Below are 70905 nucleotides of genomic sequence, written 5' to 3'. Positions count from 1 at the left end.
GGATAACATGACCAGGGTGCCTGGCAGGCAGCCCCTTTTGTATTGTGAAGGGACTGTGTGTGTGCAGCCCTAGGAGGGGAGAAGCAGAGCAACCATTTCACTGTCAACTAAAACTCTCTCTGTTGACCACAGGTGTTGCGTGTGTCACTTCCTGCACTTGCCCCATGAAGATGGATCGAGGTAAGCAGCATGACTGGGAGGCTAGGAGATAGAAGAGGGAAAAGAAGAGGAAGGAGAGTGGAGGGGCAGAGGCAGTCAGTCAGCCATATCTACTGAATGCCAAGTGTGCTTGCATGTGTGTGTGCACTGGTGTGTGTGCATGGTTCCAAAATGCAAACATTCATATTGCGAAGCACAAACTATAGTTTAAGAAACAAGTGTGCACGTTTTTCATCTCACAAGCTCTTCAACTTGAGGAGACAAATAGGCGGGTTCATCTCCCAGGGTCCACATGAGGCCAGAGGAGTCAGGCATGATGCTCAAAGTGAGGTCACGAAAAGCACAGCCAGGTCTGGAGCCCAGAGCCCAGCAGACCTGCTGCTGGATCCTCAGATCTGGAGTCCACAGCCCAACAGCTGTGCCGCTGGATCCCCTCAAAAGGTGCAAAACACTAGAACTCCCCCCAAAGACACCCAGTACCATATAGGTGGATTCTGCAGAATGAACTGTTATGTTCACACTGGGAATCTCCGCACCCCAGTGATGTGGAATACCTGCTGGATAGTAAGGTAGAGCCATGATAGAAAGATTTCCAGGCAGCAGACAGTGTGAGCAAAGGCCCTGAGCTGAGAGCGTAAGGCTATGACCAGGATGTAAACAGCAGCCAACACACATCTCTGAGGGGCTATAGTGGGATGGACAGGCATGAATCGGGGAGACTAGCTGGGGCCCAGATGGAGACAGAGGAGGAAGAATTGGGGTTTGCCTCAATAGAATGCCTACCTGATGCCCTGAAATATGACCAAGGCTAGAATAGCAGACCCCTGGCAGTGTGGACTAAAACCTCACCTCCTACCTGGCCTGATGCCACCTGGGGGACTCAGCCAGTCCTTGAGCCCATAGGGACACACAAGTGAGCTTCATATTGACTTCCAATACAAATCTGCTGTTAGTGGATGAATCAAGGAATGTTTGTCAGGCAAGTGGCCAGGTCTGAGGAGCCTTGTTGAGGGAGGGGTGTGGACACAGAGCTAGCATCAGGGAGAAGGCAAGGTGTCCCCTTCAGAAGCAAATGACTGAAGCTGCTGTTTCTTTCCCCCTTTCTCTCCAACAGGTCACTGGGTAAGAACATTCCCTACCTTTCTTCCCCTTGCCCCCACAACATCCCCACCCTGACCACTTCCTTCAGGTCCACCTCATTCTTAGACCAGCACTTCTGCCAGATGAAGTCAGGAGGACTCAGGCATCAGCCTGGGAAGGACTGGGTACTGCCATAGCCACCCACCCCTGCCAACTGCAACCTTCTCCTTGGCATTCTCTCTCTGTTTCCCCATCTGTCTCTCTCCTTTCCTTACTCCCCTCCCCTGGTCCAGCAGCTCACCCTCTCTTCCTGCTGCTTCCCAGCCTGCTCTGTGCTCCCCTGGCTGGCTGGCTAGCTGACTGGCTCCCAGGCCCCAGTCACACTGCAGGGCTCCTAGGACAGGCAGGCTTCTGCTAGAGAAAGAAGGGAAGGCTGCCTGCTTACCATCTCCCCCTCCCAACAGGCAGCAGCCACCAAGCTCCCTGTCTGGATCTGTAGCCTGCCACAGAAGGGGGGCGGGGGGGGGAGAGGATGTGGCTGTTTCCTAGCACAGCTGAGGCAGGGACTGCTGTAACTGGAAAGTCCCCAGTTCTGGAGACTGTCTCTCCCCACCTGTATTCCACCTCACTCAAACCCCTGAGGCTTGGCGGGGGGGCAGGTTAAAGCAGAGTAGGGAGTTACCCTACTCCCAGAATAGGGGGTGTAACCCCATCTGTACCCCAATGGACTTCACACCCTAGTGCCCTAGCACTAACTGTCCTGGTTGGTCTCCAGCTAAGAAAGGTTAAACAACACTTTCCCGGGCCTCTTGGGTCTGAGAAGTGGACATTTAACTTACTCTCACTTCTTCCCGTTTGAGTCTGGCAGTTGTGCCGAGGCCTTATATAGGCAGCCTGTGCATGCATCTCTGTTTACATGTGTGCATGTTATGTGCCCACTACGGGAATATACCCAGACATAGCTTTTTTTGTTGTGCTTTTTTTTTAAAATATTGGGTTTGTACTTCCTGAACAAATTCTCTACCATTGAACCCCATACCAAGACACACCTTCAAAAATGTATTCATTCATTTATTTATTTTCATTTTTTGCGAAAGGGTCTCACCACATAGCTTTGACTGGCTTGGAGCTCCCTATGTAGACCAGGCTGGCCTTGAACTCACAGAGATCCACAAATCTCTTGAGTGCCAAATTAAAGGTGTGTGCCACCACTACTGGCCAAAAATAAAAAATAAATTAAACACAGGGCCTCATTCTATATATGCATACAGACCCTGGCTGGGCTGAAATTCACTATATAGAGCAGGGTAGTCTCAAACTTACAGAGATCAAACTCTGCCAACTCAGAGGATTAAAGCCATGTGCCACCACATGCTACATAAATATAAATTGAATACACTTCCTATCTACACACAAACACATCCTTGATTTCCACCTCTTACCTTTGACCTTCCACATCTCTCCTCAGAGCCTGGGTTTCCCCTACTTGTTTTCCGGGGAATTCTCCTGCCTCTCCAGCTTCAGCTTTGCTGTAAATACAGCAAGCCACCGCTTGTAGCATGGCAGAACCTATAGCCTTTCTGCTAGGACTCCCAGGCCAGGGAAGGGGTCATGAGATAATTTTGCTTCTTACAAATAAATAACTCGAGGTCCAGGGAAAGAGGTCAAAACTTTGCAAAGGGAATAAATCTAAAACAACAAGACTCTTCCGTTTTGTTTGCCCAGTACTTAAGAGACTTCATTGCAAAAGGGGCAGGGCCAGGAGCAAATCCCTTGCTATCCAACTCCCTACCACAACCCCTTGTAGATGCTTAGGAATCCCGATTCCTTTGGGGAGGGAAGGTAAAGAGGAGTTGCCCACAGCCATTGGCACTGGTTTGAACACTTTCCTTTTGGTTTTCCACAGGGTCATTGCCCTCCTCATGGCCCACCACCCCCTGGTCCAGGACACTGTCACCCTGGTCCTCACCATCACCGTGGCCCTGGGCACCCTCGTCCTCACCGTCACCATGGCCCTGGGCACTGTGGTCCTCACCATCACTATGGCCCCGGGCACCATGGTCCTCATCATCATCATGGTCCTTGGTACCCTGGTCCTCATCATCACCATGGCCCCGGGCATCCTTGTCCTCAACATCACCATGGCCCCTGGCATCCTGGTCCTCACCATCACCATGGTCCACATCACTGTTAGAAATGAGAAGACAAGAGGACACAAGATGAGGAGACTACACAGAACCCCTAGCTGACCCAGCTCCCAGACTTAACCAGAATTTTCCCTTCCAAATAAATAGCCTCCTGAAGGCCATGTTTGTTCTCCTCAGAGGTTGTTTATCTTATTGTCCAGCCTGATACGCGGGCTCCAGTTCTTTCTAGATTTCCTTGTTGTGAAAACAGATGTCTATCTTGTCATTCCCAGAGCTTGACTTGGTAGTGACCACAACACAGGGCTACTTAAGACTACTGACCCAAGGGACAGCGCCCTACTGTCTGTCCTTCCATTCCTGTCTGGCTGCTCCTGTCAGTCTTCATACATTCTCACCATTTCCTGAAAACACACTGAACTTCCAACTTCCTCTTTTATTTTTTTATTTTATTATTTTATCTTATTTTATGGAGCTATATCTTTTTCTCTGCTCCCCTCCACCACCTCCTTTTGTTGCAGTCTCCTGACTCCTGATCCAGGTGAGACTTGTTTCCGCTGTCTTTCATTCCTTCTTGATTTCAAAGCCTTCCAAGCCAGCCGCAGCCCCTGCTTTTTCTCCCTAAGCCCATTAGGAAGAGAAACTTCTGTCTTTGGTGCACCCTTCCCGGCCCCTTTTCTGCTACAAACAGGCAGATTGGAGCTGGTAGGAGCCATCTCATAGGCCCAGCCACACCCTGACCCCCTGGCGCCAATTTAGTATCGTCCTGAATCTCTCCAGCCAACTGTAAGTCACTGAAGCACTAAGTTAACCCCTAGATCCGCTCAGGCCATGCTCTTGACCCGTGCCTTGCCTAGACCAGCACTTGGACACACTTGAGAGACATCTTCCATTCAAACCTCTTGAGTCTGACTCTCGGTCCCTTGCTTTCAGTCTTTGCCTATCCAAATCTATCCAGGATTCTTTCTACTCCGATGTACTCAGGCTTCTCATACATCTGCTATCCACCATAATTCTGCTCAGTCCTCCAGCCAGGCATGCCCTATGAGCAGCACCCCAACATTCTTTTCCTTCACAGCTGGTCTCAGGTGAGGGCTGGCAAGTGCTCTGGAGTGGGTGGCTATCAGGTCTCTGAAAGGCGGAGGTGGGGAGTGGTGGTGACTGCCAGAAAGGGGCTTGGCATGTCTCTCTCTCCTCCTCACTCCCTTTTCCCTTTGTGGCGCACTTTAAAATATCGCGAAGAGGCTCTAATGCGAAAGAAGCTGCAGACTCAGGTCCAAGGAGGAAAGAAAGACCCAGCCCGAGGGTCTAAATATATAACCCCTGGGGAGGCAGAAGGACACGAGAGATGCTTAGAGAAACTGGGTTACTCATGAGACCCGACCTCTCTACCCCTCCTGCGATACGAAGTGTGGAAGCCTGTGGTTCAAGTTGTGAAGGTTTTTGCACCGGTCGTTCTTCCTGGCTTCTGATAAGAAGAACGACGCGCCCGGGAAGGGCGGTGTGGCCACTTTACTAAGGACAACGATCAGACCTGGCCAGGGAAGAGGGGCCTGTACAGCTGACTCCAGCCTTAGTCGCAGGGAACCCCAGCCCCCGATGTTGCGGCAGCTTGGGCCCGGTCTGCCCTCCCTCCTTCCCGTCCTGCGTCCATTGGTGGATTCCTCTTCGGCCCCGCCCAGCGACTGGCTTCTGGAACTGACGCATGCGCAGCAGTCCACCGCTGCCTCCGCTTCAGCACTAGAGCCCGGACAGCGGCGCCGCCCACGGGCATGGACGGTGGTAGCAGCCCCAGCAGCTGCAGTGACCATCTCCTTGCTAGTTTCTGTACCGGCGAGCACCGGCCTGAGGGGAATACATTAGCCCCAGAAGGCAGCCGCCGCCGGGACAAGTAGGAAGAGCCCCTCCGTAGATGCTGCTGGAAGATCTTCTCAGCAAGCCTGCATCAGGTATCCTTAGCAGCTGCCGCCACACATCACCCCATTCATTCCCCGGCCCTTCTGAGAGCCCTTCTGGGGCGAGTATGTATGTACACCTTCATCATGCCTGGTCAGTTTCTCCTCTCGCCGACACTCGATAATGCCAACTCTCATTGCCTTCACCTCCTGGGGGACCTGCCCCACCCACTGTTCCCTCCTTTCCCCGTCCCTTTCCTTGGCCTCTAGAGTCCCCCACTCCCCCTAGGCCTTACCTCTGCGTCTTTGTAAAAGGCCTCATGTCCGCAGCTACATCAGTCTGCATGTCAGTGTGCAAAGGGGTGTGCGTGTACAACGAAAAAGAGGCTCGCCAAGCAGGTGTCCGGGGGAGGGAAGGCAGCCTGTTTGGGATCTACATCAAAGACTGTCTTTGTCCGTCACCATCACTTGCTTGTCCACCCATTGCTGTCGGCTGCTGCTTGCCCATCACATCGTTGTTTTTCTCCCCTGCATGGCCTCCTGCTTGTGTACAGACTGGTTTTAGCCCCCATGTGTGATAAGCATTAGACCGAAGCCGCCGTGTATGCAGGATCTGAGGTTCAGGCCGTGGTCTGTTTGACCCCTGAAAGAGCCTCGGGTTGCTGGAAGAGGAAAAACACCTTCCTGCTGAGCACCCATTCCCAGATTCGTGTTCCCCTCATTTTTCTGCCTCCACTATACATGTGGTGGAACAGTCTGGCCAGGTAGCAATATAGCGCCATTTCTGTGTCCTGCCTGACTCTGCCGTCCCCAGAATCTCTCCTCAGAAATGACACTCTCTCTCTCCCCTGCCTGGACGAAAAGAAAGGCATTTGTAAGAGGAGAGACGCAGATCAAACACATTATGTCAAGATTATCTGATTTTAAATGTGCACTCTGTTCCTCAGAGGGGAGAGAAGGCCCCTCAGATGGAAACAAACATTTGCTTCTCTCTTTTGTTAATTTGTCAGTCTGGAAGATATAAAACCATATTCAAGAGGGTAAGGCACAGGATGGTGTATTCTCCAGACCAGGGACTCTGCTTGAAGGCATAGCCAGCAACCAAAAAAAGGGTGGGGATTGGGGGGGTGCAGCTCAGTGATAAAGCATTTTTCTGTCATTGACAAGGCCTTAAGTTCCATCTCCAACCACTGCAGAAAAAAAGGGGGAGAAGGGGGTAGCAACAAATCAGGGCAGGGCCCAGGGCCAGGAGCATCTGTACAAGGGGCTACAGCATCATTGGCTGTCTGGCATATCTTGCCAAGGATCAGCCCTGTCTGGTTTGCTCATTTCTACCAGACATGAGAACCACTTGTTCTCTTCCAGCAATTCTCTGGAACCCTCTGCCTCTCTCTGCGGCTCCCCAGAGAGCATGGATACTACGCAGGCATAAGGACTTGTTCAACTCCATAGAAGAAACACAAGCATGCTCCTGTTGAATTAGGTACCATACTGGGATAGGATAGACCAGGTATAAAGATACATACACAGTACATGTTAAATGCACACACACACACACACACACACACACACACACACACACACACATCCCATTGCCAATTCATATTTACCACACACACCGTAGTCCTTTCCCCAATGCAAAAAATTAGATTCAGAGCCTTATGTATGCAAAGAATGCTTTCTACTACATCCTGACTCCCACCCTCACTCCCAGAACATTTTGGAAAGGAGTCAGGCAGGCCTGGTGCCACACATGGTAACATACACCTTAATGCAGCACTTAGGTGGCTGGGACAGAAAGATCACAAGCTCAAGGCTACTCTGAACGACATAGGCCCTGGTGTCTCCCTTTTCTTTGCCTCCTAAGTCCCTCCCTCTAGGTTCTGCCTCTGCATCTTTATCTAGATTATAGAGAGAGACTCTATCTTTAGAAAAACTCAGGTGTGGTGGCAAATTAACCCCAGGGCTCACTTAGGAGACAGAGGCAGAAGTGTAAATAGAACAAGGCTAGCATGGGCTATACGTAATCTCAGTTTGGGAGGCTGAGGATGGGATTGCCCTGACTTTGATGTCAGCCTGGGCTATATATCAAAAGCCTGGAGAGAGAGAAAAGCCTGGAGGGTGTGGGGATCATTTGCCTCCAAGTATCTGAACTAGAAGACCAACTTCCAATACTACAGTATTTCATAAATTCACTGACTGCAGAAACATCTGAAATAGTTTATTATTTGTGTTTTTAAAATGACCATTTATTTTCTTGATGGTGTGGACTGCTCCCCTCGCCTGTCCTGGCCACCCTATGGGATCACAGTGACATCCAGATGACTTCTCTGTGTGTGCAGAGCCAGGTTAATTCATATACATTGCCCCTTCTGGAGCTCCCATGTTGGGACTCTGTGCCTGGGGTCCTGATAAAATGGTGACCTTCTGTGCGAAGCCAGATTCAGCACTTTCAATCCCCTGCCTGATGTGGCTCATAGGCTCTGGGGCACAGGCAGGAAACCTGGGAAGTTGCTGCTCCTAGTTAGAGGCCTGGCTCTTCTCGTTGAAAAGACTGAGACAGAGACTCAGCTCTACTGTAGTAAGGCCAGAATCCCAGGTTCTCTCCTCTGCTGCAAGGTCCTACACAGCGAAGAAGGGTAAAATTGGGATCAGTTGATCCATAACATCTGAAGGGGACTGAAAGGGTCCAGAGGGGGGCGAGAGCAATAGAGACCCCAATGGAAGGGAGCAAACGATGGAGACTTGATCCCCTTTAACAGGAAGGAGTTGGGAGAAGAGAGTGCTCCATTTTCCAGCAGCATTCCCTATGACTGACTTCTTCCATTACAAAAGAGACTGACACTCCAAGTGGGGGCCTGGTTCTTAGGACAAGTCTGTGCTCTGCACTGTAAGGTCATGGACTGTTGCCCCAGGCCCCTCACCTCCACTCTGGCTACCCCATTGCCTTAACCCCTAGGAGGCAGGCCCTACTCTAAAGAGGGGGAGCAGAGCTGATACTGGTCATGTCGGGACCCAACCCAGATCAAACTCAGTGCTACAAATTAAATAAATAAATTGGAGTGATTGAGATAAAGGCCAGGCTCTACAGCAGCCAGGCTGGAGAGTTTCTGGCTCTCCACAGTGATATAATGACAGGCATAGCGCAGAAGGGGAGATCATGGACTGCGGCATAATCCAATGTGTATGCAAGCAGGCATCCAGGTAAGGGGGAAAGAAATAATCACGTAACAGGTAGGGAGGTGAGCAGGCAAAGGTGAAATGAAAGGCTGTCTTCAAAGGCAAAAAGCAGAGATTGACGCACTGTCTCCAGACTGAGGGAAGAGAAGGCCCCACAAGTGGAAGCAAATGCTTTCTTTCCTCCTTTGTTAATTCATCAGTCTGGTAGGTGGAAAGCCTTTTTCAGGAGAGTAAGACGCAGAAAGCAGGCTTTGTTCTCCAGAGAGACCCTTGCTGATGCTGGCCATATTCAAGTCTTCAGGACCCAGTGCAGACCAAGCACTGTGTTTAGCACATGGAATATACAAGGACATAAATGAATAAGTAAACTAGGAGATTCTCTAGAATTAAAAACTCTAGTAAATGGCAGCACCACACATGGTGGCACACATCTGTAATCCTAGCATTCAGGGAGTTAAGGCAGGTGAGTTCTGAGTTCAAGGCCAGCCTGAGGTACACAGTGAAATCCCACCTTGATATGAGAATAAATTAATAAATGATCTCACACATACACATGACACAGGGCCTTTATCCAACTTCTCTTTGGTTCAAAGGGATTGGCTTCCAAGAGTTGGTATGCCGGCACCCTGAATGATTATGTCATCAGCATTTTATGGAGCCCTCCGATGTCTTGCTTTAGAACATCTTCGGTCAAATTTATGTATTCGTAAATGTTGAGTAAGTACAAATAAATATCAGTGATTTCAATCATGACATCAGATTTCAAATGCAGCTTTTAGAGAACAAGCCAAGAAAGATTTTAAGGTTAGAGCTACAGCAAGACTCCCAAGATACAAGCCTTTGTGAACTGGGGATATCACCTGAGGGCCCAAAGGGACAGGTTGCCCATGCAAATATACTTCTTAGAGCACACAGTCCCTATGGTCCTGAGTCTGGGAAAGGACAAGAAAGCAAATTGTTGCATCAAAACATTCGACATCAAATGCTTCAATGTCTTTTCTGAGGGCCCCAGAGCCAAAAGATGATGGAGCCTAGAGCCTACCTCTATGGCTCCCTTGAGACTTGTTCTCTCTTAAAGAGCCATCCTCCCAACACAGGGAGGGGGATAGGCAGGTTCACCTATTATTGCCAGTTTCTTTTCATGTTTTCTGGACAGAACTCAGCTATTGTTTGATATCCGTCGTAGGGGCTGCAGTAGAGAAAGAAGCTCACCAAGATGCTATGCCTTCATTTTCTGAAGGAACAGCTGGTTCAGCCTTCTTGGAGAAGGATGACAGCCAGCTAGCTGACTCCAGTTACTTTATTCAAGCATACACAAGGCTAATAGAGGCTGGAAAATGTTCCAACTCCCAAAGTCATCTTGCTGTTGCTGTCCATGAGAGCAGACAGCCCACACAGATCTCTGTCCCTTCTGATTATGGCTAGCCATAACCAAAAGTACAAACTCCAGGTTTGCCAGGAGCATCTTAAGACCAAGGTCGGTGTAGATGCAAGCACTCTCATGTAGCACCAAGTGCAGAGTCTCCAGACAGACATTTCTACAAGGTTTCAACAGTCTCAAAACAATTTTCAGCCTCTACTGATTAACCCAAACATAGCAAAGGCTTTGCTAAAACATTTCTCTCAAAGCCAGACACAAAGGCTGCGCATTGCCTATCACTACAATGCAAGCCAAAGGAAAGGAGACTTTGCTTTACCATTCAGGTCTCAACCCTGCTGGAAACCCCATGGTCTCCAGGCAGTCTGCCCTGTAGCCAGCTTTTCTTTTCCCTAAGACTGGCAATCCTGCTGCAGAAGTGAGACTCTACCTTCTCTTAGAGCAGAAGACTGGAAAGAGGCCCCCACAGTGTTGTCTTATGACTAATTTGGGGTCATCACTGACTTCTTCCTGCCATATTCCAGCTCCCTTTCTGAACTGTATACACCTTGACAAAGTAAAGCCATGCTGTACATGGCCCCGGGCTGTCAGAAGGGCAGCACTCCTGTTAGCTGAACTTTCCACCTTCCTTCATCCCCATTAAAATTGAGCCATCTGGATTTCTTTCTCATACAAACCAACATGTTGGGCTGTCTGCATCTCCCAACTACTACAAATTCCCAGATGAAGGAACAGAGTCTTATTCATCACCACCTCACTCCTCACAGTCAAGCTAGCACTGTGTTCACCTAATGAACATTCCCTGGCCACCTTCTGAGCCAGTGAGCTGTTCAAGGCACTGAAGCTATGGGGATGAGACTTTCTAACCATCAGCTTCTGCATTCCCAGCCTCCACCACCCACCTGAGAGGGGGACAAGTCTACGATCTGTTAGCCCGCTGCATCAAATACATGAAGAAATACCCAGTAGGCCAATGGAACAGAGAGCGGGCAAGTGACTGATTTAGGGAGAGTAATGACGGACTCAGGTGTTCAAAGGACATCTGCTGGACACAGTGGAGCAGCCCTTTAATCCCAGCCCTGGACAGAGGCAGGCAGATATCTGTGAGTTCAAGGACAACCTGGTCTACATAGTGAGTACCAGGACAGGCAGGTTTACACTTTAAGACCCTGGAGAGAGATGGGGTGGGGATAAACAGACAACCATACAGGAAGGTCAGAAGGTTTTGAACATGGCTCAAGGTCCTAATCTTTACTTCTCACTGAATCTGCATTCAAAACTGTAAAACGAGAAAATTCTTCTTTTTGTAGACAGCAAATGAGATCATGTATGCAGTAACAGGTGTGATAGCAAGCAGGGTCTGAGCTCTAATCTCCTTGTCTTGCTTACTGAACAACCCTGGGACACAAAACACAGAACACAAATAACCCACCAACACTCCTCCTTCCCTGCCTGCCCTCTCCCAGGTCCCAGACCAAAGGCATGGCTCCTGAAGCAAGCCCAGAGAGAAGCTGCTCCCTCCACACCTGTCCCCTTGAAGACCCAGCAGGTGAGGCAGTCTCGGCGCCCACAGTCTCCACCCTCCAGGCTGCAGACCCAACCAGCCCACTAACAGCCGGACATTTTGCCTTTCCTCGAGCACCTCAAGACTATCAAGAAGGCAGTTCCTTACTAGGGCTGGGCGATCAAGCCTCTCTGTGTGCTCATGTCTCCAACCTCAGCACAGCCATAGACCCCGCACAGCATGACGGGGTCTGGAAGCCACCTTCAGTGCAGCGCCACGTGGTCAGCGTCAGGTAAGGAGGGGCTGGAAGAACCTGCTTGCTGCCGTTGAAAGGTAGGGCAGACCCTGATGGAAGCCTCCAGATTCCTCTCTCAGGAGGAGCCTTGGATGTCTCCTGCCTCTGATGAAGGAGGGAGCTTGGAGAGAGGAGGACACTGAAATTCAGGGGTGGGCAACTCTGAAAACTGATACCGCTTCCTCTATGCCCTGTCACCTCTGTCACTCCCCATCCAATACACACTCAGTCTTTGCCCTGCCTCCAACCGGACACAGGCACACACCAGAAGACTGGCAAATCTCTCTTCTTCTCTTCCACAGGCAGGAACGCACTTTCCGGATGCCAAAGAGGTAGGTCCAGGCCTCCCCTGAACTCCCGGGCGTGACCAGGCTGGTACCCACTCCACGGGCTCTCTGCTCTGCTCTCCCAGGTCACCAGCCTTACCACCACACCGAACATCAATTCATATGGGCTTCTTCCCTCTTCTCCAGCTATTCCCAGCTGATTGCCGAGTGGCCAACGGCCGTGCTGCTGCTGTGTCTGGCCTTCATCTTCCTCTGTACCCTAGCTGGGCTGTTGGGAAGTCCTCCACTTGACTTTTCTGAGCCTTTACTGGTGAGAGGCCTGGGGACCGGGGGAGGGAGGGAGACCCCTGGACTGAACCTTGCAGCTCAGTCTGAGGGAGACAGTTGGCCATCTTGGAAGTAAGGTAGCCTTGGTGGGCTCTTGATTGCCAGAGAGCTGTAAGGATGGTACAGAGAGCATATGTCTACAATCCAGGGAGGGGGAACCAAAGGGGCAGACCTGGAAAGAGCACAGAAGGAGGGCACTCCTCCCTTGGCCCCAGTCCCTCCTGCACACCTGCCCCTCTCTGCTCTCCTCCCTGCAGGGTTTTGAACCTCGAGACACAGAGATCAGCAGAAAGCTGGAAGTCTGGAAAGCGATGCAGGCCCTCACTGGCCCCAAGAATCTGTTTTCTCTTTCCCCAGACCCTGAGATGAACAGGTAACAGGTTCCCATCTTCCCACTGAGAGGAGAAAGGGAAGAGAAACTCTGGGAGGGGACACTGGGTGACCTCTCTGAAGACATGTGTGAGGTTGCTGATGCTCCTTGTGCGAGTGGTCTTCCATCATGTGAGTCCACCAGTCCACAGTACCCTGGGAAAACCACGACTCTCTCTATCTACCTCAGCTCAAACCTCCTCAGCACCCTGAGCCCTGCAGCCTGGGGCAGGGCTGAGGAGAGTGTGGTCCGGACCAAGAGGATGGTGGAGCCCATGGAAGACAAAGAAGAGGAGAACTTCTTTTGTGGCCCTCCTGGTAAGCTACAACATGGCCAGCCCTGACTGCAGTGGGAGCCCCACTGAGTAGAATAAGCATGTCCCCAGCAGATGTGGGCAGATAGAGTCACGAGTCATACTCAAGCCAAGGAAAATGAAGTAATAAAATAGGTCTCAAGTACTCCAGTCAGGTGCAGTCAAGCTGAGGCGGGTGAGATGAGGTATCAGGCATAGGCTTCAGGCTCCTGGGAATCAAGGCTTCAGGTGGCCTAGGATGAGCCTCTTCTCTTTAGCGGGCCCAGGTTCTGGGGTCAAAGGGCTGAGCCATGTGGGGGTTGTGTTGCAGAGAAGAGCCATGCAAAGCTGGTGTTTGTATCCACCTCTGGGGGAAGCCTGTGGAACCTGCAAGCCATCCACTCCATGTGTCGCATAGAACAGGAACAGGTGAGCTGGCTGGGGAGACGCCAGGGGCTTGGGTGGGAACTGAGGACACAAAGGACCTGGTGCCAGTGCACTGCAGGACCGCCAAGGTGGCCTGGGAAGAGCCTGCTTGGGAAAGTATTCCAACTCTACTGGAGGATCTGGTTTGGGATAGGAAGAACAAAGTTGACTGGTTTTAGAAGCACCAACCTCCTGTCACAAAGAAAGTTCAAGCAGAGCCTGGGGAGTTCCAAAGGGTTTGAAAAGAGATCTCAAAAATGTGTTGAGGGGACTCTGACCCTTGGAAGCTGAGACTCTAGGCTTCAAGGCTGCAGCCCTTTTCAACCCAAGCAAGGCCAATTCCACTATGCTTTTAAAGAACCACATACAATCACATCTATGACAGGTTCACTGCTAAAAACGAGTGTGGAAACCACTGTGTAGTTCTGTGGCCCAAGTCCCCTGTGTCACACCATGACGTCCAGAGCATCAAAGGACACTGGTTAAGAATATGTGTTCTTCACTCAGATGCTCACGTTCAAGGCTAGCTCTCGGGCTCCCTTGGCACATGACTTCTTAATCTCTCGGGGCCTCATATGTGCTGGGTTTTGTTTTTGCAGTGTTGGGGATCAAACTTACATACTTGTGAGTACTAAGTATGTACTCTTTTACTGAGCAACATCCTCGGCCCTGCATAAGTGGAAAAGGGACAGTGATGGTTCGTCCTTTATAGGGATGGTGACAGTGAAATGAGATAGGATTTGGAAGACTTTAGCATAATGCTGACACTAGCGACGGCTTGATAAACATTCAGCGTCGTCATCACTGCGAACTAAGCTCCGAGGCTGTGCGTGTTAGGTTAGCAGCAGAGCAGGGAGTCTGACTCCTGGGTGGGAGCTCTTTGTACAACCCCGGCTGCTGTGGTGTGAACAGCAAGGCTGAAGAGGAAAGGGGGTACAGGCTGGGAAAAGAGCTGAACACCCCAGGGAAAGAGGAGCTGGGCGGGATTTCTCAGTGACCCTAGAGAGTTTCCCACTGCTTGCTCCCAGCTTCCTGTCTCCTGGCCTTGTTCCATATGTGGCCTGTCACCTCCACTCCAGTCCCTGACTCAGGAAGTTGCAGAGTTAAGGTTGGGTGGCCTGTAGGAGACCTTCCGGCAGAGCCTCTGGGAGAGGCCTGGGAACGCTGCCCTGAGGGCCCTCTTGGAAGAAGCCAGGATAGAGCTGCTAGAGTCTAGGCCAGGGGCAAAGGCAGCTTTGAGATAAAGCATTTCTGATGGGCTGTCAAGATGCTTTCTCTCTGCCCTTCAATGTGACAGAAGAGGGGAGGGTCCAAGGGCAGGTCTGGGGAGACCTGGCCCCTGGACTTCCCTCTGAGCTCCCTCCTCCCACTCCTGTGTGCCCTACAGATCCGCTCTCATATCAGCTTCGGGGCTCTGTGCCAGCGATCGGCAGCCAATGAGTGCTGTCCCAGTTGGTCCCTGGGCAACTATCTGGCTGTGCTGTCCAACCGCTCCTCCTGCCAGGACACTACCCAAGCTGACGCAGACCGCACGTTGGCCCTGCTTCGGTTCTGCGCCACCTTCTACCATCGAGGTGTCCTGGTGCCCGCTTGTATGGGCTCCAGGCAGAACAAGCCCCCGTTTTGTGCCCAAGTTCCCACCAAGTGTACCCGGAGCAGCGCTGTCTACCAGCTCCTGCACTTTCTGCTAGACAGAGACTTCCTGAGTCCCCAGACTGCAGACTACCAGGTGCCCTCCCTCAAGTTCGGCCTGCTCTTCCTGCCCATTATAAAGACTTCCTCCCTGCTAGATATTTACCTGGATGGCCTAGCTGACCCCGTCAAGGTCTCTGACAACTATACATCTATCAGTGGCATGGACTTGGGCCTCAAGCCTAGACTGCTGAAGTACTACCTGGCCGAAGATACCATGTACCCCTTGCTGGCCCTGGTTGTCATCTTCTTCAGTATGTCCCTCTACCTGCGGTCACTCTTCATCACCTTCATGTCATTGTTGGGGGTGCTAGGCTCCCTAATGGTGGCCTTCTTTCTTTACCATGTTGCATTCCGCATGGCCTACTTCCCCTTTGTTAATCTAGCCTCCATCCTTCTGCTTAGTGGCGTCTGTGTCAATTACACTCTCATCTTCTTCGACCTGTGGCGCCTCAGCAGGGGCCAGGTGCCCTCCGGGGGTCTAGGACATCGTGTGGGCCGCACCATGCACCACTTTGGCTACCTGCTTCTGGTCTCAGGCCTCACCACCAGCGCGGCCTTCTACGGCAGCTACCTGAGCCGCCTGCCCACCGTGCGCTGCTTCGCTCTTTTCATGGGCACTGCTGTGCTAGTGCACATGGGGCTCACACTAGTCTGGCTTCCTGCCACCGTCGTGCTCCAGGAGCGCTACCTGGCACGAGGCTGTGTGTCCCAAGCGCAGGGCCAGAGGGGCGGTAGCGACCCCTTGCGGCTGTTGCTGGCGTTGCACAGACGGATCCGCATTCTTCGCAGGATTATTTCCATCCTTTCGCGACTGCTCTTCCAGCGCCTGTTGCCCTGTGGCGTCATTAAGTTTCGGTACATCTGGATCTGTTGGTTCGCGGCGTTGGCGGCAGGGGGCGCCTACATCGGCGGCGTCAGCCCTCGCCTGCAACTGCCCATTCTTCTACCACTCGGCGGCCAGGTCTTCCGGTCTAGCCATCCCTTTGAGCGCTTTGATGCTGAATACCGCCAGCAGTTCCTGTTCGAGGATCTGCCTCCAAACGAGGGTGGCAACTTGCCAGTAGTTCTGGTGTGGGGAGTTCTGCCAGTGGACACTAGTGATCCCCTGGACCCTCGCAGCAACAGCTCAGTAGTAAGCGATCCTGACTTCGCACCCAGCAGCCCCGAGGCCCAGGAGTGGCTCCTGGCGCTCTGCCATGGAGCCCGGAATCAGAGCTTCTTTGGAGATCAGCCAGAGGGTTGGCCTACGCTGTGTTTAGTGGAAACCCTCCAGCAGTGGATGGACAGCCCCAGCTGTGGCCGCCTGAGTCCCGATCTATGCTGTGGCCAGTCAGAATTCCCCTGGGCTCCCCAGCTTTACCTGCACTGTCTCAAGATGATGGCTCTGGAGCAAAGTCCTGATGGCACCCGTGACCTGGGACTCCGCTTCGATGCTCATGGCAACCTGGCCGCTTTGGTTCTGAAGTTCCAGACCAACTTACCATACAGTACAGAGTATGGCCCGGTCCACCACTTCTACACCGAGGTCAGCCGCTGGTTGTCTACAGAGCTGGCCAAGGCACCTCCGGGCCTCAACCAGGGTTGGTTCACCAGCACCTTGGAGCTGTACAGCTTGCAGCATAGCCTAAGTACCGAGCCTGCTGTGGTGCTGGGTCTCGCTCTGGCCCTGGCCTTTGCCACACTGCTCCTGGGCACCTGGAACGTTCCCCTCAGCTTGTTCTCTGTGGCAGCTGTGGCTGGCACCGTGCTGCTCACTGTGGGCTTGCTGGTTCTACTCGAGTGGCAGCTCAACACTGCCGAGTCCCTCTTTCTCTCAGCCTCCGTGGGCCTCTCTGTAGACTTAACCGTCAACTACTGCATCTCCTATCACTTGTGCCCTCATCCCGACCGCCTGAGCCGCGTGGCCTTCTCCTTGCGCCAGACCAGCCGCGCCGCAGCAATGGGGACAGGCGCGCTGTTTGCCTCCGGTGTGCTCATGCTGCCTTCCACCATTCTGCTTTATCGAAAGCTGGGCATCATCGTCATGATGGTCAAGTTTGTCAGCTGTGGATTCGCCAGCTTCTTCTTCCAGTCCCTGTGCTGTTTCTTTGGGCCAGAGAAGAACTGTGGGCAGATCCTGTGGCCCTGTGCTCACCTGCCATGGGACGCCGGGACTGAGGAGCCTGACGAGAAGGGACGGACAGGGCCACCCGGGTTCTCTGAGCACTATGAGCTGCAGCCCCTGGCACGGCGCCGGAGCCCCAGCTTCGACACCAGCACAGCCACCAGCAAGCTGTCCCACCGGCCTTCCATACTCTCTGAAGACCTGCAGCTGCATGACGGCAGCTGCTGCCACGGGCCGACACCGGCCCCTCCCTCCCCAAGGGATCTGCTTCTGGACCACCAGACAGTCTTCAGCCAGTGCCCAGCCCTGCAGACTTCTTCTCCTTATAAGCAAGCCGGTCCCAACCCCCAAACCTGGATCAGGCAGGACTCCCAGGGACAGAAAGCAGAGCCCTTGCAGGCCCTGCGAGAAGGCCCTGCCCACTGCCCCAATCCCAAAGTTGAAGAGCTCCCGGACTCTTCAGCCAACACCCTGGAGGGGCTCAGCGCCTCTGATGACACCTACGCCTTGGAGCCCAGTGTCCGTGTGCCAGATTCTGTAGGCACCTCACCGGAAGCCATGAATGGCACTGGACACCCGGTACTTGAGCGGGGCCAGCTGAACGGGAAGCGTGACACTCTCTGGCTTGCATTGAAGGAGACCATCTATGACCCAAATCTGCCCAACTCCCACCATTCTAGCTTATCCTGGAAGGGCCGTGGTGGGGCGGGTGACATCAGCCCGGTGGTGCTCCCCAACAGTCAGCCAGATCTTCCCGATGTTTGGCTCCGTAGGCCTAGCACCTACACCTCTGGCTACAGCAGCTGAAAGAGCCCAGGGAAGGCCAGACCAGGGTCCAGAACCCTGTTGGTGGAAATAAGACAGAGGCTACACTAGCTTAGAGCCGGAAGGTATTTCTCCACATCGACATGGTGTCTCCAACTATGGATTCTCAACCCTGCCAGATGGCCCAGCCTCCATCTCTTTGCTACTTAACCCCTACGTCTGGAGTTCTCAGCGGGAGGGCCTTGCAAGGTGATACCAGGCTCTCCCTGTAAGGAGCTGAGGGCTCACCTGCCCGCACAGTGCCAACAAGGACTCCTCCTCTGGAAAAGGGGGGAGGCCAGATGTACAACTCCAGGTATCAGGGGAGGCTGGTCATTTTTTTTCCAGGTGGCAAGAAGTTCAGTGATGTTAAAGTAACCCATCTTTGGGATCCTATCAGGGAACCTCACTAACTGTAAAAAAGCCCTTAGCCTCCACAGCCTGCTGAATCTCACCCCTTCCCATCGGATCTTAAATCAGCATACTTCACTTTAGCGGGGAGCTTTCTGGACCAGAATTGAACCTAGGCCTCTCTGTCCTGCACTGCCCTGCTCTCGTCACGCTTGCTGGTGTGACTAGACACTCTCCAAAGGCAGGACAGAGATGGCTGCGGCGGGGGGGGGGGGGGTGAGGAGAAGCATGAGGGGATGCGAGAGTTGGCTTTGGAGCGTGGGGAAAACCCAGGATTCCCTCACCGGAAGTGGGCTCCAGAATGCTCCCCTATTGGTGAACAGCCGGCATCCTTTGCCACGCCCACACCTGTCATTCTCCTTGGATTCTGCGACTCCATTACAGAGTGGCCTGCGGCTGGTCATGAGACTAAGTAAGGTTGATTGGTTTCCCCAAAGTCCCGCCACTGGCTCGTTCTAGCACTGCCGCTTCCAGTCCCCTTCCAACTGCCTGCTTCAGGGACTGTCTGCTTCAGGGCCAGTGGATCCTGGCTGTCCTGATCCTCTGCTTCTGACCCTTACTCATGCTCCCATCTTGAGGGTCTCTCTGTAAACTCTCCTTCCCCTTCCACCTGCAGAGAGAGTTGCAGTCTGAGCAGACCCCAGAGTTGCCCCTTTCCTTTGCGCTAGCCTCTGAAATCCAGAGATGCCCCCTGGCAATGGAGTGTAGCAGGTTACAAGCCCATCGGGGTCTCAGGCTTCAAGGGTGAGCCTCTCTCATGGCTACGGAGTACAAAGAGGCTTTGCCAGGAGAGGTGCTGAGGGACAGAAGAATTTGAGCAGAATCTAGTTAAGACAAGAACACAGACTCGGTCTTGTGTGGGAGTTCGTGAACCTGAAATTTCTCTAGGTCAGGTTCCCTGGTTTCTAAAGACTGGGTGTCTCTAGGGTGTTAAGGAGACTCAAAGACCAAAGCCTGGCTTTCCCCACCAAAAGCAAAGGTTCTGTCCTGATGCTTTATCCCATGTGACACAGCTCATGACACCAGGCAACATCAGCAAGTTGACCGAACCCCTGCTTTGAAACAGTATTACAGGCAATAGAGGGGTGATATCAAGATATCAGGGCCTCTGCCTGGGAAGCAGCTTCCATACACAGGCAAGCATTAATGGATGCAGTGCTATTCCTGAGCTTGGGTACCCAGGGCGAGGTGACTGGGAAGATCTTGAAAGAAACGGCTGGAGCAGCTTCAGAAGATCAAGCACGTCAGATGAGAGGAGGCATGGTGATCCAGCCCCACTGTCCCCTAAGGACTGGATCGTTCTTTCAAAAAAACAAAAAACCTCCCGTGTCTAAAAGTAGCTGCTGCAATGGTTGTGTGAGCACTGGGGAGGGGAGGGAGAGAGTTCAGCTTCCCTTCCTAGTGACGCTCTCCAGGGCCCCCAGGTTCCTGGCAGATCCAGAAGGCATGGCATGAAGACTGCCAATCTAGGCCATTTTACAGGTGAGTGACAGAGAAGTGACAAGCTTTCGGCGCCAAACAACCTGGGGCAAAGCTAGAGGCAAGCCAGAGGGCGCTTTTGGTTTTTGTTGTTGTTGTTGTTGTGTTCCTGTGTTGCTGAGATCTACCTCCCACCCCAAGCAGCCCTAGCTAAGTGGAGCAGAAACTCAAATGAGAACGTAAGAATGCAGAAAAGTCAGAAGGCACGTCCCTCAGTATCCGTGCGGAGCTGGTTCCAGCACCCGCCCTCAGGGTGCCGAAATCCGAGGATGCTCCAGTCCCTGGTGTAGAACTGTGTGGTATCTGCATATAACGAAGCATATTCTCCTGTATATTTCAATTGTCTCTAGAGCACTTATAACGCCCAATATGATGTAAATGCTGTCAGTCCTTACACTGTATTGTTATAATAATGACGAGGAAAAAAAAAGCGTGTGTTGAGCTTTTCTTTCTTTTCTTTTTTAATGTCTTCGGGTTTGGTGTGGTACCCCCACCCCCACCCCCGAATATTCTGGGTCTGTGTGATTGACTCTGTAGAAACAGAACTCATGGCTACAGAGAGAGAGAACTGACCATGTAGGCCAGCTCCTTGCAAAATAACTAAGTTGAGATAAGTACCCCCTGATCATGCTGACATCATACAGATTCTGTTAGTCTCAGCTACTTGGGAGGCTAAAGCAAGAGGATCACTTGAGCCCAGAAGACCAAGGATAGCATAGGCAACATAACAAGACCATGCTGTAAAACAAAACAAAGCAAAACAAAACAAACAAACAAAAAAAAAACCCGGGTGGTGGTGGCGCACACCTTTAATCCCAGCACTTGAGAGGCAGAGACAAGATCCAGCCTCCGCATACATATCATAGTGTATGCATGCATGTGTTCACATACATATTAAATAAATAAATGTTTTTTTTAATGTTTAAGATGGGGAAAGGCTGGCCAGATGACTTACAATGGCTGGTCAATGGTGAAAAGTTTTTGTGGCCCGATAAACCTCTTCACCGACGCAATAATCCAAATCAGACCAGGTTGGGTGATGGGTCCCAGGGAGGAGAAGGTGACTTATCTTCCTAAGCATGAGCAGTTCTGCCTTGGGCTGGGGTATAGCTTAGTGGTACAGCACATGTTTAGCATGCAGGAGTCCTGTCGTCTATCTGTAGCAACCCTCTCCACAAAATATCGCCTTTGCTTGCATGAGAGCACAGTATCTCCACAGCAATTGGCCTTGACTTTCCCACTGCGTGCTCTGGGAGCCCAGCAGGTTCACAACCCTGAAGAGTCTGCTCCCTCAGCTGGGTGTGGTTGAGCACCCTGAAGAGCCTGATCCCTCAGCTGGACTGTGAGCATGCCCACAATCCCAGCACTTGGGAAATAGAAGCAAGAGGATGAAGAGTTCAGTGTCATCCTCTTTGGGGGAGGGGCATTAGTTTTTATTAAATTTGTTTGATTATTGGTTTTTGTTGTTGTTGTTTGTTTGTTTGTTTGTTTTTGAGACAGGGTTTTTCTGTGTAGCCCTGGCTATCCTGGAACTCACTCTGTAGACCAGGCTGTCCTCGAACTCACAGAGATCTCCTGAGTGCTGGGATTAAAGGTGTATGCTACCACTGCTGGCTTCAAGGTCAGCCTCTTAGAGCTGGTTTGGAACCAGACTGGCTCAAGTCTCCAAAGAACCCTTCCCACAAAGAATCTGTGCAAGCTCCCTTCTTCCCACCTCTCTCCAACAATCTTAAGAGTGTGTGTGGGAGGATGCGTGTGTGGGCATCAGGGATTTGGGTGCACATAAGAATCTTTTTTTGTTTGTTTATTTGTTTGTTTTTGTTTTATGAGATAGGGTTTCTCTGTGTAACAGTCCTGGCTGTCCTGGAACTCGCTCTGTAGACCAGGCTGGCCTTGAACTCACAGAGACCCACCTGACTGCCTTCTGAGTGCTGGGATTAAAGGTGTGAGCCACCACTGCCCGAAAGAATCTTTTTTTTTTTTTTTTAATGATTTCTAGGTCCTGTTCTTGTAAGTCATTGCCACACAGCTCTGCAGAAGGCAGGTGAGTAAGAGCAGCTGAGACAATGACCATATCTATGCTCCATGATACCAGGCCTAGAGGACTGGAAAACCCCAGCGATAATCTAAAAGGTCACCTTGGGGCTGAGGGTAGAGCTTGCCAGCAAATGTGCAGATGCCCTGGGTGTAGTCACCGTCACAGGGAAAGCAAACAATGAGAGAGGGAGAATCTAAATATAATGTTGTGCCTAGGGTGGGTCAGACTAACAGCAGGCAACCCACATCCACGGGTGAGCCACCCTGCCTCTCTGAAGCTGGCGCTGGAATGGGGAGAGCCAGGGCAAAGCCACAAGGACTATGGAGTCTTAGGTGTCAGTTCAGAGTCTGGGAAGTCCGAGTGGATAGTGCTCAGAACACAGTCCTGGAACGCACAAAGAGAATTCCGGGGCCTCTGAAAAATGTTATACCCCAGCTTTAGGAGAGTTCAGCCAGCCACAGTCCCTCGTCTAAGAGGAGGAAACTACCTGAACCCAAGGAAAGATCCACCAAAAATAAGAAAGATGCTATTACTCACGTAAGACCTGAGGGACGCCTGTTTCCCACCTGCCAGACGGAAAACTCCTGCAGCTGTGAAGAGGGTCTTAGCCTGGTCTACACACTGCTCAGTTCCACCCAACTCTTACACAGCTCTCTCTCTCTTCACCGGAAGTCTCACTAAGTAGCCTTTGCTGGCCTGGAACTTGCTATATAGAACAAACTGGCCCTAAACTCATAAGAGACCCATCTTCCCCTGCTGTTCCAGTGCTGGGATTAAAGTCCTCCCCACCTCACCTGGCCCCTGTTCTCTGTTTTGGTGCTTGGGGCTGAATATAAGATTTTACAGATTTTTTTTCTTTTTGCTGTTACTATTTTGTTTATTTTACTATCATTTAAATTGTGTATATGCATGTCTGTGTTTGTATGGAGATGTGTGCGCATCTGTGTGAGCGCCCCTGGTCCAGAAGGGCATGTCACATCTCTGGGAGCTGGGTTACAGGCAGTTGTGAGCCTCCCCATACGGGAGCTAGAGGCTTGGGTCTTCTAGAAGAGTCAGACGCTCTATTGACAGCTGAGCCACCTCTCCAGCCCTCAACCTCACACATTCTAAGCACACACTCTTCCACTGAGGTACAGCATCAGTTCATGCTGTCAGATCTTAAAACAGGCTTAGGGAAGAGTAAATTTGCATTAAGCAACTAAATCCACCCAAGAAAAGCTCGAGAATATTTTTATAAATCCAAAAATAATCAGTCCCACCAAACACAAAATTCACAATGTCTGGCGTTTCTAGCAAAACAATTACCAGCACAACAAAAATGACCCATTCTGAGGGGAAAAAAATCAATTGAAATGAAGCCCAAATTGACACATAAGTGATAATTAGACAGAGACAAGTGGTTATTACAGCTCTCTTCCATATGCTGTAAGGAGAGATCGGAAATGTATAAAAATAGCCACCTTGAACTAGTGGTTGTGAAAACTAAAATGTTTGAGATTAGGAAAAAAAAATCAGTGGATGAAATCAACAGTATAGAAACTACAGTGTGGTGTGGGTGTAGGTGTGTGTGCGCGCGCATGTATGCACATGCACGCACACACATGTCAGTGCATATAATAATAGGGGCTGAGGATGTAGTTCAAAGGTAGAACACTTCCCTGGCACAATCAAAGTTCTGGATTCTAGCTCCCCCATGAGGACATACTAACAGAAATTATACAACAGAACACTAAGAAAAAGATACAAATGTATAAAATCAAACAAAATATATACTACACTGAAATTATATCCCTTACAATTATCTAACATTATGGGCAAAATCCAAACCAAAAAAAAAAATAATAACAAAAAACCAACATCAAGGGCCAGGAATGGTGGCACATGTTCATAAAATCAGTTATTTGGGCAGTAGAAGCCGGAGGATCAGGAGTTCAAGTCCAGCCTGGGCTGTACAAAGCCAGGCTTCAAAAGCAAATACAAACCCTCAGTAGCACAGTGTTCTAGACACGTTCTTTTTTCCACTCCAGCCCTAATGACACAGAGATTTATTATTAATTATGAAATCTTGGCCTATAGCTTAGGCTTGTTCCTAACAAGCTCTTTTTTTGGTTTTTCGAGACAGGGTTTCTCTGTAGCTTTAGAGCCTATCCTGGAACTAGCTCTTGTAGACCAAGCAGGACTCAAACTCACAGAGATCCGCCTGTCTCTGCCTCCCGAGTGCTGGAATTAAAGGTATGCGCCACCACCGCCCGGCCCTAATAAGCTCTTATACTTTCAATTAACCCACTTTTTTATTATCTATGTTCTAACACATAATTTTTCCCTCGATCTGATTCTATGTGTCCATCTCATTCTGTATCTGGCTGGCATCTCTGCCCCTCTTCTTCCCAGAGTCCTCTCTGTACCTGAAAGTCCTGCTTATACCTTCTGCCTATCTATTGGCCATTTGGCTCTTTATTAAACCAATCAGAAGGCACCTTTGCTAGTGGCCCTGTCAGAGGAGCTGCAGGTGACAACTGAGGTTCAAGGTGTCAGCCCATCAGGAAGAAACTCTCAGAAGGGTCAATCTTGGACAGGCAAGGCCCCAAGACCACAGACCCCAGGATGTCTTATGTTTCTGCTGCTCCTTTTTTTTTTTTTTTGGTTTTTCGAGACAGGGTTTCTCTGTGGCTTTGGAGCCTGTCCTGGAACTAGCTCTTGTAGACCAGGCTGGTCTCGAACTCACAGAGATCCGCCTGCCTCTGCCTCCCGAGTGCTGGGATTAAAGGCGTGCGCCACCATCGCTCGGCTCTGCTGTTCCTTTATGTGTGTGCTGTTGCTATCTTTCTCTGGTATCTGGCATGGTTGAATGAATGTGGAGAGAGATTCTCCACTACTTGTAGTATAATGTGCTTATCCCATGGAAACATCCCGCTCACTGGACATTTTATCTGTGGATTGTCATGAGGATGATTTCCCCCCTAAGCTGTACTGTCTAATTGATAATGATGATGTTAGCTTATACAGAGATTTGATGAATAAAAGCAAACACAAGGAAATGCTACACAGCCAGGGCCTATGAGCTTTGCTTAAGAAGCTGCATAGGCTGTAACTCAGGTTAATGATTAATAAAAATTGAGCACCCAGGAGCCAGGTTGGCTCTGATTCTCTTAATGCAGGAAAATGAAGTCACAGGTTTCAGTGTGCGTTACTAGCCAAAACAAAGCTCTAAACTAACTTCATGTTAGATCAGATGTTTTGAATATGGCTTTGAGATGGTAAACCCTAGAAAACAATCTAAAGTTCACAAGGACACATAGCCGAAATCAAAAATCAAAGCAGCCCAATTGTATTGATAGTTTTCTTGATAGGATTGTTTGATGACCAAAGGTGATGATTAATTCCTTACACTAATTTCTGCCCTCAATCTCCTCTTATTAAAAAATAAAACAAAACAAAAACAAAAAAAAAACTATTGATGAGTGGGTATGCACCCTAAAGATTTAAAGTAGAACTGACTGATTCTTTTTTATATACAAAAGTTTAGGTTTGTGATTCCTTTAAGATTCCTTATAAAATTACCTTTCAAGATAAGTAATAAAGTAACTGGCCCTTTCTTTATAACCACAAAATGCAGCCTGCCAGTAAGAGAACTGACTGAGAAGAAGACCTTGCTTGCCTACACAGTTGATCTATAACAAATTGCTTGGGTACAAATGTGTGCGGGTTCTTGGGACAACTTGTTTTTTTGCCTGTAATATATAAAATGTTCAATCCAGGTGAAAGATTTGGAAAACATGCTGCTTTTTACTTGCATTCATTCACCTGAAAAACAGGATGTAACCACATTGTAATTTTCATATTGCCTGAAAGATTGTGCTGGGCATATAAGCTGTAAGGGAAAAAATAGAGAAAGCATTAGGTAGAGCTAAAATGGGCTAGAAGGAAAACATCAAGAGTGAGGGAGTCAAAATGAGTTAGAAGGAAAACATCAAGAATAAGAGAGCTGCCAGGAAGTGTGGCACATGCCTTTAATCCCTGTACTTGGGAGGCAGACAGGTGGATCTCTGTGAGTTCAAGACCAGCCTGGTATACAAAGCAAGTTCCAGGACAGGCACCAAAGCTACAGAGAAATCTTATCTCAAAAAAAAAAAAAAAAAAACCAAGAAGAAAAAAAGAATGAGAAAGTTAAAATTAGTTGGAAGGAAAGCATCAGAATGAGAGAGTTAGAAGGAACTAGAAGGGAAGCATCAAGAATAAAGATAGAATTAGAAGGAAAACATCAAGAATGAGAGAAGGGAATCACCAGGAAAATAAAAAACAGAGAATGCAAAAGAAGAATAAAGGAAAGGTCTGAAGGAAAGCATCCAGAGAGTATTTTTTCACCCTCAACCCTCTCAGATAGAAAAGTCTAGTATATGCCTGATACTATAGATTCCTTTTGAGCCCTGTGCTGTCTGGAGGCTGGCCCCCAGGCAGCAATACGCCTCGGTAAAGACACAGCTTCAGAGGGATTTTCCCCCACAAAAACATTATTGCTGTGAGTCTTTATCTGTCCCGCCATCCAGCTCTCTGCAAGGTGTATTTGTTTCCAGCATGGTCCTCCCCCCACCATGGGACCCACCAAGGTCCCTCTCCTGCCTGTCAATCTTTCACAGAGATTCACCTGCCTCTGCCTCCCACGTTCTGGGATTAAAGGCAAGCGCCATCACCACCTGGCTCAGCCTTTTCTTAAACCAATCAGAGTGACACATATTCACAGTGTACAAAAATATTATTTCAGCACAGTGTGGGCACACGTGAAGAAACGGTTTGCAGATGTTCCTCTAGCTCCACCCTCCACTTGCCCTTTGACCATCCATCCCTCAAAGCCTCCCGCTCCTCTCTCCTTCCTTAGCTGGTGTGCTCCTATCAGCACCCACCCACACTGTAGCCACGCCTCTGAGAAAACCCTCCTGACCTTCACCAGCCTCCTCCAGCTCCTCCCTCAAATTCTATTTTCTGTTTCCTGACTTTCTCTGCTTCCTCTTTCTCTTACATCCTCGAATGTGGCTTTCCCCTCAGAGTTTCTGCCACTCTTCCTCTTGCTAGCTTCATCAATAACTTGTTTTTACTAGATGAAATGAATCCTTGTTAGGTCTCACCTAGCTTGCCTTTTCTAGCTTACTAATTTTATTGCAGTGACCAGAATAGAATTCACCCATGCAGGACAGGAACAGTACCACTGAGCTAATCCCAGCCCTCTTTGGATAGGGTCTTGCCCAGTCTGGCTTTGACCTCTTGACTCTGCAGATCTTGACCTTGAGAGCCCATCTCTTTCCAGGATTCCATTTCCACTTTGGCTTCTGGGACGCTGCCCTGCCTTCCGTTTCTTCTTGCCTGTCTTGCACCTCCTTGCTGGGTTTCTTGGCAGGCACCTTAGAATCAGCACAACTCCTAAGTGTCAGAGTTCCTGCCCTTGGCTCCAATGCTCCCTCTATACTTCTTTTGATAATCTCACCAAGTATCGCGACTTTAATACATTTGTATACCAATAACTCCCAAGAGCACAATCATCCTTCAATATCTGCAGTAGGTTGGTTCCAGAACCCCACAGAATCCCAAAATCCAAGGTACTCAAATCCCTTGTGTAAAATGGTGAAATATTTGTATATGATTGACACATATCCTCCTATACACTTTAAGTTATCATGAAGTTTCATATAATACCTAGTACAATATAAATGACAACCAGGCAGTGGAGGTGCATGGCTTTAATCCCAGCACTCATGAGGCAGAGGCAGGTGTATCTCTGTGAGGTTGGGGCTAGCCTAGTCTACAAATTGAGTTCCAGGACAGGACTGGTTTCAAAGCTACACAAAGAAACCCTCGAAAAACCTAAATAAATAAATAAATGACCTATACACCATTGATAAACTTTTTTTAAAAATTGAAACAGGGTCTTACATAGCGGAAGCTAGCCCCAAACTGATTTGTAGCTGAGAATGACCTTGAACTCCTTCCTGATTATCTCTGCCTCTATCTCCTGGGAGCTGGAGTTACAGTGTCCTGTTTCCTCAGTGCCTAGCTGAAGTCTCCCCTGACTCCACCCTACTTTATCCCAGCATCCTTAGTTTGGTTGCCTCACCCATACTTCCTGCCTGGCTACCAGCCAACCAGTATTTTATTAAACCAACTCGGGTGACAAATCTTCCCTGTGCAGAAGAGGATTATCCCACAGCATCCACAGGCATCAGACCTAGCTTTATGCAGTGCTGGGGGTTGTTGCAGGATATTTTATCACACTGTGCAAAGGTGTATCACTGTTTTACCTTGCCTGCCTAAGGTACCTTCTGATTGGTTTAATAAAGAGATGAATGGCCAAGAGCTAAGTAGGAAAGGACAGATAGGGAGGACTTATGGGCAGAGATAGAAACTTTGGGAAGATGAGAGGTGGGGATTCACCAGCAAGATGCAAAGGAAGTTGGTCCAAAGAAAGTCTCATTTCAGGGGTCAAGCCCAGGGTTTGTGCATTCTTGTATACTTGGCAGGCACTCTATAACTGAGTTACATTCCAATTTCATTGCTATATTATTTTGTTTAAAGGATACTAACAGTGGGCTGGAGAAATGGCCCAGCAGTTAAGAGCTCTTGTTGCCCTTGCAAGGGACCAGGTTTAATTCCCACAACCTACCTGGTAACAACTAACTGTCTTTGTAACTCCAGTTCTAGGGGATCTGATGCTCTCTTCTGGCCTCTGACACAGACACAGACAAAACATTGATACACAAAATAAAAGAAAAAACTGTTAGGGGCCCTACCAAGAAAAAAAGTGTCAGACATATGTCTTTGATTCCAGTACTGTAGCTGGACTTTCTTGTCGAACCTCCAGCTCCCAAATAATGACATGGAGACATATTATTAATTATAAAAGTTAGGTCTTTAGCTTAAGCTTGTTCCCAACTAGCTCTTATACCTTTACCTATTTCTATTAACCTATGTTCTGTCACATGGTTCACTGGTATTTTAATTATTGTCTCCAGCCCCATGGCCCAGAAGTCAAGTCTCTATCATTCTATTTATCAATAAGACTCAGGAGTCAAAGGCTGGGGTGAAAACCTGCTAGCTCAGAGAGGCTGAGTAGCAACTAGTTGACCTAGCTGACCTTGGCTGGAGACACTTGTCTCGTTCCAGAACTAATAAAAGCTCAAACTCCAGTCCCCACCCTTTCCTTGTTGTGCATCTTCTCTATCCAAATTGCTGGCTTCTCTATGGCTAATTCCAGTCAGCAAGTCACTGATTCCACCCCTGATTCAAAGTAAACTTTTTTAACAGTCTAGAGTATGGAATATTCCTTTACACTATGTGAATATGTCATTACAATTGGTTTAATAAAAAAGCTGGTCAATAGCTAGACAGAATAAGGTTAGATGGGAGAACCAGACTAAAGACATTGGGAAGAAGGGCAGAGTCAGAGGAGTTGCCAGTGAGGCATAGAAAGGAAACAGGAGGTGTAAGATATGAGAGAGAGAGAGAGAGAGAGAGAGAGAGAGAGAGAGAGAGAGAGAGAGAGATAATGCCACATGGAATAATGTAAAGTAATAATATAAATGGGTTAACTTAAAATGTAAGAATTAGCTAGTAACAAGCCTGAGTTATTGGCTGATCATTTATAATTAATAAGTCTCTGTGTGGTTATTTGGGAGTAACCCCTGGGACACAAACTCTTCTTACACTAGAGTGTCCCAGTTCAATCAAAATATCCCACAACAATCCAGCAACACAGTAGGCCAAAGGTAGAGATAGAGGCAGGTGGATGTCTGTGAGTTCAACATTAGCCTGGTCTATTAGTGAATTCAGGCCAGCCAGAGCTACGTAATAAGGGCCTGTCAAAAAGAAGAGAGGGGAAAGGTAGGAGGGTGAAAGGGAGGGATGGAGGGAGGGGGAAGGAGGGGAAGAGAGAGAGGTCTGTATATACTTTCAGTACACATGCAATTCCCCTCCACATACTTTCAAACTATTATTGGTTAAAAGTCATACATGTAGAACCTGGGGATCTGAAGGGTTGAGTTGTCTCCAGCCCAGTCTATCTTCTGAGTTCCAGCCTCCTATCTGACTATTTCATGAAAATATCTCAATGCATTTTGAGCTTTCCATGTTCAAAACAAAGCTCTCAGTTCCCTTCTCCTATCCCTCCAAACTGGTAACTCCAATTATTTGGCATACAAATCATTTTCTGCTGTGGAACAATCTTTTGTACACTGTAAATATGTATTACTCTCATTGGTTAATAAAAAACTGAATGGAATGTTGGGAAGAAGAAGGGCAGAGTCAGGACTATTGAATAAGACAGAGGAAGCAGGAAATGAACAATGCAATACTGAGAAAAGCTATCAAACCACCTGGTAGAACAATAGATAATAATATGGGTTAATTTAAGATATATGAGCCAGTTAGCAACAAACCTAAGCTATTGGGTGGGCAGTAATTTTTATAATTAATAAGTCTCTGTGTGGTATTTCTGGGGGCCTGTCTGGAGGGACAGAGCTGTCCAGCAGTCCTGATTAAAAAAAAAAACTCTACCTACAATTTTCTCTTATTTTCTGTCTTTTATTTTGGACAGAATCTCACTATATAACCGGAACTAGCCTGGACCTCTCTTTGCAGACCACTTCAGGCCCCTAATTCCTGATTGTTGCAGGATATTTGATTACACTGTGAACTCTGAGATTGTGTTACATATTGGGAAAACTTGTTTCCAGCTATTGTGGAATATTCCTTTACACTGTGTGAAGATGTGTAATTGTGATTGGTTTAATAAAAAGCTAAATGATCAATAGTCAGGTAGGAGGTATAGGCAAGTCTTTGGAACAGAGGGAGCTCTGGAAGGAAGAAACATGGAGTTGTCAGCCAGATGGGAAGGAAGCAGGATGGGGAGTGCAGAGTAAAGGTAACTGAGTCACATAAAAGAACATAGATTAAAAGATACAGGCTAATTTCAGTTATAAGAACTAGTTAAAAACAAGCCTGACCTTTTGGTTGAGACTTGATAATAATGCCTCCATGTTGTTATTGGGGACCTGATGGTCCATCTATACTAGCTAAGGTGTGGTTCAGCCCTAGCACATAGGTCAAGAGGCAGAATAATCAATCAGTTGACAGGAAACAAAATAAAAAACGGAGAGACTAAGAGAAACTCGAGAATGGAGGGAGACACACTGGAAGTAGAAGGGAGGGACATCCAGTTTGAGGAGTTTTGTTTGAGACCGCATGGGAGAAAGCTCTTTCTGGGGCAATGGTGGAGGAGAAAGACGCTGGGTGATTTCTTTGCCTCTCTGAGCTAGCACCCAACTCCCAAGTCTTTTTTGATAAGAAAAAACAAAACGATAGAGACTTAGTGAAAAACAGCACCCAATTTCTTGGCTCTACCTATTCAGCATACCCTACTGGCCTGTGATACTATTATGCCCAGAATCTGGAACCCAAATCACCCCCACAAGATTAACTTCAGTGCAAAAACAAAGTGTCTTTATTACAAGTTAACTCGGGTCCCTCTGTCTGTCAGAAACAGGAACAGCACAGGAGAGACTGTGAGCAGTGAACACAGGGGGTTTATATAGGGGAAGAGCCTTGGGGCATTCCAAGCCTCTAGGCTTGTGATTGGCTGCCCCCTAGTAGGGTGAGGGGAATTCCAGACTTCCAGGCTTGGAATTGGCTGCCCCCTATGATGGAAGGGGGCTTTCCAGGCCTGAAGGGAATTCCCAACTGTCACTGCCTGAAGGGAAGGCCAAGCCTCTAGGTGCTCAGCGATTGGTCAGTTTTCCCTGTTCAGGGATTGGCTGGCTTTGTGTCAGTGGCAGCGATGGCTCTGATTCTGGGCCCAAACTCTGTTTCTATTTACCTTTTTGCACCCAGGGCAAATATCTTTGGTATATTCTGGGTCTACAGGCTTAGTGTGGTTTTTTTGGTCCTAGTTTCAGGGTCCTGGAACTTTTCTCCAGCTCTAGGTTTGGGTACAAAGTGTCTCTTCCCCTAACTCTGGTCCTGTTTACAGGGTGTGTTTTCTTTCACTGGGTTGGGGCTTAGAGGAGAGCCTTTCAGGGTCTGTGTACGGGCCTGGGTCTCTCAGTACCATAACCGGCCCACTTTATTTTTTTTTATTTTTTATTTTTTATTTATTTATTTTTTTATTTTTTTGGTTTTTCGAGACAGGGTTTCCCTGTAGTTTCTAGAGCCTGTCCTGGAACTAGCTCTTGTAGACCAGGCTGGCCTCGAACTCAAAGATCCGCCTGCCTCTGCCTCCCGAGTGCTGGGATTAAAGGTGTGCGCCACCACCGCCCAGCTTATTTTTTATTTTTTTATTTTTTTGGTTTTTTTGAGACAGAGTTTCTCCGTAGCTTTGGAACCTGTCCTGGAACTCGTTCTTGTAGACCAGGCTGGCCTCGAACTCCGCCTGCCTCTGCCTCCCAAGTGCTGGGATTAAAGGCATACGCCACCACCGCCTAGCTCCACTTTAATTCTTATCCCCCGGTTTTATCTGTACATTTCTCCAATCTTTCAGTATCATTAAGAGAAAAACTCATTTTTACCTTAGAACTTAGCCCTTCTCAGTGTTCACGAGACTAACTCTCCTCTTCCCCGATTCAAACACACCTAAATTACTATGGAGCAACCTTTGTTCACTGTAAATATGTATTACTCTCATTGGCTAATACAGAGCTGACTGGCCTACAGCTGGGCAGGAAGAGACTGGGTGGGAGAGCCACACTAGAAGGACTCAGGAGAAGAAGGGCAGAGTCTTGAGAGATGCCAGGAGATGCAGAGCAGGATGGGAAATATGTAGATGAGGTAAACGGGCCTCAGGCAGCACACAGATTAATAGAAATGGGTTAATTTAAGTTAATTTAAGTGTTATCATTCATGACGCAGGCGACCCGAGGTTGGTCCCACGATGGGTGGCAGCGGGTGACCCAAGGCCGCGTGGGTCCTCTGGCGGGTGGGAGACAGACAGGTACACCATGCAGAGAGAGCTAGGGTACACAGTTTATTTAGTGGGCATTGAGAAGAGCATAAGAGTAAGGGGTTATGGGGGAGAAGGGAGGAGATAAGAGGGGGGCAGAAGAGAAGAAAGAGACAGAAGCTGCCTCTTCAGAAGAGGGACAGACAGATCTGCTTGCCTCTGCAGGAATGGGGAGATGGGAGTGGGCCAGGCTTGTCTATTTAAGGGACAGGGTACCCAGGTGACAGGCCAGGCCAGCAGATTTACAACATTCCCACCTTTCTCTTATAATTAAAAGTCAAGGAGTTAGGCATGGCAGGTTGAGGGTTCTCAAGACTGCTTCCTGCTATTTGTTGGCATCGAAGTCTTTCTTGGGGTGCCTGAGAAATCTGGGTGCTGGTCACATCCTGGGGTAGCTTTACTCCTGTCCAGGATTTGTGGTGTGGAACTGTCAGGTGTCTCCAGGACCAGGGAATTGAGAGGGCTGTATCCAACCTATTTAAGATGAAGCCTTCAATCTGGCTCCCTGAAACTCACAAGAATTCTTTGAGTTTTTGAAAACATAAGTTTTTAGACACATACATTGTATAAACAGCAGCATATTTATGCCAGAATGACTGTGACAGATGTTTTGCACATGTTTTAAAGTATCTTTAGAAAATGACAAGAAAATTTAAAATCTTTCAGTAGTGGTAGTTCACTGCCAGAGTTAGATTCGTAGCTTATCAGCATCTTACTGATATTATTAAAACTATGAATGTCAACATGAGAGAGAAATGTGATAACTTGCATTTGTCCTCAGACCTTTATAACTTGCAGGTATACACCTTAATAACTTGTATGTCTTAAAACACCTTTTATTAGCCAGGCGGTGGTGGCGCACGCCTTTAATCCCAGCACTCGGGAGGCAGAGGCAGATGGATCTCTGTAAGTTCGAGGCCAGCCTGGTCTACAAGAGCTAGTTCCAGGACAGGCTCCAAAGCCACAGAGAAACTCTGTCTCGAAAATCCAAAAACAAAAAAAAACAAAAAACAAAAAAACACCCTTTATTTAGAACATAGTAAGGAGTGATACTGAGATTTGTTTGGTGAGGTTGTCCTTTTAAACTGACGAAACCTCTCAGCTGTCAAACTGCATCAGAGATCTTTGAGAAGTTATTGATTTAAAAAATGTCAGAGAACTTACTCCATTGGCTCCCTAGAGCCACTCCTCAGGGTCCTCCATGGTCATCGAGGGCAAGGGCATTTGGACTGTATTTGTCTTCTGCTGTTTAACGCAGGTTTTAGAAGATCCTGTGGGGTAGGAAATCTGTAGGAAGACAAGCCTACCTTGACCTAATCAGCTAGACCATCGATTCCAGCGATTCTGTTCACTGTCTGGAGATCTTCAGGAATTTAGATGAAAGACAGTTCGTCCAGTGGTTAGCACTTTCACTTGGAAGAAGCAAATTATCGACGGACATTGTTCTGTGCTCATTTTGTGCCCATTTGTCTTCCGTCTTCTTTGGAGGAGAAGGGGTGCTCCTGTTAGGAACCAACCTGTTTCTCTGTTTTGAAAAGCCTTTTAATAATTAAACATTTAAATGCCATACTTCCCAGATCTCTGAGCACTCGAGGACTATTTACTGGGTATAGATGACCTCAGTATCGGATCTGCCTGGACAGCGGGGTCCAAGCTTGACTGTACTGGTTTTTAACCTAACAGATGAGATTTATACTTGTGAAAGACAGAGGAGAAAAGCTGTTCGTAACAGGATTTTACGGTAGAACTGACGCTAGTGGAGAACTAGCGTTACAGGAACGGCTGTGGGTGAGCTTGTCTTAATCTGAAATGGTTTGTTTTTTTAAATGATTTATTTACTATGTATACAGTGTTCTGCCTGCATGTTTGCCTACAGGCCAGAAGAAGGTGCCAGATCTCACTACGGATGGCTGTGAGCCACCATGTGGGTGCTGGGAATTAAACTCAAGTTCTCTGGAAGAACAGCCAGTGCTCTTAACCTCTGAGCCATCTCTCCAGCACATACCAATTTAGAATATTTGAGACTTACTGCCTTTTTTAGTCTGGAATGAGATTTAATGAACAGAGCTCATTAGGACTTGGACTACTTAGAACATTTTTAACAGTAAGTACATGTACAGATACACACAGTTGAATTTAACTTTCATACACACATACACACAGCGTTAAAGCTAACTCATGTTCACACCTAAAGTAAACTCAAGTCACATGCACGCATACACACATATATTAAACAGGATTCGGGAGAGGTGGATGCTCTGGTGGGCCCGACCGAAAGCATGCCACTGCGCAAAACACACATGTAACAGAGTCAGGATGAGGAATTTAGAGACAGAAACGTAAGTAAATGGTGAGACGAGGCAAGGGGTACCTCGGTAAAGATGGTCACTAGGTCACCTGGCCTGCCCTTGGTTGAGATGGCAGAGAGGTCGTTATCATTCATGATGTGGGTAACCCGAGGCCGGTCCCCCAAGGGACAGCGGCAGGTGACCCGAGGCTGTGCAGGTCCCCTGGAGGTGGAAGACTAGACAGATACACCATGCAGAGAGAACTCAGGTATAGAGTTTATTTAGTGGGTATTAGGAACAGCATAAGAGTAAGGGTTTATGGGGGGTGGGGAGAAGGAGAGGGGACAGAAGAGAAGAAAGGAAGAAAGGGAAGGGAGAGAGAAGGTGCCTCTTTAGAAGAAGGATAGACAAAGACAGCTGGGGAGGAGGTGGGAGATGCCTTGCTTTCATGGGAAGGGGGCGATTGGAAGTGGGCGGGGTTTGCCTCTGCAAAGGACAGGGTACCCAGGTGACAGGCCAGGCCAGCAGATTTACTTTTACGACAATAAGAGCTAGCTAAAAGCAAGTCTAAGCTAACAGCTGAGGATTTATAAGTAAGCCTCCCAGTGGCAGCCTCCTGAATGCTGGAATTACGGCTGTTAAACCCCAGGGCCTCAATCTTCCCAGTTTAAACGGTTTTCCCCAATTTTAAACTGCTCCTGGGTTTTCTCTCAAAGCATTTTGTGGTTTTCCTTCGCTCTCTCACCATGGAGGGTAAACACATACTGGCAATTATCTGTTTAGTGACTGTAAACTCCAAGACGGCAGCGCTAAAGTCAGTCCCTAATCTATCCACCTCTTAGCGTCTAGTTCATAGCAGCTGCTCCTTCAGTACGTGTGTTTTTTCCAATGTGTTTATGAAATGACTAAGAACTCTATCTTGTTTCGTATGAGTAACTTTAATTTCTTTTTTATTTGTTTGCTTGTTTTGTTTTGTTTTCCGAGACAGGGTTTCTCTGTGGCTTTGGAGTCTGTCCTGGAACTCGCTCTGTGGATCAGGTTGGCCTTGAACTCACAAAGATCTGCCTGCCTCCGCCTCCCGAGTGCTAGGATTAAAGGTGTGCGCCACCACCATCTGGCTAAGTAACTTAAATTTATAGTTAAATCCGGATCCAGGTTTGTTAGGTATTTTAGCTCACCGGTACCCTTAAAAAAGTTTTGCCATTCTTCACCCGGTTTCTGGCAGTTTTAATCAGGTCACCTGTACTCCTGACAGGATCCTTAACAATCAAAAACAAATAAAGAGGATTGTGACTTGGACACTAAGAGAGTTCACGTTTCTGCCTCCAGCCAGGAACATGACACAGTGGCTCACTAGCCCCATTCAAGCATGCCCAGTGCATCCCTGGCCGGGCCTTGACCCGCTGGTTCGGGCAGCTTGGCTCGAGCCTTCCGTACAGCATGGCGGCTCCCAAGGCCCCGATGCAGGAGAAAGTCTTCCGTACAACAGGGCGGCCTACAGACTCGGAGCCACGCCCCCTGTCGCCCAGCCCCCGGAAGTTTCCTTTTGAAAGCGTGGCGGCAGACTCTGCCGAGGGCTGGGCGGTTACAGCGGAGCAACTTTTGAAAGGGAACGAAGAGGACTGCGGGCGGGAGCTGCTGGCGCCGGGGTTTGGCTCTGCGGGTCCCGGGCTGGGCAGCGTGGGTGCGGGTGGGCCGGCTGGCGTGGCGGGGCCCCGGCGCTGCTAATGACCCACCTTGCACTTTCCAGGGCCCAGCCGAGCCACCCGGCTACTATGGCCAGTGCTAAGACGGTATGCGACGCGCAGCCCAACTCGATGGCGAGCGGCGGCCTGCCCGCAGGTGGGTGTCCACATCGCCACCGGCCGGTTCTCCGTGGACTATGCTAGGAGTAGAGGATCGAAATCTGTGTGTGTTGGGGCGGCGTTCGATTAGCTCTGACAACTGCCTGCGCCTCACCCCAAGCCAGGCTGTGTATGCTTATGGCGAACAAAGTTTTAGAGATTCCCGTACCTACCCCCGGCCCCACTTCCTTCTGCGTTTACCAGTTAGATTCAAATTGTTGGTGGTTGTTTAGGAATAGCTTTTTGTGTGTGATGTCGTGGTGGTGGGGAACTCGTTGTGTAAGCCAGGCTGGCCTCGAACTCACGGAGATCCTGCCTCTACCTCCTGGGTGCTGGAATTAAAGGTATGTGCCACCATGCCTAGTGCCTCACTTTTCATTCCCTTTTTAAAGCTAGGTTTTCACTACGTAGCCCTTAGTAACGTTAACTTGCCGCAGTCTTCCCACTTCAGCACCTGAATGCTGAGATTGCAGGCTCATTCCCACCACACCTGCCTCTCGAGAACTCTGTTTCAAAGACGTTGTTTTTTAAAATGGGGCGGGGCAGGGCGGGGCGCTTGTGCATATAAATATAGGTGCCCAAGGGAGGTCAGGGGTCTTGATCTCCTCCACCCCCCCCCCCCAGCTGAAGTTAAATTCCTGATGTGCGTCTTGGAACAAACTTCAGTCCTCTGCAGAAGTAGTTCTCTCTTTTGACTGCTGAGCCCCAGAAATCGCTTTTTATGCAATTATCCTTTTTATTTCCAGATTAGGGTTGGTTGTCTTCTTGTAGGTGTGGCTTTGTTGTCAGAGAAGAGAATCATTTGAGGAGGATAGTGGGGGAACAAACACACGATTCCTTCCTTGTTCTCCTATGCTGAGTAGAGCAAGAGAGAAGAACCTGTCCTAGCCGGAGTTCCCGAGAACCTTGAGAGGAGGAAACATGACCTAAACAATTTGTTGTTGCGGTTCCGTCTTGGTGTGTGTTGATGTTCTTGTGGTTGAGAGTCATCTGGTGGCATCTGTAGTGGCTGTGCTGCCTAATGTAAAGGTTATAGCATAGAAGAGGGCCCCGGCACCTGCAGCTGTTGGGATTTCAGAGCAGCCTTTACCATAACTTCACAAGTAATTCCAGGCAGCTGGTTGAAGAGCCGTGGTAGGCAGGATTGGTCTCTGAAGTAAAATGGCTTTTCTACCAGGCTCAAAGGGTTATCCTCTTTGCCCTGTTTTCCTCAAAGCATCCCTCAGAGACCTGTGCGGCCTTGCCCCCTCCCTCGCAGTGGCCCTGGATGGCTGGCAGTGACCAGCCTTCCTCGCCAACCCCAGGTTCTCATCTCTCCACTTGTAAGACCTGTCCCAGCTTTTCCGAGCACATGTTGCGGGACAGCTGTAAGGTTTCTAGACGGTCTCCACCTACAAAGGAAAACTAGAAAGCTATAGAATGAAGCCACCTCTCGTGCCCGCAGTCTGGAGGCAGAGGCAGCAGGATGGGCGCGTGTTTGAGGCCAGCCTGCTCTATATAGTGAGTTGCAGGCCAGGGCTATACAGCGAGACCTTTTCGGGGAGGGGTTTGAATAAAAAAGTTTGACGTGTTCTTTACATCAGCCATCCAGTTCTCCTTAGTGCCTCCTTTCTAGGCGATAATCTCTGTTAAATTCTGACTTTCTTCCTACAGTGCAACCCTCAGGACTCAGCAGAAACAGTTTGTTGGAGCTGATTGCAATTAATTCGTTTTTGTTCCAATTTCCCATGAACTTTTTTACATGGACTAGATATATTATTGTATTTAAGTTACTACTACTTGAGATCAGACAAGATAGTAGCACAAACTAACCTCTTTTTCCTAAAAGATAACTCCTAAGAACCCATTTAATATTTGCATAGTGTTACGAATATTGAAACTAGAGTTCAGGTGCTTTAAATTGTACCTATAAACAAAATGTGTCAACCTGAGGGATTATATATTTACTCCAAATTATTGTGTAGCAAGGTATTTGAATAAATTTTTTATTAAATACAAAGTGCCCTGCAATGTGATCCAGCACTTTATACCTCATTTCTTCAACTTAATTATTTAATTAGTATGGCTTCCCCCCCCCCCTTTTTTTTCTTTTTTCTTTTTTTGGTTTTTTTCGAGAAAGGGTTTCTCTGTGGCTTTGGAACCTGTCCTGGAACTAGCTCTTGTAGACCAGGCTGGTCTCGAACTCAGAGATCCGCCTGCCTCTGCCTCCTGAGTGCTGGGATTAAAGACATGTGCCACTACCGCCCAGCTAATTAATATGGCTTAAAGGAGCCATTTTACAATGAACAAAGTGAAGTTAGTATAATCTAGAAGAAATGGAAAAGCTTGGGGGTGGGGCGTGACAGGTGCTATGACATGTATGTGCTAGTGTGACATGTATGATAAAGGACATGTATGATAGGATTGATGGTTACCCAGCCTGACCCAGTAGGGAGATCAGCAGGCATGCCAAATGGGAGCCTCTTAAGTTTAATAAGGGATTGACAGTAAAGTGTTGCGGAAGGGTTGGACCTGGCCCAGGGAAGACCAACAGGGCAGGGAAACAGTGCACAGCTGATACATTCCGTCTATTTCACTTGTTGGTTCTTGAACTTTGGTCGAATGCCAGATCCTTTACTAGGCACCTGGACATGAAGATATCTCCAAGTGGTTAGGAGGAAATTTGGGTGAAAGTCGGCAGCAGCTAGATGTTGTCTGGGGAGAACGGGTGTGTGAACCCCACCCCCATTCTGAGACTGGTCAGTTCCAGCGGGTTCTCCTCACTAACTCGCCTTTCCTCCAGCTTTGTTTCTAGCGCCTCTGTATTCACAAACCTGTAGGCCGTCAGTTTGATGTGTCTTCAGGTCCACTAAGTTGTCACTCGTAGTGAATTTTCAACTGTGTGTGGTGGCACACAACCTGCCATTCCAGCATTTGGAGGCAGAGGCAGGAGGATCACTGTAAGTCATGAGGTCTCTACATGTCGAGTTCAAGGCCACTCAGAGATACAAAATAATAACCATATTTCCAAAAGCTAAAAAAAAAAAATCTGAGCTTCTCAGGCCAATTAGTATGGAGTCCTTTGGAAACAGCCTCTATGCCTACCTGGACTGAAGTGGACAATATGGAAGCAAGGGCTTCTGGCCACTCGCCAGGAGGCTCTGTGTGGCATCGGGAGGCAGCACTGGAGCGTGATGCTATGGTTCACTCCTGTTCTCCCTTTCAGATGCACAAACTCGAGCTACTTCTAAGCTACCTGTTAAGTCCAAAGAAGCTGATGCGTTTAGACATCTTCATCCAGGAGGGCCAGATTCTGATGTTACAAAAGTCCCCAAACCGAGACGAGAGAATGGGTAAGAGCAGATCGTTGGCATCTGGTGTTAGAACATCTTGCCAGAGCCAGGGGGTGGAGCTCAGTGCCGGAGTGCTTGCCTTGCTTGTTCAACCGCCTGGATTGACTCTCTAGTGAGAGGGGGAGGAACAGGGAGACTGATCTTGCTAGAAATTGCTGAGCACCAAAAATTTTAAAATGGAGGCTGAGAAGATGACTCAGCACTTGTGGCTCTTTCAGAGGACCCTGGCTTGGTTCCGAGTACCCACACAGTAGGTCACAACCATCACTAACCCAATCCTAGGGGCTCTAACGTCCATTTTGGCTTCTGTTGATACCAGTCACATAGTTAATGCACATCTATACCTGTAGACAAAACACTCATACACATAAAATAAATAAAAGTAAAGCTGGGCATCATGGTGCACTGCTTAATCCCAGCGCTGGGAAGGCAGAGGCAGTTGTGCATCTATGAGTTTGAGGCCAGCCTGATCTACATAGTGAGTTTCAGGACAGCCAGAGAGACACAGTGAGACCCTGTCTCAAAACATTCCTTCCTGGGGCTGGAGAGATGGCTCAGAGGTTAAGAGCACTGGCTGCTCTTCCAAAGGTCCTGAGTTCAATTCCCAGCAACCGCATGGTGTCTCACAACCATCTGTAATGAGATCTGGTGTCCTCATCTGCCGTGCAGGTATGCATGGAGACATAGAAAATATAAATAAATAAGCTGGGCAATGGTGGTGCACACCTTTAATACCAGCAGTCGGGAGGCAGAGGCAGTTGGATCTCTGTGAATCTACAAGAGCTAGTTCCAGGACAGGCTCCAAAGCTACAGAGAACCCCTGTCTTGAAAAAGAAAATTGAAAATTAAAGAAACAAAGAACACTCCATCACCCCCAAAAAAATTTAAAAGAAAAGTTTAGAGTATGGGAGCCCAAAATGGGGTTCCTGAACTGTTTGTGAGGCCCCCTCAATCGATCCTTCTGAAGAGACACAGTAGCAGCAGCACCTGCTGATAGCTGAAGCCGGCTGGGAGCCTTACACATGGTCTGAGCAGACTCCGGCCCCATCTACTATGTGTGTGACCATGATCCTCTGCCAGATAGGTGTGGTTGGCATGAAGTGGCCATGGTATCTGAAGCACGCTTGGGTCTGTCGGTTGTTGGTGTGATTAAGGTCCCTTTCCTTAATAAAAGCCACCTCCCCACATAGGCTGAAACCAGCATGTGGTGTAGCAAGCTTTCTAATCAGGCTCTGAACTGCCAGCCTGCAAACAATAATGACCCAGAGACTTCGTATTAATGATGAATGGTTGGCCTTGGCTTAGGCTTTTACACAACTAGCTCTTACAACTTCATTAACCCGGATTTCTTTAACCTACATTCTACCACGTGGCTCCGTTACCTCTTCTTAGTGCAGCACATCCTACTTGCTCCAAGTCTGCTGGCTAAATCACACACCTAGATTCCTTCTCCCAGTTTCTCTTTCTCTACCTGGAAGTCCCTCCTATACCCCCTGCCTAGCTACTTAGCTTTTTATTACACCAATCACAGTAATACATTCTCACACAATGTACAAATATCCCATAACATATGAGCCCTCAGCCTGTGCTGTTTACTTGGATGTACTCTTTGGTTCTTTCCTCAGCAGCTCAAATCTCTTAAACCAGGTATGGTAGCACACACCTGTAATCCCAGAACTGGAGAGGCTGAGGCAGGGGGGCTCGGGAGTCCAAAGCCTGTTTCCAAACTGCAGTGAAGCCAAGCCCCTGTTACACCTTGTTCATAGCACCTAGCACTGTGGTTTTCTGATTGGCGTTGATTTTGCTTCCACAGGCACGTGAGAGCTGCAGAGACTGCCAGCAGGAAGAACATCAGGAAGGGGTGAGCGGGGGCAGACTGAGGGTGGAGGTGTCTGCTTGTTTAATCTTGTCTACAGTATTCGAGCAGAAAGCTCTTGGATTGAAGGTGTGTGCTAGGGCTGAGCCACACCACAACCAGAAACAGGTTTTTCCAGTAAATAACACAATCTTGGGGTTCCTGTGTGACATGATGTCCTGTAGCACCCCTCCCCCAAAAAACAGCTCTTTCTAGATGTGTTGGATCATGCCTGTAATAGAAGTACTTGGAAAACAGGCAGGATTGCCACAAGTTCAAGGCCATCCTGGGCTACATTCCAGGCCAACCAGGTTGCAGAGTGTGCTAGCTAGTTTTATATCAACAACACAAGCTAGAGTCACTGGAGTGGGGACCTCACCTGAAAACAGGCCTCCACAAGATCCAGCTGCAAACAAGCCTGGAGGAGGGCAGAGCCCATGTGGGTGGGGCTGTCTCTGGGCTGCTGGTCCTGGGTTCTGTAAGAAAGCAGACAGAGCAGCCATGTAAGCAGCACGCCTCTATGGCGTCTGCATCAACTCCGGCCTCCAGGTTCCTGCCCTGTTCAGGTTCCTGTCCTGACTTCCTTCAGTGATGAACAGTGATCTGAGAGCAGAAGCCCAATAACCCTTTCCTCCCCAGACTGCTGTGGTCATGGTGTTTCATCACAGCAATAGAACCCTGACCAAGACACAGGGGAAGCCTGTTTAAAAATCATGCACTCTCCCTCACACACAGAACATTTTGGCCTGGGGAGCGCTCAGTGGGTAAGAGCGCTTGCTGCGCAGTCACCCCAGGGCCTGGGTTAGAATCCCCAGCACCCTTATAAAAAGCTGGGCGGGGCCACACCTGCCTGTAGCTGCCGAATTAGGAGGAGGGAGCAGGGAGACCATGGGAACTTACTGACTGGTGGTCTCGGAGAGATTCAGATTCAGAAAGGGATCTGTCTCAAGGGAATGGAATGGAGAGCAGGTCCTGAAATTCTGCTCTGACTCTGCGTGTACACACACATACACACACACACACACACATACATACACACATATACACACATACACACACACATACATACACACATATACACACACATATACACACACATACACACACACACACACATACATACACACATATACACACACATACATACACACACACACACACACGTTTTTGAAAACTCAAGACCTTCACAGTAAAGGTTTAATATTTAGGATGACAGCTGTTGAGGCTAAGCATTGTCCATAGATTCTCCGTCTTATAGGAATGTTATGAAATGGAGGTATTGTCTAAATTCTGGAAATGAGGAAATGGACTCTGGTTACAGGTCACTGTCAGGAAGCCAGGATTGGAATCCGTTTGAATAAGTCAATAGCTTGTACTCCTAAACCCTTTACCCATCATATTTCTACAACTTTTAGCTACAAACCACTGAATAAGCAAAAACCAGAGGAGGAACTAAAGGATAAAAACCAGCTCCTGGAGGCCGTCAACAAGCAGTTACACCAGAAGCTGACGGAGACGCAGGTAAGAAGCCCACCCAGTTCTGACTCGGCTACTCCGGGGTGATGCAGGCGGACTCCTGCTGGCTGGGAGCAAGCTGACCACTGCAGACAGAAAAGGAGCCGGCTCCTGCTGTGGAAGGCCTACCGTGTGCAGGACGGCTCCTGATTGTCGGCTGCCGCTCTGTAGGGAGAACTGAAGGACCTGACCCAGAAAGTGGAGCTGCTGGAGAAGTTTCAGGATAACTGCTTAGCAATCTTGGAGAGCAGAGGCCTCAACCCAGGTAAGAGGTGGCACACAGCTGCCTTCTGGAGTCAGCGCAAGTGCCCTTCCTGGGGCTACGTTGGCAGCATGGGTTCTTTGCCCTGCTGGTGCAGGAGCTGCTTAGCCAAGCCCTAAAGATCTTTGAGTGTTTCTTGATGTTCTTAGGAAGTGTCCGCTTCTGCCTAACTAACAGCGTTTCCGGTGACTGTAGAGAAACATCTCTCTTTCTCAGCCGATTGCTGCTCCACACACTCAGTGTCAGCAGGTGTAAGCTAGCAAAGAGACCAGAAACACTGTTTCTTCCCAGGGCTGCAGAGCTTACAAGCTACCTTGCTTAGGTGAGAGGAGAGAATTCTGTCTCTGTGGTTCCTGAGTCGGCTTCATCACAGTGCCTGCAATGTGACCCGTGGATGGGGTATAGCTTAGTGAAAGGGTGTGCGCCTAGGATGTGAGAGGCCCTGGGTTCCATCCTCAGTACCTCCCCAAGAAGAGAATTTGTCCCAAGACTGAGATAACCTCAACCTGCACTGAAGAGCCAGAAACTGCCCAGGAAAGGGACTCGGGCCTCTTTGAATTAAGGAATGCTGACTCTGCTAGAGATGGAACCCGGGGCCTGCCTTGTGCCAGCACTTAACACCCCGAACCCAGTTTAGGATCTATTTGGGGGTATAGGACATGTGGGGGAGTTTTTTGTTTTTCTTTTTATTTTTGTTTGTTTATTTTTCAAATTAAGATTTCTCTATGTAATGCCCTGACTTTTCCTGGAACTTACTTTGTAGCCCAGGCTGGCCTCAAACTCAAGAGATCTGCCTACCTTTGCCTCCCAAGTGCCGGGATTAAAGGCATGTGCCACCACCGCCCAGCCCTGTTTTTCTTTCTTTAAGACTTTATTTTATGTATATGAATGTTTTGCATACATGTATACATATCTGCACCCCATGCGTACCTGGTGCCTCAGTCCAGAAGAAGGTATCGAATCCCCTGGTACTAGAATAGGTTTTGTGGGGGAAGCAGGGTTTGAGATGAGGCTTTACCAGGTAACCCAGACTGACCTTGAACATTAACTCTCCCTGCCTCAGCCTCCTAGGTACTGAAGTTGGAAGGCAGGGAGTACCATAGCCAGCCCCTGTTTCTCCTGTCTGCGTGCACTGACTGTCTTAGGCACAGTTCAGTGCTGGGACGGGGTACTATGGCTGAGGCAGTTCTTATATTAAAGGAGGTAACTGGGGGCTTGCTAACAGTTTCAGATGCTAAACCCCCGTCATAGTTGGAAGGTTGGTGGCCTTCAGGCAGCACTGGAGCAGTAGCTGAGAGCTAGCTACATCCTGATCTGTAGGCCGAGAAAGGGGGGAAGACGGAGACTAGGCCTGGCATGGGCTTTTGAAATCTCAAAGCCCACTCCAGCAACTCACTTCTTCCAACAAGACCACACCTCTTAATCCTTCTTTAACAGTATCACTCCCTGGTAACTAAGCATTCAATTATATGGGCCTATGAGGGCCATTCTCAAACTACTACAGTTACCAAAGATAATGACTTTTAAGGCCTGAAAGATTTTTTTTTGTAATTTTGTATATTGTAAACAAAATGAAAACACATGCATTCCTCTGGACAAAGTTTCTCCAAAGAGAAGCAGAACAGAATAGACTCTGGCCATTTGCAAACATAGAGGCAGCTCTGCGTGGGAGACACAGTCAGGGGAGAGCTTCCAGGAACAGGCAATGGAGAGGCCTCCCTCAGAAATGCGCATGTACTGTCCATGGAGAGCTACTTCCCCTCTGGTTAAAGTGTGGTTCCCATGTGAAGCTGACTTTGTTGTATCCATCCATTTTAGGCAGCGAGACCCTGGCATCACAGCGGAAACCTACAGCAGATCACACGGACTCCATGGTGAGGGCAAGGGAGGGCATGGGCAGGCCTGCATCCAGGGCCCAGTGTTGATTCCACCAGAAGAGAGAATACATTACCAATGTCTTTGGTCAAATTAAGCAAGCTATATTTTCTGTCAGACCCGGCTATCTCTCAAACAGAGTGTTTGGGAAAATAGCATTGCACGTAGACAATAGTGGGGTTTATATAACCCTCCCAAAACTGTGAGACATGTCAGATTCCAGGAAATAGGTCAAGACCTGATCAAGTCCAAGTTTTACCGTAGTTCAAGTAGGCATGAACTTATTTTGATCTTGTAACAAGATGGCCTTTAACAAGGAGTCGGGCTGATCTGTCACCCAGCAGGAGCTAAGATCTCTGCTTCATGCTCTGCAGATTTTAAGATGTTTGCTTCAGTTTCCATGGTAACAGCAATGGAGTGTGTACTTAGGGCATGTTTTACTCCCTCACAGGGAGATAGACATAAGTGACTCTGACCCGAAAACAGAACTGAAGCCCAGAGTGGGGCTGAGGAGGGCTCAGTCAGTACGGTGCCTAACACACAAGCATGAGGACCCGAGTTCGGCTCCTCAGCACCCACGTAAAAACTGGAGCTCGTTGTCCTGCCAACCTTGATTAACCTGTGAAGGGGAAGCCTATCTACTCCACCCACCTAAGGGCTGGCCCATTAAATGAGCCAGGCAGTTTCTTTATTAGCCAATGAGAGTCCTCCATCAAACCTGAGACCCTGTCTCAAAAAATAAAGTGGAGATGGGCCTGCAAGACGGGCTAGCAGGGAAAGGTGCTTGCCGCCAAGCCTGACGGCCTAGACCGGCTCCTTCAGTTTGTCCTCTGACCTCCACAGGTGGAATGAATTAGCCCCGCTCCTACATGTAAATAAATGCTTTTGAAAAAGTAGAGAGCTGTTGAGGTGGCTCAGGGTAAAGGTGCTTGCTATAAGCCTCACAGCCCAAACTAGATTCCCAGAGCCCACATGATGGGAGGATAAAAACAATTCCCCTAAGTTGCCATCCAGCCTCCACATGTGTGTCATAGTGCGTGCACACATGTTCTTGTCCATACTAAATAAGTAAATGTTTTAAAAAGGCTGGGGGGCCGGGCAATGGTGGCGCACGCCTTTAATCCCAGCACTCGGGAGGCAGAGGCAGGCGGATCTCTGTGAGTTTGAGACCAGCCTGGTCTACAAGAGCTAGTTCAAGGACAGGCTCCAAAAGCTACAGAGAAACCCTGTCTTGAAAAACCAAAAAAAAAAAAAGATCCTTGCCGTACAAACATTGCCACTTGAGTTTGGTCTCTGTAAGGGAAAGGTGGATGAAGAGAACCCACTCCAGAGTTGTCCCATGACCTTACATACATGCTGTGGCTTGCACACACAATAATAAATGATAATAATCAAAATAATTTTTAAAAGTGGAAAGCAAAGAAAATATGTCAATCTCTGGCCTCCACAGCATTTGTAGCTGCATGTATGTGTTCATATGCCACAGGAACACATACATGCACCACACACACAAACCCTTCTGATAGGAATCTGGGGATATGGCTCAGTGGTAAAGTTCTTACCTAGAACGCATGACATTTAAGGTTGACTCCAGTACTTCAAACACACCAACTTGCATGTGTGTACACAAATCTTTGATATGGAGAACTCATATAGAGACCTTCTACACTTCATCAGGTGTCTCCCTATCCCATTGCTGAGAACACTGTAATGCCAAGGTCTAGCCTGTTTGAATTCAGAATTTCCTTTTGGCCCCTTGCCTAAAGGAAAGGAATTTATCTGGGCATAAAGACTTCCAAACTCGTCTCCTCTCCTCTCCAGGAAGGTCAGTTGTCACAGTGCCAGCTGAGAAAGCCACTCCTGGCTTCCCTTTGAGTCTGCTGTGGTTTGCGCCTGAGGTCTATGCAGAACGGAGTACATTGTAGGAGATAAATTTGATATCTCAAGGAAGGGACCTGTAGTAAGAAACCAAGCTTCTTGGGCCTGGACTGTTGGCATTGCCTGGATAAGTGATGGGATGTTGAGGAGAACATAGGGAATTTATCACTCCAGATAAAGGCGTCTGTCTGTCTAGACTCCTCCATGGTACAGAGGAACAATTCCTAAGAGCAGCACCCATTCGGAATCTGGCTCACTGGTGAGCTGGGTTTCTCAAAGGGAGATCCTGACATGGTCAGTCAGTGCTCATGTCTCCTGAATGGGAAGGATGGTGGCCACCACCTAATTCATAGCCCTCTGTCTGAGTGTATGTTCTCTCCGTCTCCCTCGCTCCCCTGCACCTAACTTGTTAAGTAGGGTCTCAGTTCATAGTCCTCATTATCCTGGAATTCACTGTGTAGACCAGGCTGGCCTTGAACTCAGAGTTCTCCCTGTCTCTGCTTCCCAGCTGTGGGATTAAAGCTTGTGCCACTACACCCAGCTCAACTCTTGATATTCTTTGCTTTCAGCGGCTGCTGGAAACGTTGCAGAATGAACTGAAGGTTTTCAATGAAACGGCCAAGAAGCAGATGGAGGAGTTGCAGGTAAGACAGACCCACCCCAAGGTGGTGCTGCCATTTCCCCCACGGTTTGTAGGTGGGGGAATAGTGCTTTCTAGTTTTCTTTTATTGTTTTTAGGTTTATTTTGCCTACATGTATGTATGTAGGTACAGCACATGAGAAGCAGTGCCCACAAAGGTCAGAGAGGGCATTGGATCCCCTGGAACGGGAGTTATGTGCAGTTGTGAGCTGTCGTGTTGGGTCCTGGGAACTGAACCTGGGTCCTCTGCAAGAGCAGCCACTTAACTGTTGAGCCATCTCTCGAGTTCGTCCTTCCTTCTTTTCTTCTTTTCTCTTCGTTTCCTTCCTTCCTTCCTTTCTTTTTTTTTCTGTTTATTTGTTTTGAGACAGGGTTTCTCTGGGTAACAGCCTTGATTGCCCTGGAACTTGCTTTGTAGACCAGTCTAGCCTCGAACTCGCAAAGATCTGCCTGCCTCTTCCTCCTGCATGCCGAGACTAAAGGTGTGCACCACCATCACCCAGCTCTTCCTTTCTTCTCTTTTGATAATAGAGTCTTGCTATGTGCCCCAGACTGGTCTTGAACTCAGAGCCTTCCTCCCTCAGCCCTTGAAGTGCTGGGTTATGGATGTGAGCCATCATATCTGGCTCTTTATTTTTTTTTATTTTTCACGTTTATTTTTATTTATGTGTGTGTGTCAGTGTGAATGTATGCCTCATATTGTACAGGTACCCACGGAAGACATAGGCGGCTTCAGATCCCCTGAAGCTGGAGTTTAGACAGTTGTGAGCTGACTAACATGGGCTCTAAAAACTGAACTCTAGTTGTCTGGAAAAGCAAGGGGTTCTCAACTGCAGAGGCATCTCCAGTTCCCCCTGCCTTTATACGATTTGTTGTGCATGAGTGTATGTATATGTATGTATGTCTGTTGTATGTGGGTCCATACACAGCACATGAGACTCAGCTCAGGCTTGATGGCAAACACCTTTACCCATCGGGCTATTTTACCTCTCCCATGATTGGCTCCTGCTTGTTTTGAATAAACTCCTTTAAAGTTAATTTAGATTTATCAAAAGTGCACAGATGATACAGAAAATCCAGTTCCCCTAAGGATAACACCTCACACTGTCCTCACACATTGTCACCAGGAAGAAACCAGCACTGACATGTCATCGGTAATGAAATTCTCGGAGTTTGTACTCTATCAGTTTCTGGTTTAGATTCTTTTCCTCCATAGTTTTGTTGTTGTTGTTGTTGTTTTGTTTTTCTTTTTGTGTTCCTAAGGACTCAAAAATGTTCCCCGGGATAAGGGAGGAGGAGGGATCTCCACACCTCCAGTGGTTTCACACAGTAGGCTGCTCAAAGTTGAGACTGTGTGAAATCTATGCTAGAAAGCTTATGTCAAGAGACCTGAGCAAGACATCCGGATCCCAGGGCTAGAGAGACCGCTCAGCACTTAAGAGTGCCTGCTGCTCTTGCCGAGGTCCCAGGTTCTGCTTCCCATGGCTTAGAACTCCATAACTTCAGCTCTAAGACTTTCTTCTCACCATGGGCATCCACAGTGCACACACACATGCGTGCGTGCATGCACACACACACAAATTAAGAAGAAAAACCCTTAGAAGCCAGGCATGGTGGAGAAGCCAGGCACAGTGGCACACACCTTTTATCACATAGGCAGGAGGATCTCTAAGTTTGAAGCCTGATCTACAAGGTAAGACCCTGTCTTAAATAGAGATTGTTGGATCTGGACAGCTTTAGATTGCCTAGATACACCACGGGGCAGGAGATATAGAGGATTTCATTGCTCCATTTTAAATATGGGGTGAAAAAATGCCCCAGACCAGCACAGATAAATCCCAAGGTAGAAATGTGATGTCGTCCTCTCTGCAACACAGGTGTTACATTCTGGCCCGGTGCTGTCTTTCTGTGAGGCTAGAGTTTTGTGTGTTTTCTTTTGGAATGCCTTCCCTTTCAGGCCCTGAAGGTGAAGTTGAAGTTGAAAGAAGAAGAAAGGATCCAGTTCCTGGAGCAGCAAACCTTATGTAAGGACCAAGCCAGTGACTTCACAATAGTCCTGGAGGAAATGGAGCAGCTTTTAGAAATGTAATACAAGGCAAGTGGCTAGATGGCTTCCTCCTAGGGTAAACACAGTCACCTTCTTAGAAAGACGACTTGCTGCAGTTGAGGGCGGCGGACTGCCCACCTTCGGATTGCTCAGCTCACCTGAGCCTCACAAATTGCTAATGGAGGCCTGCAAGAGAGGGACCTGGAAGCTTGACTCCACCTCGTGTATGGCAGAGCACCCACCCTTAGAACCAGGGTGCTAAACCAGCCACCTTGGAGAATCTAGAGGCTCTGCCTCGGAATCATGGGAAGAAAGTCCTCATATGACAGCGCATGTACTCTATGGGAGATATCACTGGGAACCACGCTGTCCCCTTTGTCCATCTGGTTGAGCTGAATTTTAGAACTTGAAATCCCTGAAGTTTCTGGCTTAATAAATGGGGTAGAAGTATACAAAGTAACACCTACCTGAAACAAATAGCACTTGGAGCTTTTTAAGTACTGCTTTTGAAATAAATGCTTATGTGAGTATTAATGTTCTGACTGACACTGAGGAATGAAAATAGCCCAGTGTAGTGGCTTATATCTTTAATCATAGGACTTGGGAAGCTGAGGCAAGAGGATGGCCTTGGGTTAGAGGTTAACCAAGATTGCAGAGATCCTGTCTCAAACGATGAGGAAAAGGGAAGGAAGAAGGATTAAGTAGCACAGCCTAGACATAGGAGTTGAGCACGCTGGTGCTCTTATTCACGCAGTGTTTCCTCCACCCGTTACTGCTGTGACAGCCCCTTTCCTCCCAGGGTTGTTGCTTCTGCATCTGTGCAGTGTGTGCCAGGCTCTAGTCACTGCGTGTGTGGCCAGTCCCTGCCTTTGCTCGTCTGTATGTCTACAGTTTATGTACCACAGCCAACCAGAGCCTCATCCCACAGGACCTATGGTCTCTGTGACCCACGGCCTGCCACCCATGGTAGCCTCCCCTTAGGGTCACCAAAAGTGTCGCCATGTTTTCTTTCTTAACAGAAATACACCAGCTTTTGCTTTGGCTATCTCCCGTTGTTTTGTGCCTTCTACTGTCTTCACCAAACTTGCCTAATAAATCCTTCAAAATCACTATGGCTGCCCACAGTCTGCCATCCCCAGTGAAGCCAAGTAACATCCGTACTTTTTTTTTCTTTCTTTTTCAAATGTATTAAATGGTTTGTAACATAAAGGCACAAATAAGGACCATCACACAGTAGGTAAAGCAACACACATTCACCACATGCAAGGTGGGACTCCAGAAGGGATGGCTATAGAGCAGTGCATTCTGGGTTTCTTTGTGATCCTTCCAAGACCGTGGTGAAGTCCTGAATGGTGTGCAGAGTTCAGCTGAGGGGTGCACAGTCACGCAGCGTCACAGGAGTACGCTGTGCTCGTGCATGAGGTGATCAAAGGACAGGACAACGGGAGCCAGCATGGGAGCAGGTGACCCGCACCGTCTTAGGAGCAGTCTTACATATTGTATTCCTCTCTTGTCTATCATACTGGACCGTGAGTTCTGGGCTGCAGAAGGGCGGGCTTTTTGATTGTTGTTGTTTTACCTGTCTTCCGTGTGTTTTTCCACCAGCTGAACAAACACACACACACCACAGGTCAATCTTAAAGGGCTAAATTGCTAAAACAACCTCATTGTTGATTATATATGTCATAAATAGTCATAAGTAGGGGAAAACTAAATAAATACTTTCTTTTTTTGTTTTTGGATTTGTTTTGTTTTGGAGGGGTTTTTGCTTTGTCTTGTTTTTTGTTTTGTTTGGTTTTAGTTTGTTCTTATTGTTGAGTTTTTTTGTTTGTTTGTTTGTTTGTTGTTTTTTTTTTTTTTTTTAGACAAGGTTTCTCTGTGTAACGTAACAGCCCTGGCTGGAATTACTTTGTAGACCAAGCTGGCCTCCAACTCACAGAGATTGGCCTGTCTCTGCCTCCTGAGTGCTGGGATTAAAGACATGCGTCACCACTGCCTGGCCTAAATAAATACTCTTTTTCTTTAAATATTTATTTATTATATATGCAATATTCTTTCTGCATGATGTATGTCTGCAGGCCAGAAGAGGGCACCAGACCTCATTACAGATGCTTGTGAGCCACCATGTGGTTGCTGGGAATTGAACTCAGGACCTTTGGCGTTTTTTTTTTTTTTTTTAATTATTTGTTTATTTTGTATACAACATTCTGTCTGAGTGTATGCCTGCTGGCCAGAAGAGGGCACCAGACCTCATTACAGATGGTTGTGAGCCACCATGTGGTTGCTGGGAATTGAACTCAGGACCTTTGGAAGAGCAGGCGATGCTCTTAACCATTGAGCCATCTCTCCAGCGCCCCTCAGGACCTTTGGAAGAGCAGGCAATGCTCTTAACCACTGAGCCATCTCTCCAGCCCCTAAATAAATACTCTTAACCAGTTAAAAAGTTAATATTTTCCTTTGCCCATTTTCAGGATGTTCCATTTAAACAAATGTCTGCTCAAATTTGTAGTTGACATCTGGCAGAAAAGGAAGTTTCCTTCTTAGGAGAGGGTGGCTGTCATGTAGGGGAGCCTCGCTTCCTCTCCAGCCATCCCACTTTCCTTCTAGTGTAGGAACCCTGTTTGCTCCTGGCCTGCTTTCACAGGGTTTGACCCTGGGCTCTGTTTAGCACTGCCAGCCGGCATCTGTGCTCCCTCCTCTTCCTTCTCTGATGCAGAAGACACATGGAGGTCTTCTGGGTACCTAATGTGATCTCAACCAAGTTCAAGCTCAGATCTGTACCTCCTACTTGATTGGATATTACAGGAACCTAAAACACTTAGGCATTCCTGAGTCCTGAGGAAACGATGGGCCATACACAAACTACATAACAAAGGCTCTAACACTTTGCTGCTGCCGCGTAGCTCAGCCCTTTACTTATAATCTCCCATGCACCTTCTACTCCACCATCTTTCTCCACACCAAAACCTAGCACCCTGATTTGAGTCCCCATCCATCCAAGCTAGAAAATGCTGATTTTATAAATTAAAACAACCTTTTAATGCTGGTAATTGAATCCAGGGCTCTGGGAATGTTATTTAAGCGTTCTCCTACTGACATAAACTTATTCATTTATTAGAGACAGGATCTTTCTGTGTAGCCCAGGCTGCCCTTGAACTTATGATCCTCTTACTCAACCTGCTGAAAGTTAGGGCTACAGGTATATGTCACCACGCCAGCCACACTGAGGTTTTCCAGTTTGGTTATTCAGAACTATTCTTCCAAGAGCTGTTTTTTGGTTTTGTTTTTTTGTTTGGTTTTTTTTGGGGGGGGTTGTTTTTGGTTTGGTTTGGTTTTTCGAGTCAGGGTTTCTCTGTAGCTTTGGAGCCTGTCCTGGCTTTTATAAACCAGGCTGGTCTCGAACTCACAGAGATCCGCCTGCCTCTGCATCCCAAGTGCTGGGATTAAAGGCATACACCACCGCCACCCGGCTTCCAAGAGCTGTTTCTAATGTTGAATGACAGTTGCGAGAGACCAGGCTAGGTTTGCATTTCGTTGGTAAAATTCTCACCTAGCATACATGAAGGCCTGTGCTCAGTCCCTAGCATTGCATTGAACTGGAGGTATGATAATGCATGCCTCTGATCCAGGAACTGGAGGCAGGAGGATTGAGACAGGCTGGAGAGCTAGCTCAGCAGTTAGAGCCTTCTCTTCCAGAGGTCACTTCCCAGCACTGTGTCTCACCAGTTCTGGGTGATCCCATCTTCTCTTCTGGCTCCCGAGGACACACTTACACACACACACACACACACACACACACACGTATAAACAAATGATTAGATAACTTATCTTAAAAAAAATCATTCTCTGTTATATACGCTGCAGGAGTACAATGCCAGGGTTGTGTGTGTGTGTGTGTGTGTGCGCGCGTGTGTGTGTTTTAAGGGGAACAGAGATTTACAGGAAGCCATTGTTTTTGAACTGATATAAATAGGCCAGATTAAAAGTCAGAAGAGAATTAAACTAAAGCCACCAAAATGAAACTAAAATGTTATCTGCTCTTACAGTTCAGGATTAGACTGATAACAGCCAAGTTTCCCTACTTCCCCACTACCAACTGACGTGATAAAGGAGTTCTTTCTGCCTTAACTCTTACACAGAGGGCGCTAATCAGAAGCTCATTTACCTCAGGAAGACCTAAGGGTTGCTTTCCTCCTATTCCTATCTCTGCCCCAACCTCCACAGCCCCAAGGAAATGGACCAATCTGCTTTGGGTTTCTGCTTTTTCAAGCCCTTCTCTGTGTATAAAACTTCGGTGTGCACTTAGCTTATTCCATGGGATGTAGTGCTCATTTCTCAAAAATAAAACAATTACGAACCACAATCTATTTTAATTCTGCTTTTGGACAAATCTGGCAGTCAGAGGATACAAAGAAGAAAGCTGAAAACTCCCGAGACCCCTGGAGGAACGTAGGCGAGCCACTGCGGGTTTCTTTTCAGTCCCAGAATCGCAAACAAGTGCTTCTCTGCTGAAGTGGATTCTTTTGTGTTTGTATTGAGCACACCACCCCGATGTCTTTTTGGTTTATGGGATTCCAGCATTGGTTGTTTATACTAAAGCAAGCGTTTGCTTAGCACAGCCTATAATCCCAGCACCTGGGAGGTAAAGATAACAGGAGTTTAAACCAGTCTGGGTTGTCTGCGACCTGCTCTGAAAAAACAGAACTGAGGCAAGATAGAAAGACAAGGGACATTTTGAGACTTGGGAGGAGGAAAGGAGCCCCTGACCCAGGTGACAAGGGAAAGTGAGGTCCTAGAACTTCATGGAGGCTTTCTCTCTCACAGGCGCTGAGACACCAGGGAGCCAGAAGTTCACGTTCACACAAACCTTCTACTGAACCACTGGCTCCAAGTTCTTGGGGATTCAAAGAATGAAATTCACGGCCCTTAGAGGGCAAGTTTTGGTGTAGGGAGGGAAGAAAGCTAAACAGAGGCGGGAGCGGGTCCCAAGACGGAGCCCCACACAGCTGCTAGACGGGGTGAGTGTTTAGGACCAATAGCAGAGACTGGGGTCAGTCCGGTGGGTCCACCCACGAAGTGTCCCTCAAAGCTTTGGGCACATCCTCCTGTGAGCTGCCCAGCAATGCTGCTCACTTAGGAGAGCTAACCAGGTACCAGGAACCGGACCGCCTTCCTGGCATTTCTGGCCTGTAGCAAGGACACAAGCGCTCTCGGGACCAAGGACATTTCGGGAGTTGCTGATTCGGGGGCCCCCATCTCCAGTTGTGTATCCCCTGAGGAGAGGGGACGGTGACTGTCCTGGCTCCTTTGAGTCGCGTGGAGCCCTCTAGAGGTCGATCTAAGGGACGGCAAATTTCAGAAAACAGCCAGGTGAGATTAGGAAAAGACATCTGATTGGTGCCTGGGTAGAGACAAGGAGCAAGGCCAGAGAGGAGCAAGCTGCGGTGGTTCCGTCCCTCCGGCAGCAGGCGTGAATTTATACATCTGTAGACAGAGAACACGAAGCCAGACAAATGACATCTGGAAATGTCTGCATCAGAGCTAGAGGGACGGTGCAGTGGGTAAGTAAGAGCTATGTCTGCTCTGGCGGAGGACTCAGGTTTGGTTCCCAGCACCCTCATGGTGGTTCACAACTCTTCACAGCTCCAGGTCCAGGGAGTCGGTCGCCCTCTTCCAGCCTCCGGTCTGAATTACAGCCTAGTACAGACTCACACGAGGATCCATCTATATTGGATTATTGGGCTTCCCTTAAGCTTTTTTTCTTCCCTGGTCTTCAAGGCCGGATTCAAAACGAGGACCCGAGGACTGTCTTTCAGGCTCTTTGACAATGGTCTGCCTTTTACTGGGAAGCAGAGGCAGGAGGATCTCTGGGAGTTTGAGGTCAGCATGCTACAAAGCGGTTCTGGAACAGTTAGGGTTGTTACACAAAAAGAAACCCTGTCTGGAAAAAAAAAAAAGCCTGTTGTAAAAGGCTTTGATCCAAGCATGTGGGAGGCAGAGGCAGGGGGATCTCTGTGACTTCAAGGCCAGCCTGGTCTACATCCAGAACAGTCAGAGCTACAAAGTGAGATCCTGTCTCAAAATAAAGCAAAAACATACCAATCACCTTACTCTTCGGTTATTCTTTCTCTTTGGCTGTTTCGGACTACCTAGTGGCCAAAATTAAAAATTACCCACTATCTACCCACACCTCCCTTTTTTTTTTTTAACTGTCAGTGCCAGACGTCAGGTTACTCCAGACGAGGATGGAGCCCCTGGCTTCTCTAGTCTTTCTTTTACTGGTTGGAATGTATCAAGGTCTTGCTGACTCAGGCATCCCTTAGAAGCACAGGAAGCAAGCCCCCTGTGGTGACTCTCCTTGTGTAAACTGTACACTAGTTAGGGTTCAATCTTTGAGTCTTAGTAGCCTCTCTAATCAAGAGAACAGGTGACTCACCAGAGCTTCAGTACCTTTGGAGAGATGTCACATAATCCCCGGGGCCTAATTAACCTTGGATGGTAAGAACCAAATTACTGGCTGTTTTAGTAACCTGTCCACGCTGACTAAGGCCTCCAAGTATGGATACTGAACACACAGAAGATTGACTGTAGCAGTCTGATACTTTTAACTTTTGTGTAACAGTTAGATAATGCTTTGATAAAAACCAAACTCTTTTAAACCTTGGTTTTGTTCAGACTCAGTTACCCAAGCACTTAATATTAATTATAAATGCCCGGCCACTAGCTCAGGCTGGTCACTAGCTGCCATGGACAGCAAGCAGGCACAGCAGCAGGAGCAGCAAGCTGAGCGCCCACATCTAGCTTTGGTTTTCATATTTATTTATTTTTAAATGATTGTGTGTGTGCATGCCGTGTGTGTGTGTGTGTGTGTGTGTGTGTGTGTGTGTGTGTGTGTGGTGTCAAAAAGGGCCAGTCAGATTCCCTGGAGCTAGAGTTACAAGCTGTGCTGAAACACTTGACATGGGAGCTAGGAAATGAACGCTGATCCTCCACAAAAGCACCTTGTGAGAGTTCACGACCTGAAATGTAGGAAGGAAGCAGAAAGCAACAAGTCTCAAAAACCACCCCTAGTAACATACTTCTCCAGCAAGAACCTCCTAAACCTCCTCCAAACAGTGCCACCAACTGGAGACCAAGTGTAATGGTCTGGTCCTATCCCTTTAAGAGACAAGCCCCCACCCCAGCAGATCTTCCTTCTGCTTCCAGCCTGAGCTCTTTCCTTTCCTGCTCTCTCCCAAAGAGACAGCTTCTGCCTCTCTCCCTTCTCTCCACTTCTCCCCTTCCTCCCCTCCCCTCTCTCTCTGTGTTTCTCTCTCTGTGTTTCTCTCTGTGTTTCTCTCTGTGTTTCTCTCTGTTTCTCTCTCTCTCTCTCTCTCTCTCTCTCTCTCTCTCTCTCTCTCTCTCTCTCCTCTTCCTCCTTTTCCCTTCGCCCCCCATAACCCACTAAATAAATACCCACTTTTTCTGCATGACACGTCTCTGTCTCTCACCTACCGAGTGGCTCTCACCTTCTATGTGGCTCCCTGCCTGGGACCAGCTGTCTTCATAGCCCACCTTGGTCTTGTGCCTGCTGCCCACTGCCACCATTCAGGGACCTGGGGCATTTTATTTTTACCATAACACTAAGTATTCAAATACATGAGCCTAAGAGAAGAACATTCTCATTCAAAGCTTCTCAAGCTTCAATGCCAGAGAAAACTTACGGCAGAGGCTCAGACTGATGGTCCTGTTTCTATGGTCTGTCTAATGGGAGTCCAATATCACATATCCTGCAATCATTGTCTGTTTATTTGCTTGTTTGTGTGCCTGACTGCTTGCTGTTTTGAGTGTAGCCCTGGCTGTCCTAGAACTAGTTACGTAGAACAGTCTGGCCTTGAACTCATGGAGATCCACCTGCTTCTGCCTCCCAAGTACTAGGATTAAAGTCATCATGTATCACCATGCCCAGCTTCCTACAAGTTTTCAAACTGTTCTTTATCCAACTACTCCCATCAATAAAACATATTAGAGATGACTTGCCCAAAGGCTGGTGCTTACCTCTGTTGTGGATATTTATGTAATGGATTAAGGGAAATGCTGCAGATTCCCGAGTGGCTGCAGCAGCAGAAACGCTGCAGGTCCCCAAGCGGCAGCAATGGTCAGCAGGTCCCTAGAGCAGTCAGTCCCAGGCAGGGACGGCACAGTTCCCAAGTGGCTGCAGTGGGCCACAAGGGGCAGCGAGTCCCACAAGGAGACACAGACAGATGGGCATGCCAAGAGACCATGCTACAGGTCTCCAAAGGCAGCTCCCAGGCAGGGAGTCACACGGCAGGCAAGAGACAGACAGATAGGCACGCCATGCAGAGTGAGGTTAGATATTTATTTAGTGGGTTATGGAAGGGAGGGGGGAAGGGAGAAAAGCAGAGAGGGGGCAGAGAGAGAGAGAGAGAGAGAGAGAGAGAGAGAGAGAGAGAGAGAGAGAGAGAGAGAAACAGAAGTGGAAAGGGGATAAGTGGGGAGAGACAGAAGCTGCTTCTTCAAGAGGGAGAAAGGAAAGGACTCAGGCTGGAAGCTGCTGAAGATCAGTTTGCCTCAGCTAAGGGAAGGGAGTGAGCGTGGCTTGTCTCTTAAAGGGACAGAGCAGACCATTATAATTTGTACATTGTAAAGATTGCTGTGATTGGTATAACTAAAAGCTGAACAGTTGCCAGTCAGATGTAGATGTTGCAGCTCGTGCAGTACAGAGAGGTAACAAGTCATGTGACAGAATGTAGATTAATAGAAATGGGTTAATTTAAATTACAAGAAATAATGGGAGGCCAGCCAGAGATGGCACATGCCTTTAGTCCCAGCACTCAGGAGGCAGAAGCAGGCAGGTCTCTGAGTTTGAGACCAACCTGGTCTACATAGCAAGTTCCAGGGCAGCCAGGGCAACACAGAGAAACCCTGTCTCAAAAAAATAAGGTGGGGGGGAAGTCTATCATAAGATAACAGGGCCCCAGCTGGGCAGTGGTGGCGCACAGCTTTAATCTCAGCACTCGGGAGGCAGAGGCAGGCGGATCTATGAGTTCGAGGACAGCCTGGTCTACAAGAGCTAGTTCCAGGACAGGCTCTAGAAACTACAGGGAAACCCTGTCTTGAAAAACAAAAACAAAAAAAAAGATAACGGGGCCCCAGACAACTTGCTCCATGGTGCAAGTGCCATCCAGACAGTGCACTCAGCACACAGACAGCATCACCATCCAAAAACTAAAACAAGGACCTAATCCCTCAAAGTCCATCTGGAAATCTCTAAATGTACTAACCTTGCTTTTTGGCTTCTATAGTTCTGCTTCTGACTAACTATTCTTGTTAACCAAAGTATCATGTCAACCCAGAGCATGGTTTTTGCATTTAAAAGCTCACCCTGAGAAAGGCTCAGGGCTACACCAGGATCCTGGACACTCAGTGCAGTCACTGGCCGGCTAATAAAGACTTCCTATTGTCTTAAACCTATGTCTGAGTGGCCTACTTTGGTGGATACCAAACAATCTCACAAGACTAACTCCAGGGTTATCTAATAACAAGGCCAACTACTTCGTTCATCTTCCCCCAGCCATTTAGCTTGTAATGCAGCTTGAATTTAATATGAATGTAACACGTCTAGGGTCTTTCTCAAGGTTAACTTAGTGACTTCCACTATTGAAGTGTGGATGACTCTAGGTCATCCACATATGGTTGAATCTAGCTGTCTACAGAAATAATCAGGAGCCTGCAGATGTTACCCAACTCCTGAGTGAGCAGCCCTAGTCCCACTTCCTGTCACTCCACTACAAAGGAGGAAAAGGGCTGCTCCCAGTCTGGTGTCCAGAGGGCTGGGGAACAACTGAAGGACACCTTTAACTTAGTAGATGCTGCTTGTAGCATTGGTTCCCTGATCAAGACAAGCAGAGTACACATACCTGAAACACCCAGGAAGTTGAGGCAGGAGACTTGAGACATAGAAAGACCCTGATTCAGAGAGAGAGAGAGAGAGAGGAGGGAGGGAGGGAGGGAGGGAGGGAGGGAGGGAGGGAGGGAGGGAGAGAGAGAGAGAGAGAGAGAGAGAGAGAGAGAGAGAGAGAGAGAGAGAGAGAGAGAGATCCTGTTTCAACAAATCCAAATGGAACCAAAAAAAAAAAAAACCCTTCCCTCCAGAACCTGGTAAAGGGGCTGGCAACATCTCTAAGATGGAGTTCTAGACCTTACAGAAGACTATTTCCAGGAATGGTATTAATTGCTTTTCAGTTATGAGGTGTTGATATTTAGGGTCCTCACTCCAATCTTGGGAGTCAGGTCTCTTCCCAGTGCTAACCCCCAAGAAGTGGACCCATTGGCTGACAATCTAGGATTTGGCAGGGGAGATGTTATAATGTTCTTGTAAACTTAAACCCCGTGTCTTTGTTAGCTGCAGAGCTGGCTCAGTAGTTAAGAGAGTACTTGTACTACAGAGGACCCAGGCTCATTTCCCAACACCAACAGCTGGCTATAGCTCCAGCAGATCCAGCACCCTCTTTTGGCCTCCATGGTCACTGCACACATGTGATACACATATGTACTTCAAGGCACACACCTATTAAGCAAATAGATATTTAAAAGAAAAGCCAGGATTGCATTAATTTGTGAAGCCTTCTTTAAGGGGTTTCAAAAAATATCTCACACTTTTGACTTCATTCTGAAGGCAGAAGATGACTGCATGCCTGGTTGATCATGTGAACATCACTACCTGCCCAGAGCCACCCCTGCAGCACAGGCCAGTGTAAATGAAGGTTCTCTGTTCTGTCCCACCCCACAGCCACTTCTAATTACTTACTCAATGCTTAATATTAATTATAAACTGCTTGGACTATAGTTCAGGTTTATTACTAACTAGCTCTACATTTAAATTAACCCATTTCTATTCGTCTATGTATTGTCAAGTGGCCATGACTTTTACTGGTCTGCTGGCATCTTGTTTCTTGGGCAGTTGGCTTATGTCTCTCTCAACTCTATCCTTCTTTCTCCCTGTATTCAGTTTGGCTTTGTCACCTAGCTATATTCTGCCTTGCTATAGGCCAAAGTAGCTTTTGTTATCAACCAGTGAGAGCAACAGGCTGGCAAATGACTTATTCCTTGGAGCAGAACAGGCACCACCTGCAAACTTATTAGGGTGAATTGAGACCATAGGTGCACATAGACCTTTTAAAATCATATCAGGGAAATTAAGATCAAGAATGTATCAGACGGGCTGGAGAGATGGCTCAGTGGTTAAGAGCACTGACTGCTCTTCCAGAGGTCCTGAGTTCAATTCCCAGCAACCACATGGTGGCTCACAACCACCTATAATGAGATCTGGTGCCCTCTTCTGGCCTACAGGCAGGATACTGTATAAATAAATAAATATTTTTAAAAAAGAATGTATCAGACATATCAGACCGAGAAAAGGGTATAAATCCCTCACCTGGACCCCATAAAGTTGTAGACACCCAGTTGAGATGTCAAAGCCCCACCACTGATGGCTGGCATGTAATCAAGAACTGACAGGCAGAGAACTCCCCACTGTCATTAGGACTGCAACTTGGCTGGGTTCCCACTAGTGACACAGCCTGCTTGATTGTCCAATTGCTTGCCTGTCTGGATCTGAACACACCATTCATATTCCAACCCAGTTCTACCCTTTCACCTCACAGCTGGACTCAGTTCTTCTCAGCCCAGCAAGATAAGTAGCTAGATGGATAGATAGATTTATAGGTATATAGGTAGGTAGGTAGATAGATCTATAGCTAGCTCTATCTATAGATATAAATCTATATATAAAGAGAGACATTATTTATTGTTTAAAATGATAGTTAATATTAATAATTAATTAAGAATAGTAAAAAAGAACCTGCATTAGCCTTAGCCAGATTACTAATATAAGTGAAATTGCCTAGAAAATTTCTGTCCTTAAAACCATTGCACTATGTTTTATTTTGTAACTTATGGCAGGGGTGGAGGGGAGGAGGAATAATTTGTTTTGGCTTAGGGTTTCAGAGGAGAAAGAGTCCATCATGGCAAGGAAGAAATGGAAACAGACAGGGAAAACATGCTAGCCGGAGCAGGAAGCTGGATGATCACATTTCATCTACACACAGGAAGCAGGGGGAGAGAGAGAGAGAGAGAGAGAGAGAGAGAGAGAGAGAGAGAGAGAGAGAGAGAGAGAGAGAACAGGAGACAAGAAGTGGTAGGCTAGGCTATAAACCTCAAACTCACCCCCAGTGATGTACTTCCTCCAGCAAGGCTCCACCTCCTAAAGTTTCTAAAATCTTCCCAAATGGGACCACCAATTGTTCAAATACTTGAGCCTATGGAGGGCATTTTTCAATCATACCACTGCACTCCACCCATGCTCCTTAAAGTTGCATGGCCATCCCATAATGCAAAACACACTCAATTCAACCCCCAAAGTCTCTGTAGTCTTTAATAGTCTCAACACTCTTCAAAGTCCAAATTCTCTTCTGAAACTCAAGGCAATCTCTTAATTCTGGTCCTCCTGTAAAATCAAAACCCAAATTCTATACTTCCAACATACAACTCCACTTACAGCCTGTTCAGAAAGGGAGAAATAGTGGTATAATGAGGAAATACTGAACCAAAGCAAGACTATAACCCAGCAAGGCAAACACCAAACCCTGTAGTTCCATGTCTAGTGTCTGGGTCTTGTGTAGCAAAGGGGCTTCGATGGCCCTGCCCCTGTCACTTTAATGCAGGCAGCATACCTCTCTCTCTCTCTCTCTCTCTCTCTCTCTCTCTCTCTCTCTCTCTCTCTCTCTCTCCCTCTCCTTCTCCCTCTCCCTCTCTCCCTCCCTCTCTCCCTCTCTCCCTTTCTCTCAGCCTGGTTGCACTCCCTAGACGGGGTTCTTGACATATGTCCCATGACTCTGTCATCTCCAACTTCTTGGGGTCCCCACTTCGACCAAGGCTTCACCTGCACAGCTTCACACAGTAGCCCTTCAGGACCTGCTCACAGAGGGACTGTGACCTGCCATACATTGCGTGGCCTCGGTGACTCTAGTTCCAGAGTGTTGGCGTGCTCTGTGCAGCGTGGGTCGGTTGAAGAAAGAAATCACTCCAAGATGAAATTTCAAGGCTTAGGCAGCAACAGGAAGATCCAGTCTCTCTGAAGGACTGCACCCCAAACAACTGTACAAAGGCGTTATTTATGGATTGTTATACAAAGTTATCATTTGCAATACATGGTAATCCAAGAGCCTCAGGTGTGCCAAAGGCACCTTGTGGCCAAAATCACACGAAGGCTGCAATGGCTCTTCAGAAAATCAAGTACCGGAATCACAGAAGACAATCACTGTTTTCCACAATGATTCTTTCTTCAAGGTCAAAGTTCTTCTAGAAAACGACTGTTCATTCTAACGTCTACCCAAATACAGCGACTCTGCTAAATTCCTAGAGCACCAGAGGAAGAGTCCATCATAGTGAGAAGACATGGAATTAGCTAGAGAGGAAGAGTAACAGAGCAAGAAGCTGGCTGCTCAACTTCATCCACAAACAGGAAGCAGAGAGCTGTACCTTTTCAATAAACTCTGGCATTGTGGAAAGACACAAACAAGTTTACTTGTATTTCTGCCATAGCAAACTCATGATCAGTTCCCTCCTTTAGACCTGGCTCTCAGTTCCTGTGCGAAGTCATTACCAAAAAGATGATTAGAACCCTGAAGGAGGACTGTTCAAATATATTGTTGCATAACTTTAGTTTGAGGGCCAACCCACTCCAAAACAAATAGAGTGGATACAAAAAGAAAGTATCTTTTAGATCCGAGACAATAAACTATATGGTGTCAAAGAGCATTTGGGTCGGAATATATAGCAATTGGGTACTGCAGGGGGAAATGGCTTCATTTACTGCTCACAGGTCATAACAAGACAACATCTTGGACTTTGCCCTGGTGGCCATGACAACCGCTGTCATATACTACACTGGTAGCCAGTTCTGTGGTGATGGAAAGATTAGTCCTCTAGTAGATGGAGATAAGGAGAGTCAGGGCACCCTGATCTTGGCCCTAGTTCTGCTTTCTTCCCCAACTGAAAGTGCTCTCAAGAACTGAAAGTCTATATAGAAAATGGAAAATGAGAGGCCTAGAGAGATGGCTCAGTGGTTAAGAGCACTGGTTGCTCTCTTGGAGGACCGGAGTTCAATTCCCAGCACCTACATGGAAGCTCCACGATGCAGCTTCTGGATGGTCACCATTCTTTTTTTTTTAAGATTTATTTATTTATTATGTATACAACATTCTGTCTTGATGTATGCCCGCACGCCAGAGGAGGGTGTCAGATCTCAGTACAGATGGTTGTGAGCCACCATGTGGTTGCTGGGTATTGAACTTAGGACCTCTGGAAGAGCAGCCAGTGCTCTTAACTTCTGAGCCATCTCTTTAGCCCCCAGATGGTCACCATTCATAATGGGTGGGGCTTTGGCGACACAGCTGATTTCCCACATTCCTGTAAGGAATCCCTCACCTGCGGCCTATAAGCAAGCCCATTAAACTCATTGGTTCCTGGCAGCTCCTAGGTGTGGTTGAGGAGGAGGTTTTAGTGTAAGTAAGAAGAGTACAGCCAGAGGCATCTGGAAGGGTCCAGACTGAACAGGGGCCGTGAAAGGAGTAGTGGCGGAGTGGAAGGAAGGAAGGAAGGAAGGAAGGAAGGAAGGAAGGAAGGAAGGAAGGAAGGAAGGAAGGAAGGGTGGGGAGAGGGCTAGAGGACAAAGAGAGGAGCCAAGAGCAGAGCAGAGAACCAAGAGAGAGAGAAGAACCAAAGAGAGCATGTGACACAAGTGGCTGGGTTATATATAAAAGGAAGCTGGAGGAGGGAAGCCCAGCCCATGGGCTAGAGAAGTTTAGGGTAGGGTGAGAGGTACTGGGAGGAGCCATGGGTACTGAAGTGAGACTTGTCCCCTGTTTCTTTGGGACCTGTGAGTCTCACCAAGCTAGACATCGGTATGATAGTACTTTGGTCTGATTTTATGCCCATGTGGGGTTTGTTTTTAATTTTTATTTTATGCGTATGAATGTGTTTTGCTTGCATATATGTCTCCGCACACCACATACATGCCATTGGTGCCAGGGTATCAGATGCCCTGGGACTGGAATTAGAGATGGTTATGAGCTGCCATGTGGGTGCTGGGAATTGAACCCAGTTCCTCTGGAAGAGCAACCAGTGTTCTTAATCACTGAGCCATGACTTCAGCCTGTGAAGAGGCAATTGTGTCTCTCCAGGAAAAATTATTGCAACAAGGTCTTATGCTAAGTGATAATCTCTATTAAGTTTTTTTATAGCAAAAGGATAAAAATATTACATGGACATTGAAAAGACCTGATTAAAACATATTTGAGAAATGTATCAATGAATAGCCAATACCCAATCCTTGTTTCTGGCTGTATACAGTACTGGTTTTATGTAGCAAAGAGACTTAGCATATGTCTGAAGGCCACCCATGCGGATGGCCTTACTGAGAACCGGAGTGAACTGTGTAACTTGAGGTATGGCCTCCCATATCTTGGACTAACTCATCTGTCACTGGAGGGGATGGTATCTAGGCTCAGCAATGTTTATACTTAGTAAATTAACTAAGTATAGTTAATGGGATCCCTGACTGGTAGGGTTAAGCTGATAGCCTAACTTTCAGGAGTCGATGGGTAGTCCACCTCAGAACCAGTTAAACAGGGTTGAATTCTGCTGAAGCTCCTCCTCAACCCTTTTAATTATGAAAAGTGCAGAGTGAGAGAATAAAACTGGCCTAAGTGGCCTTCAAATCATTAGAGTAGAGTGAGGCCCACTGAGCATGCCCGGAACTGTCTAGGGCTCCTCCCATCCAAGGGGAGCTGCAGTGTGGCGGGAACTTGGCTGCTTTAGCCAGACAAGGCTAACAACCACCTTTCTAGGTGATTCTAGCTCTTCAGAATCAAGGGCAGTTCTAGTCAGAGGACCCCTTTGGCCTGTGTGTGGTTCAGGGTATCTCTGGTGACTGCTGCCCTCGAGGTACGCCTCGCTGCACTGTCTAGGCTGCTGGAGGTTAAAATGAGCCTCCCTTCCTGTCTGGCTTAGGGGTGTGTGCCATGGTTTCTCAAAAAGCAGTCAAAGACATATTTGGCCTCTTATTTAGCCTTTGATCTCTCTTTTCATCTCAGGCCGTGTCTCTCTTCCCCTGCTTGATCTCAGTTTAAGAATGGTAAGGCTGGGCTGGAGAGATCACTCAGAGGTTAAGGGCACTTGCTACTCTTCCAGAGGTCTTGAGTTCAAGGCCCAGCAACCACATGGTGGCTCACAATCATCTGTAATGAGATCTGGTACATGCAGGCAGAACACTGTATACAATAATAATAATAATAATAATAATAATAATAATAATAATAATAATAACAAGAAGAAGAAGAAGAAGAAAGAGCAGGAGGAGAAGGAAGAGGAGGAGGAGGAGGAGGAGAAAGAAGGCTAGCCTTTAATCCCAGCACTTGGCAGGCAGAGGCAGGCAGATCTCTGTGAGTTCGAGACCAGCCTCATCTACAAGAGCTAGTTCCAAGACAGCTAGAACAGTTACACAGAGAAACCTTGTCGCAAAAAAAAAAAAAAAAAAAAAAAAAAAAAAAAAGGAATGGTAAGGCCACATCTAGAAGTTATATTTAAGGGTTTGGAGGACCCAATGCCACTCTCTGAAGCTTTTCCTTGATATGTGGGGCTGACTGTCCAACATAGTGAGACCCAGTACAGTAAGTGCCCCTGGGTCAGTCCTTGTCAATATCTCATGAGAAAAGGACGTGATTTATTAGTGCCACTCATCATGCTTAGCAGAGCCGTTGGCATCTCCTCATTCTGCCCATCCACTCCACCTCAGTAACACCTACACCTCCCATGTGCTGATCTCAGTTCGGATCTGACCACGCAACTGCCTTGGCCCTGGCTAGCAGACAGTTAGGGCTAATGATAGGCCTGCGGCCCACATACAGCATTTCATCAGCTGTGCAAGAGAGTTCCTTCCAAGTGAGCTCACAGGCCGCGGTCATGTTTCCAAGACCCTGTGGGTGCTGAGCAAAGTAATTCAACATTTCACTGCATTGACTCTGTTTTTTTGTTTTTTGGTTTTTGGTTTTTGGTTTTTTCGAGACAGGGTTTCCCTGTAGTTTCTAGAGCCTGTCCTGGAATTAGCTCTTGTAGACCAGGCTGGCCTCGAACTCAAAGATCTGCCTGCCTCTGCCTCCCAAGTGCTGGGATTAAAGGTGTGCGCCACCACCGCCCAGCCATTGACTCTGTTTTTAATTTTTAAAGATTTTACTTTATTTAAATTATATATACATGAGTGAAATATATATTATATATGTGTGTAATAGATGTGTCTATTTTACACACACACACACACAAATAAACCATGAGTCCGCTTTTAAATGCAGAAAAAGAGGGGCTTGAGGTATGGCTCAGCAGTTAGGAGCACTGGCTGTTCTCCGGAGGACTTGGGTTCGATTCCACCACCCACAGGGCTGCTCACCACCATCTGTGACTACCATCCAGGGAATCTGATGCCCTCTTCTGGCCTCTCTGGCCTCAGGTATGTGACAAATAGACAGGCATGCAGGCAAACACTCGTACACATTAAATACGTGAATTTACTTAATTACTTATCAGTATTTCGAGACAGGATTTCTCTGTGTTACCCCGGCTATCCTGGAACTCGCGCTGTAGACCAGGCTGGCCTCGAACTCACAGAGCTCTGCCTGTCTCTGCCTTTCAAGTGCTGGGATTAAAGGCGTGTGCCACCACCAGCCATCTTTAATTTAATTTAATTTTTTGAATATTTATTCAGAAGTCTCTGTAACGGCATAGAACTCTGCATGCTGAGAAGGGAGGTGACCTGAGGCCCTGTGAACACCTACCATCAACCCCAGGTATAAGACTCACTATACTGTCTCACTGAGACGGCTCCCCTCGGACGCTAATGGGGTGGAGGGCTGATCATGAGCTAGTCACTTACACGTGACCAGTCACACACATGATCCCTCCCCTGGTTGGGATGAGGAACCATGCATAAACTATGTGGGCCCCTTCCAGACTCAGCCATGACAGACCAAAAATGAGTACTCTGTATAAAGACCGCCTCTGTCTGCATTCAGTTCCCTCCGGCAGACCTGTGAACAGACCACTGGGCAGGGCAACATGTCTGTATTCTTCACTTGAAGCCCCTCCCACTCTGGGGAGTTCTTTTTCAGTTCATTAATACATCTGTGCTTGCTCTGCTCGCTCCTGTCTGTCTTCTTGTAATCTTCCTGGGCATGAGCCAACACACTTGGAAGCCCTGGCTCGGGTGACTTTAGGGACTGTTGATTGTTCAACACAGTAGCTATCTAGGTAAGCTCACCAGAAGCTGAGAAAAACTATAGCTCTCAAAAACAAAACAAAACAACAACAACAAAAAAATCCACACCGTCACACCCAGCAAGTTCATACCCTCTGACCTCGTAGCTCACTAAATGCTAAGATTACTAGAGGCACAGTGGAGACAGATCAGGTTCTTCCTCTCTTTGGTTTGACTAAGCTGTAAATCCATTTTCCTCTGTCAATTGTGTTTCCTAATTTCTTTAGGGACGTAGGAAATGAGACAGGTTGTTGTAAACCTGGATGTTTCCTAATACAGTTTGTGCTACCCGGCCTGCTTACGGGGCTGTCATGGAGTCAGAGGTCCTCCACTGGCCGCTCAGTTCCAGCTAATTTAGCCCAGCAGGGGCTTCTGGCCTGCAGACATCCTGCCCTCAGATGTCTGGTAAAACAAAGGTAAACAAGGGACCATGGAGAGATGGCTCAGTGGTTAAGAGCACTGACTGTGCTTCCAAAGGTCCTGAGTTCAATTCCCAGCAACCACATGCTGGCTCACAACCATCTATAGTGGGATCCTTAGCTTGCAGACAGAGCACTTATACCTAAAAATGTACATAAATAAATTTAAAAAAAGGTAAAAATTCAACTTGATTCCACTCTCAAAAGATAATAAATAAGTATATGCATACATACATAAATAGTAAGTAAATCAATAAAAACCATCACCAACATCATCACTAGGAACAACAAAACAAAAACAAGTAAAATGAAAGCAGGGCGTGTATGGTGGTAAACGCCTATAATCCCAGCAGGGAGACTAAGGCAGGAGAATGCTACAAGTCAGAGACTAGCCTGGGCTACATAACGAGTTCTGAGCTATTGTGCTACAGTGTGAGATACTATCTTATTAAAAGTCACCCCTCCAAAAAAAAAAAACAGTCATCTCCCCCCCCAAAAAAAAAGCCCACCTAAATTGAAAAAACTTGCTCTTAAGTTGGAGTCTCCACGATAAGAGTCCTTTCTGGCGTTAGACTTGGTTATGTGTCCCAGTGGTGGTGCTGGTGTTTTGACATGTCTTACACTGTTGAGGGGCCTGGACTCCTGGGCTCCACCATCCTCCAGCGTCATTCTGCCATGCATTGCCAATACCGTGTACACACAACTGCTCAGGGTTGTTTTCCTTTCCGTGCCAAGGATCAAGCGCAAACTTGTGTGCTCTAGACAAGAGTTCTACTGCTGATTGTTCAGATTTAAAATAAAAAAACAAAAACATTGCTTATTTATTTAAAATTTTGTAGCTTTTAAAATTCTTTTCTTAAGATTATTTATTTATTTACTGTATGTTTTACGGGCACTTCATCTACATTTACACCTTCACGTAAGAAAAGGGCATCAGATCCCACTACAAATGGTTATGAGCCACCATGTTGCTGCTGGGAATTGAACTCAAGACCTTTGGAAGAACAGCCAGTGCTCTTAACCACTGAGCCATTTGTCCAGCCTCTAAAATTCTTTATAAAATAAACCGGTGCCTATGAAACAGATCTATATTTGTGAAACCGCCTTTCTGCACGAGAAGAAAGTGGGGAAGGACTGTTTTCCCTTTGGTCATGGGACATCTGTGGTCATCTCCTCCAAGCCCATCCTTACCTACACTTTCTTTATTTCAGGCTAATAGTGGTGTTTAGATTTATGCTCCTTGTCAAGTTGTACAATGTCTGGGTTTTTTCTAACTAGAGTCATCTCTTGGGAAATGCATTCTTGGAATTTAGCCAGCTAACAAGTACTTAATCAACCACACAAATGACGTGTAACCACACTGGACTTAAACGTGTGAGCCTCCCACGCCAACACAGCAGCCAAAGAATTTCAATAAAGTCATGTCTGCTGTTGGACACCTTTAGTCTTAGCACTCAGGTGGCAGAGAGAGGCAACCCCTGTGGGTTCTAGGCCAGCCTGGCCTATATGAGTTCCAGACCAGCCAGCACTACATAGTATGGTGTTTGTAGTTAGTTGAAGATCAGCCTGGGGTACATAAAACTTCTTTAAAAAAGAAGAAAGAAGAAAAACAGGCTCCTGCCAATACGTGTGATCTAACCTGAACACTGATATGAAACAGTCTCTGTTAAATCTCTTCACTAAAGGAACCAACGTGCAGGGCTAGAAAGACGACTCAGTGATTGATAACCCTTG

At 47.7% G+C, this 70905-nt stretch overlaps 2 protein-coding genes across 2 annotated transcripts; both read left to right on the top strand.

Annotated features, from left to right (window-relative positions):
* Positions 1–11309: 11309 nt before the first annotated feature.
* On the top strand, positions 11310–17943 carry Disp2 (dispatched RND transporter family member 2). Its single transcript, XM_038332199.1, has 7 exons — positions 11310–11632; positions 11938–11967; positions 12109–12232; positions 12507–12622; positions 12809–12936; positions 13243–13340; positions 14725–17943. Exons 1-7 carry the CDS (start codon positions 11319–11321, stop codon positions 17941–17943), a joined length of 4029 nt encoding a protein of 1342 aa, XP_038188127.1. The 5' UTR covers positions 11310–11318.
* Positions 17944–36574: 18631 nt separating this feature from the next.
* Knstrn (kinetochore localized astrin (SPAG5) binding protein) lies at positions 36575–50859 on the top strand. Its single transcript, XM_038331626.1, has 9 exons — positions 36575–36783; positions 36885–36976; positions 40184–40310; positions 42124–42171; positions 43581–43686; positions 43852–43945; positions 45761–45816; positions 48265–48339; positions 50293–50859. Exons 1-9 carry the CDS (start codon positions 36575–36577, stop codon positions 50422–50424), a joined length of 939 nt encoding a protein of 312 aa, XP_038187554.1. The 3' UTR covers positions 50425–50859.
* Positions 50860–70905: the final 20046 nt, after the last annotated feature.

This window comes from Arvicola amphibius, chromosome 5 (genome assembly GCF_903992535.2).
Source record: "Arvicola amphibius chromosome 5, mArvAmp1.2, whole genome shotgun sequence".
NCBI lineage: Eukaryota > Metazoa > Chordata > Mammalia > Rodentia > Cricetidae > Arvicola > Arvicola amphibius.
The sequence above is the reverse complement of the archived record's forward strand: the minus strand, read 5'-3'. Positions and strand labels throughout refer to the sequence as shown.

Excerpts from the sequence above, each read along its gene's own strand:
- Disp2 (XM_038332199.1), top strand. The coding sequence starts at position 11,319 with ATGGCTCCTGAAGCAAGCCCAGAGAGAAGCTGCTCCCTCCACACCTGT. Across the intron at positions 12,233-12,506 it reads ACTTTTCTGAGCCTTTACTG|GGTTTTGAACCTCGAGACAC; the intron begins GTGAGAGGCCTG and ends TCCTCCCTGCAG. Across the intron at positions 12,623-12,808 it reads CCAGACCCTGAGATGAACAG|CTCAAACCTCCTCAGCACCC; the intron begins GTAACAGGTTCC and ends TATCTACCTCAG.
- Knstrn (XM_038331626.1), top strand. The coding sequence starts at position 36,575 with ATGGCGGCTCCCAAGGCCCCGATGCAGGAGAAAGTCTTCCGTACAACA. Across the intron at positions 36,784-36,884 it reads CGGGAGCTGCTGGCGCCGGG|GGCCCAGCCGAGCCACCCGG; the intron begins GTTTGGCTCTGC and ends TGCACTTTCCAG. Across the intron at positions 40,311-42,123 it reads AAACCGAGACGAGAGAATGG|GCACGTGAGAGCTGCAGAGA; the intron begins GTAAGAGCAGAT and ends TTGCTTCCACAG.